Genomic DNA, 71200 nt, shown 5'->3' on the forward strand with positions numbered 1-71200 from the left:
AACATGTATGCACACACTCAATGTTTGTCTTGGACTATGGGAGGACAGGGGATCAGAGCAGTGAACTGGGGCCCTGGGACTCAGTTTCCCCATCTTAGCATGGATAGACTTGACCCTTGACCCTGCCATTCCAAAAAGCTTATTTGAGAGCGTACCACATAGGAGATAGAGACAAGTGTGTGCCTCCCTTAACACATCCTGAAGTGTTCCCTCTTTCTCGGCAAGTCTGCCTAACACACACACACACACACCCCGCCCAGGGTCATGCCTAAGCATTTACCTACCCAGCCTAACTGTCCCTAACACCAACAGCTGTCAGTAGGGTCTCACTTGCCTAGGGTCAAGTTTGGAGACATTCCTGCTTGTCAACCTGATGTTGTGATTCAAGGGACAGCCCCACAACACACGGAGCGATCCTGGAATGAGGAATGCACTGGAAGCCCCTCTCTATGCTCCTGGTCTGCCAGCATACCCGTGACCAGTATGAGGGGACTGATGACAATAGAGATAGTAATGGCTTCCCTTTCTTGCCCCAGCCACTGGGCCTGAGCTGGGGACTCCTACTTCACACAAAGCCCTCAATGGAGCTGAGCAGACCACACACATACATACACAGTCTTGCTGAGTCCCATGACGCATGTCAGCGTCTGCTCTGGAAGAAACTACCAACTGTTCATCGGCTGATCCATAGAGAGCACGGGAACAACATCTAATTTCCATAACCTGGCAGTCTGGCTCCTCCATCGTCTCCTGCCTTCACATAACTAAGTCATTCATTCATTCATTCATTCGCTGACTAGCAAGCTCAGTCTGTGAACACAGGCTCTGAGGACACCAAATGCAGAACCAGGCCTGGCATCTGCCTTCACAGAGACTTCACCGCCGAAAGGAGAAGGACATGGTCCGAGGAATTCGCCAGAAAGCTACAAAACCACCTGTGTAGGTTTGAAAAGATGGCTCAGTGGTTAAGGGCACCAGCCACTCTTGTAGAGGACCTGGCTTCAGTTCCCAGCACCCACATGGTAGTGGGTAGTTACAACCATCTGTTAACTCCAGTTCCAAGGGAACTGATGCTTTCTTCTGGTCTCTGAGGGCACCAGGGATGTAAAAGGTTCACAAGCATGCATGAGGCTGAACAATAATACACATAAAATAATGAAATAATTAGACAGGTTTTTTTACAAATCTGGGGACATCGTGTCAGGCCACTGACTTCTCTACAAGAAGCCTCAAAAAGTTCTAACCCCCACTACCCATCCCCTTCACCCAGTATTTTGCCCCTACACCAGAGAGCTGAGATGCACGCAGGGCAGAGGCTGCAAAGTACCCACAGGCAGCTGGGAAAATGAGCAATCTTCCAGTTCTAACTCTGTGGCTCCTGTGTCAGGTGTGAGGCGTCCACGGCTCTGAGACAGGAAATAAGCCAGGCGCTGATGGCTCTCAGCAGGAGTGGCAAAGGCCGCTGCTAATCTGAACCGACTTCAAGTAAAAGCCATCAGCTCTGTGTGGATCTGTCTTCGAACCCTGAGCATGTGCAAGTGGGGAGGTGGGGAGGACGAAGAGGAGACTCATCAGAGTCCCAGGGCCCCATCCAGGCAAGGTGGAGGGAGTTCCCCGAGGTACCAGTAAAGGCACACCCCACTGTGAACCCCCAACGGTTCCTTGTACCAAGAACATCTGCATTTGAAGTCTGGGGGTTCCCCACCCGGGAGGTAAGGAGGGGCCTCTTGTCCAGCTATGAGCTGTCACACACCTGCTCTGTGTCAGGGATTGTGAGGCACTGGAGACCCTGGGGTGAGCTAGCCTGGGCTTTGTCCAGATCCAGCTATGAGCTATCACACACCTGCTCTGTATCAGGGATTGTGAGGCACTAGAGACCCTGGGGTGAGCTAGCCTGGGCTTTGTCCAGATCCAGCTATGAGCTGTCACACACCTGCTCTGTGTCAGGGATTGTGAGGCACTGGAGACCCTGGGGTGAGCTAGCCTGGCCTTTGTCCAGATGTAGCTCACAGTCCAGTGGGGAAGCCTGTTATAAGCTAACACAGTTGCTGGGGGAGGGGCTGATGAGCTGATGAGTGAATAGAAAGCACCTATCCGGAGCCTGGAAGGAAGGAAGACAGAGGGATTGGGAAGATGGTTGAGTGAGGGACTCCAGAACTTCTAACTTCCAAGAGAAACGTTTTTGAAGATTGTTAACACGCCACTAGCCAACCCAAGAGCTAAGAATGTCACCAAATATCACCTGAGGTCTGCAGCAGAACTGTCCCTGGTCCATGTTCTGAAGGAGAATGAGAGGGAAGAAGCTGTCTGTGTCCTCGATGGTTTTTGTGTCAACTAGACACAAGCTAGAGTCATCAGAGAGGAGGGAGCCTCAATTGAGAAAATGTCTCCATAAAAGCAGTCTGTAGATAAACATGTGGAATATTTTCTTAATTAGCAATTGATGGGGGGAGGGCCCCGCCCATTGTGGGTGGCGCCACGCCTGGGCTAGTGGTTCTGGATTCTATAAGAAAGTAGGCTGAGCAAACCATGGGGAGCAAGCCAGTGAGCAGCACCCCTCCATGGCCTCTGCATCAGTTCCTGCCTCCAGGCTCCTACCCTGCTTGAGTTCCTATCCTGGCTTCCTTCAGTCATGAACTCAGACGTGGAAGTGTAAGCTGAATCAACCCTTTCCTCCCCAATTTGCTTTGGTCATGATGTTTATCACAGCACTAGAAACCCTATAAAGGCTGGGTGGCTGGTCAGAAATGCAGCAGTGTGGACAGGTTGGAATGTTGCCAAGTACAGAGCCGAATTCTCTTGGGGCATCTCTGGCCCTTTGATATATATTGGCTTTCTCTGTGCCTGATCCAGCAGCTTTTGCGACCATTAGATATTTCCAATGTATGAATACACCCCCAGTGTTCACCAACCAACAGGCTGAGAAAGCTATGGGACAGCATCTGGGGTGTAGCTGCGATGCCTCTGCACCGCTGTAACCCATTTATCTGATGCCACTTCCAATATTATAAAAGGGCCTTGATTTCTGGCTTTCTTTTGTTCCGTGACTACAAAGTTTCATGAAACACCATGTGGGAACGTGGTGTTTAGGGTGACCCCAGTGTGTTCCCAGCCCACACAACAAATCCTTTTGCGCAATGTTTTAAATATTTTAAATGCTTGGGAGCGGAGAGGGAACTTTCTTAGGAAAGATCCGGGTTTTTTTTTTTTTTTTTTTTTTTTTTTTTTTTTTTTTTTTTTTTGTAAAGCGAGAATGAAATTCAAATTTAAGATTCCTGAAGTTTCATGGAAGCTGGTCGGCGTTGTGGTTTACACATGCGCAGGGCCCTTCCTGCGGAAGACACCAGAAAGGCTCGTGGGCGCCCACGCGAGGCGGTCAGCACAGAAACGCAAAAGAAACTAGGCGACCCCGAGAGACCTGGCCGCGAGGAAGCCAAGAATAAAACATTTTTATTTTGTCTCCGCGGCGGTTTGTGTTCTAACTTTTGTTCCAGAGATTGGAAGCATGAAACGAAACGCCGATCTTTTCCTGCAGACACCTTATATTTTTAGAGTCCGTGCGTGTCCCGCATGCGCTCCTGCGTGGGACCCGGGAGGGCTCAGCCTCCCAGCAGATCAGCAGCCAGGGGGCGCGAGGCCCCGCCCACCTCGGTGACTGGCGGAGCGCTGAGGATGGCGCTTTGCTGACACCTCGTGGCCAGTATGGGAAATGGCTTCCAGAAGGCTGGGAAGGGGAGTGGACAAGTCCTTGGAGACCAGAGAGGCGGTTTGTGGACTTCCTGGACAAGTAGAGGATGAAAGAAATGGGGGAAGGTGGTGGACAGATCACACCCTACAGTGACAAACGGGGGCAGGGACTAAGACCAGCTACCAAATCCTTGAATCCAGGCCCAAGAGAACCTGTGTCCTGCTGGATTTCATACACCAAGTCCCTGTCCCGCCCCATGGAAGCGACGCCCTATGTTCCCAGAATCTCCATGGAAGGTGGCGTTTTCTGAGGATGGCCACCACTAGATGGCCCCACTGACTGGTGAGACCTTTGCCTCTTTCTCCCAAACCTGGGCAACCCCACCTGACGTGGGACGTGTCGGGAGAATGAGGAACCACTCACAAAGATGTCTTTCAGCTTCACCTTCCACCTGGGGGCACTGGCTCCTGGAAGCCATTGCCAGGAAGTAAGGATGGCAGTACCCCAAGGACCACCCACTTGGGTGTGTCCAAGCGGACAGCGGTAGCTGATGCCCAGCCAGCAGCTATTCAGCCATGTGAATCCTTCCCTGCGGGAAGCCACCCTTGCCGATCCATCTGAGATTAGCTGACCCACTAGGTGCTCCCAAAGTTCTGGATCTTCAAACAAAAGAAAACATTGTTAAAGCTTTTACCACTTACTTTGTGAGAGGTTCACAGTAAGCATTACATACTCCTCATATCTCAGGACCCACTCAGCCAAGGCTCAGGAGCTTCCTATGTGTGCGCAGGGGCAGGGGGGAGGAGGGAGGGGAGGAGCGGTTTATCATGCCTCTCCTTGACTCCTCTGTTGATCACCTTAACATTACCTGGAAAATTTCACACCTCCACACCCCTTTAAACAACACTTCACCACTTAGGATGTCCTCACCTGGCCTAGGGGTGGCTCTTTTCTCATGCTACTACCGTGGGAGTTGGGGGGGGGGGTGGCTGGGACAGAGAACTAGACAGGTGTTCCTGTTTGGTTGAGGCGTTGTCAGGTCAGCTCCTCCCACACGCTGCAGGGAGTGTGCTCCACCATTCTGCTGCCCTCAGCATTCTTTGGACTTCCCTCGGGTGATAAAAGCAATAAACCCTTCTTAGTGTGGTGTGTTGGGTCTCCCTAGAGGGACAGAACCAATAAAGGAATGATGTAGTGAAATACATAATAATAATAATAAAAAAAGATTTATTCCATTGGCTCAGCCAGACTAGGTCGTCCAACAACAGTTCCTCCCACCGTGGATATACAGAGAACCCAGGGGCCTTTCAGTCAACAAAACTGGATGCCAGGAAGTCCCAGGATAGTTCTGCAAGAGGTTCCTGTGGAGGGGCTGGGGTCCAATCCACACAGTAAGGCTGAAGACGCTGGAGTCTGGTGTCCACGCAGGACAAAGCAGCAGCAGCAGACGCACTCTAGGGCAGGAGCTGAGGCAGGTGGACCCACCTGTCTCCAAGGTGCACTTCTTTATATCCAAGCCTCCTGTTGCTTCATCAGGGCGGTCATTACCCTCCGTTACTCTTCCTGGCCATCCTTTCATAGACTCAGGCAGAGCGTGTCCCACTGGTGATTCCAGTCCCGCCAAGTTGACAGCGAGACCAATATTCACACATAACCGTCCATGGTACTGGGTGTTTGTGTCTGTTTCCCCTTCTCATAAGGACACCTCATGTGGGATTAGGGGCCCCAACTGTACCATTTCATTATCTGCTCCAACCAACATCCAAAAAATGCACCCCCCTGAGTTCCTGGGGGCCTGTTTGCAAGTCATGAATGAGGCAACTCCATCAATAATAATCACCACGGCTCAACTACCCACCTTGTTTGGTCCCAGGAAGAAAGTAGACCCTTGATACTGGTGGTCGAAGAATGAGCAAGAAATGGAAGCCATTAACATTGTATTATATTGTAACATTGTATTTTAGCATTGTCTTAGTGTATTGTAACAATGTATTGATCCCCCTGCTGTGGGTCGAGTGGGCCTCCCACAGCTCAACTGCTGTAAGTAACACACACACAGTGTGGACACCCCATACACACACAATGTGGTGGTGCTGAAAGGTGATGTTCTGTAGCATGCTGTGTGAGGCCCAGAAGGTCAGCCACACTGGCTACTTTGCAAGGTAAATCAAATAGACAACAGCTCAGGGAGCCATTACTGGTGTGTTCTCTGTCACACAGCTATGGAGTGGCAGAGATGTAAGAGTCAATGGGGTCTTACTACAGACCTCAGCCCAGATGCCTGCTACCTGCCCATCTCCCTCTCCCTCACCTCCTCCCCTCCCCCTTCCCTCCATCTTACCCTCTTCCCTCCTTCCCCTCCCTCTCCTTCTCCCTCACCTCCCCCTTCCCCTCCTCCTCCCTTCCATCTTCCTCTCCCCCCTCAACCCTCCCTCTCCCTCTCCTCCTTCCCTCCCTCCTTCCCTTCCTTCTCCCCCTCTCCTTCCCCTCATCTCCTCCTTCTTCCCCTTTCTCTCTTCACCCCTCTCCTCCCTCTCTCTCCTCTCCTCCCTCTTCCTCTCTACCTTCCCTCCCTCCCCCCTTCTTTCTCCCTTCCTTCCCTCTCCCTCCTCTCCCTTTTCCTCTCTACTTTACCTCCCCTTGCCTCCGTCTCTCTCTCTCTCTCTCTATCTCTCTCTGTCTCTCTCTCTCTCTCTCACACACACACACACATCACATCACATCACATCACATCACATCACATCACATCACATCACATGCACACACATGTGCCCCAGGTATGCCATGAATAAAAGACGCATAGCAAACAAGTTGCAAGCCACACTTTATTCACTCTGGGTGTCAGGAGGCCCTGGGATGGTGGGCCTAGACCCTGGGGAGGGGAGGATCAGGGCTCTAGCTGGAGGGGTGGAAGGCGCCTCGCTGGTGCCACTGCATATCACGGATGCGACGCACAGACTGCACCTGGGGGTGAGGAGCCCCAAAGTCGCTGTTGTCCTTGTAATCCCCCTTCTCCAGCAGGTACTGCAGCCCACGGTAGCCGGGGTACTGGTAGCCAACCCATCTGCAGGCAGAAGTAGCAGGGAGACATGGTGAGATGAAAAAAGTGAGTTTGGGTGTCCTGACACCAGGAGAGGTAGGAGAGACCCTGCTTGCTTCTTTCCCCTGACAGGGAGCTCACTACCTCACTACACACTGGATATTCCACAAAAGCTTAAAATCACATGGTCTCCCATGCTGCCTCAGGACATCCTATCTTGGCCCTATGCCCAGCAACAAGGCTCAAGGAGAGGAGGAGATAGAGAGGACTCTCTACCACCCATCTACATTCAGTGCCTTGACCAGGCAGGGTGTGAGTAGCTCTTGACCTCTTGATGAAAATAACAACTTTCTCCAGCCCAGGCAGAGGGTCTTACCTGACAGACTCTGGATACCTCCACCCCTGCCCTGCAGTCCTAAGCTCTGCCATGGCCACATGGCCACATTCCACCATAGAGAACAGGACTGCCCGCCAAGGCTTCCTCTCACCACAGGGCCACTACCCCACAGCTTTCTTTGAATGACTTTTGGACCCTCTTTGCCCTGCAATTCCAACTCTGCCTTCGGGTCTCAGCTCAAGAGTCTGAGGGAAGCCCCTTAGGTTTGTGTGAAGCGTTAAATGATTGATTGACAACTGTCCCTCTGGAGGGCAGACTACTCAATCTCACCATCTCCCTTCAAATATGGAGCACCTGACACAGTGTGAGGCACTTGGCACTGATGGGTAAATTAAAACAGCCAAGGATGATGACTGGCTGTACAGAGAGGTTTATACTGATGGGACCTGACAACCCCTCAGAAGCCAGGGTACATGTTCAAGCCAGCTCTGCTGGGGCCCAACACCCTGATTTGAAGCATCCCCCAATTCCTGCGGTGCAAACAGCCAGTAGAGCTGATTACAAGTTGCCACTAGTTAGGGAAGCTTATTCCAAAAAGATTGATCATTGCCCTCTGTTTCCCCAAAGGCTTCTGGGACCACAGGACTCAGATTTGGTGGAGACCAGAGGGCAGGACACAGAATTACTGAGAGTGACACATGGAAGAAAGGTGGACAGAGGGCTGGGGACCCCAAGATCATTGGCTGTATGGAACAGAGCCCACACAGAGAGGCCTGGTGCCCTCTGGACGCATCAGAACGTGTGATGACCCAGGGATGACCAGATCCCACCCATCCCCCCAGCCCACTCCCAGTTTCAGGGTGCCTTGCTCTTTCTTAATAAACTGCCTTTTCTACCAGGGGGGTTGGAAGAGAGAGAGAGAGAGAGAGAGAGAGAGAGAGAGAGAGAGAGAGCGCTCAGGAATATGTGTATTGTCCCTCTGTGTCTGTGAGCATGACCTGGAGTATGTGTCCAACTTTGACAGACTGCCGTGTGTGTGTGTGTGTGTGTGTGTGTGTGTGTGTGTGTGTGTGTGCAGCCACACCTGGCCTGACAGGTGTGCATGTGCAGCCACACCTGGCTTTTTTCACCGGTGTGGGAATTCTAACTCAAGTGCCCATGCTTATGCAGCAAGCCTAACTGCAAAGCCAGCCAAGTGAGTCCTTACCCTTATCATACTGCCATCACACTGATATGGAGACAGTCATTGTGCTGTGCTGCTCCCAACAGAAAAGCATGTCTGTGTTTAGTACGTGTGTGTGTGTGCACGCTTATCTGTGTGTGTACATGTGTATATACCTGTGTGTGCATATTTGTGTACCTGTGTGTGCTCATGCATGAGTGTGTGTGCATGTGCATATGTGTGTGTGCTTATCTCTGTGTGTACATGTGTATATACCTGTGTGTGCATATTTGTGTACCTGTATGTGCTCATGCATGAGTGTGTGTGCACGTGTGCACGTGTGTGTGTGTGTGTGTGTGTGTGTGTGTGTGCGTATTCATGTGTTTCAAGAATGTTCCTCCCCTGGCTGGTCAAAACTGAGCAGCAGAGCTGCAGGCACAGAATAACAACTGTGTGCACCTCTCCAGCACACATTGCCTGAGGATCCACCTAGGACGTCATGTGCACTCTGGTTCACAGTGAGAATTCCACGGGCTGGAAGCCAAGGTCACATGTCAAAGGGGAATTACTCCTTCAAACTGTAGCCTCAGATGTCTGCAGGGACAGAGGGTCCACCTCCTCCCCATTGAGCAAAGAACATTCTGTTTGTGGCATCTGATGCTTCTGCCTGCCCAGGTGACACTGAGGGACAGGATGGGGGGACACAGCCCAGGATCTAACTTCCCACAGCCTACAGGCTGGTGATTCCCACCAGATGGTCTGAAAGTGAGAGGAAGCCAATGTGAGCCCTCCTCCCCAGTGAGCTCAGGACAGAACAGGGCTTGGGGTCCCAGAGGCTGTGGGCTGGGGTCACACTCACGTGCCGCTCTGCACTCGCACAGAAGACACCTTTTCCTGGTACCCATGGGCGTGAAAGCTGGGCACGTCATCATCCACGATCTCCATCTTCTTCCCAGTAAAGTTGGGGTTCTCATATAAGATGATCTTGTGCTCTTGGCTGTCCTGTGGACAGAGGGGGGTGGGTGAAGCCTGGGACACCCCTCCCTTCCTGTCCCACCTTCTACCCACCTCTGCCAATATGTCCACTTCCAGGTGGGACAAGGGCTCTGGCTAGCGACTGGATTCCTATGGAGCAACTGTCATGGGACAGCCAAGCTCAGATCCTGTGCTTGGGAAGCATTTGATTCTGCGACTCCAGATTGCCTCCTGCAACCTCCGCTTCCTACTACATAAACAGCAGCCATAGCTCAGCACTTGCACACATGCAGGCTTCCATGGCCCCAGCAGGCTCAGGGTCTCCCAGCATCTTCAGACCGCCCCAGTAACCGACTGCCCCGGTGAAATTTTTCTTAGTTTATTTTCCCATCCTTTTAGAAGTTCATATTACCACTTGACACAGGACAGAACTGAGGCTCAGAGAGGGCAAGCCACTTGCCCAAAATCACACAGCTGAGAGCAGCAGAGTCAGCACAAGAGCCCGTACGGGTCTAGGGGAAGTCCAGTGATCTACCGAGCTCCAGGAGGTGCAGGTCTGGCTTTGGAAGGTTTAGGTACGAAACCGAGCATTTGCTGAGTCCTTTCCCTACTCAACAGTTCACATGCTAGTAAGAATCAGGGTCAGAGATAGACCAGAAGCTCACATTGCCTGAGTCTTGACTTCCCCTTTCGCCTAGCCCCAGAATATCCTAATACTCATGATTGCTAGTGATTGAATCTGGTCCTAAGGGACATGGTCCACAGGACAACACAGTTGTTCCAGGAATCGCATCCCCTGGAGCTGGGCTAGGAATGAGGATATCTTTACCAGCAAGAACTAAAGTCCATTTTGCAGATGAGCAAATAGAGGCTCAAGGAGGCCAAATGCCACAACGGTGGTCCCTGGCCAATCATAACAGTGTAATGTGTGTTGTAAGTCTCCTGGGCCCTGGTGCTTTGGCTCCATGATACAGGGGAAGGCAGGAAGATGCAAAGGAGCTTACCACTTTGATGGGCCTCAGAGAGCTGAGGGAGTCTGTCCTCCGGCTGCTGGTCCAGGAGTCCCAGCGTGGGTACTCACCCTTTTCAAACACAAACTGCTCTCCCTTGCAGTTAGCCTGCTCGTAGCCCACCCAGCTGCAAGACACAAGAAAGGGCTGGTGACTTCCTCTCCTGGCATCGTGCAGTGGGGTCGTGGTACCTCAACCCAGCCGCAGCGGCCCCATCTGAACCCAAGCACAAAGACTGTATGTGCAAGGTCACTAGGCCCTGCTGCCTTTGATGCCTGTAGCACACGGGAGAATTAATCCCCAAGTCTGAAGAGCAGCTTGGTTACAGATGACAGTGCACACATCCTGTGCCCTAAGGCCAAGAGGATGCTGGGAATGTAATAACCAGCTCTGAATGCAGAACAAGAACCCCACAGCCCCGTCTAGTGACGCTGGCCAGTGTCCACAGTCTGTGTGCCTGAGCCTGGAGGCTATGAGTGGTCAGGGTGACCTCAGCCAGACAGGGAGATTAGAAAGGTGAGCGCCATCTTGGCATTGAGCACACCTATGTGTGGTTCAGTGTGGGCTATGAGGTCGCCCGAGTCACAGCTTCATCCACAGCAGGCTCCAGAATCAATTCTTATATTGGCTCTCTACTTGCCTTTACAGGAGACTCTAGGCTCCTAGATTCACAGGAGAGAGGTGATCAATGCTGGTAAGAAACAGGGCTGGAATCTAAAGAGGCTTGAGTCATAACTCAACAACAACAGCAAGAGCCTCCCGTGTGTTCTAAATCACCTGCAGGTGACTTGGAACAGCAGGTGCCTTTGGGGCAGTGTGCAAACTATCATAGCCTACTTCTTAGGGAAAAGCCTAGAGGAAGTGAGAGTTTGCTTGCTAGGACGAGATGTGATTTCCCTCCAGATATTTTTCTGCTTCTGATTATTTGAATCTGGGGACGTGACCCCTGTGGACCAGACAGGGTTGACGGTAACCCACAGCGCTCCCTTGGGAGGGCATGGCCCACAAAGGAAGGAGAAATAGGAAGGAGGAATGGGATTCTGAAATGCCAAGTTTCTCAGGCTCTTGTGCGACAATGGCGGCCTCTCAGATCTAAGTGGTTGGTGAGAAGGCAACTGTCTGTCACTTGCATTTAAAGGAAGGCTTACACAAGATCCAGCAAGTCCGCTTGTAGCTCTGGGTTCTTGAGAACAGCAACCAGAGCTCAAGCAGGGCTGAACAAGCAAATGTTTACAAGACCCAACAGCTGAGAGCTCAGACCTCCACCAGCCGGGACCAGGCAGATGAATTAGGGAACACATACGAAACCACCATATGTAGCGATGGATGATGCAGGTTCACAAACTCAGCTGGACATAAATATGACCAGGAGACCTGGCTTGCAATGGATTCCTGAGCTCTAAGCCCGGGAGTCTGAGGTTGGGCCAGAGAGCTACATCGAAACTGTCCTTCTGTGGGTTTCATACGTAAGGACCTCACGCTGTTCTGAAAGATGACCATGTGAAGTGTGACTTGTGACACAGGTAATGTCACAAGTGCTGTCTCCTGACATTTCACAACACTGCACAATACACCCAAATATGATCAAAACCAAACAAACCAACAACCAAACCCACAAATACATCCACAGAAAGAAATCTAGATTTTCAAAATCTTAACAAGGAATACTTCTGAAAGGTAAGAAAGATTCAGTTAAAATTGGGAGTAGTTGGACAAATCTTTGCTAAGTCATTCAAGTATTAATATTTTTCCTGGAATCCCTGCACTGAGAGAGTCCTGAGTTCAAAACTCACCTGGTGCCGGGTAGTGGTGGCGCACGCCTTTAATCCCAGCACTTGGGAGGCAGAGGCAGGCAGATTTCTGAGTTCGAGGCCAGCCTGGTCTACAGAGTGAGTTCCAGGACAGCCAGGACTACACAGAGAAACCCTGTCTCGAAAAACCAAAAAAAAAAACCTCACCTGGTTTAAGTAATGGGAACCCTCCCCCCACCAAAAGACAAAAATGAAAAATTTAATGGCTAGTTTTAAAAAGGCATGTTCTTATAAAGAGTGTTAATGTATATAAAATAGTTTATAAAACAGTTTTGAAGAGCAAGTGGGGGTTCACTGTGCATAGGCAAGGCCATGGGTTTCACCCTCAGTAGCCCCTCAACACGCACACACATACTCACGTACACACACACACACACACACACCTGGTCAAACACAGAAACTTATTTTCAACATTAAAAATGTGTTTTGGGGAATTCTCAAATGGTAAACGTGGATGAGACCAGAGGTTCTGCTCAAAGGCTGAAGACTGGAGTTTTCCTGAGGCACAGCCTGGTTCCCTGCGGATGCTTAAAAACTGCATCTGCTCAGACAGTGGGTCACACTCAGCAAATTCTCCTAAAACCTGTTTGGTGCAGGATTCCTGAACCATCAGACATACTGGCCTACTGGCTTGCTGGGATCGCTGGCACCCCCAAACTCACATTTACCAAGAATTGCTGAGGGAGGTAGAGCCACTACAACCCTCTTGCATCTCACTCTGTGGTAAGGGAAGAGCCTACCCTACCCCCATAATTACATCCCTTCTCTCTTGAGCAGAGACAGGGCCTAAAGAGTGATAGCCAAGGTGTCGACTACAAAAGAGATACCTAGTATCACAGAAGGAAGTCTATGGCCAGACACCACACAGCCTGGAAGTCGCCTAACTGGGATTTGAACCCAGCTCTCTGCCACCTAAGCACAAACTCCCTGCGGGCTGTCAGATCCCATGCCCCCATCAACCTAGGAGCACAGCAGAAACGTCAGATGGCCCCATTCAGCACCCTGATTGCCAGGCTCTGACAGCCTTAAGCTAGATAAGACCACCCAGATACTCACGGTCCAGCCTGCACCAGGACAGAGCCTGCCTTTTCCATCCCTGTCTCCTTCAGGTTGGGGCAGGGCCCGCTGAGCTCATGGGAATGGCCCTGGAAGTTCTCCTGTTCGAAGATGATGATCTGGGAAGAACAGGGAGAGTTGAACAGGAGGTGAGCAGGCTCAGAGACCCTCAGGAATGCCAGCGTCCACCCCTCTGAGTCAGAACAGGTATAACACGTGAGTAAGGACTTCAGACCTCGAGCCTGCCAGGGCTGTTTTCCTGTCAGTACAATGGGTGGCAGAGCTAGGGACATGGCAGGCATGACGGCCAGCATTTTCTCAGTCATGACAGACACCCTGGTGTGCTAGAGATTAAATCAGAGCCACTCTACATGCCCAGCTGCCTCTCTGCACTAAGCAGCTTCCCCTGGAAGTACATTAACTAGGGTGGCTGGTACAGGTCAGGGCCTGGACTTATATGAAATAGCAGAGACAAGCAGATAGCATTCAAGCTGAGTGTGCACACCAAACCCAGCATCTTGATAAAAGGTAGTCTCGTGGCATTGGTTCTAGGGTGCAGCACCCCAGATCCCAGATGCCACTCAGCTCCCAGGAGGTGCCACATCAGGAGGTGCAAGAGCCCCCTCTACAGATCTCTTGGCCCTCAAGCCTCTACCCATGGAGGTCTTCAGGACTCCTTGGATCCATATGAGACGGCTCTCAATAGAAATCCTCTCCTCACCTCACCCTGCCTTTGCATCAGCCCTTGGTAGGGGACCAGCAGAGACTCTGCAGTGTGAGGGGAGCCGCTGAAGGCCTTGCAACCATGAGCTAAAAAAGGACAGAGTCTGTGTTCACAACTGCACTGAGAACTGGGAGCCTTTCCAGCCTCTCATCCATGTCCCTGAGAGATGGGAGCCTGCAGGCACTCCTTGTTGAAGAAGTGGGCAGATGAGGGGTGGCTGCAGGGTCTGCAAGGTCAGCACTGGCTGGAGAAAGCACTTCTGGTTCCCAGACTGAGGATTAGAGAGATAAAGGGAGCAAACAGAGTGGCCAGGAGGGCTCAGGGGCAGATTCCATGGGTCCAGGTCAGCCTTCATGGTCACTGACCACTGTGGGCACAGCAGCGGAAGACATGGGCTCTGTCTCCACTTTTCTGTGGAGCCCTGGGAGGAACTAAACTTTTCAGCTCTCTACTGGGCAAACCAGGAAAAGGTAGCCATTTGCAGGAGCATTGAGAAGATGTAGACTATGCAAGTCAGGGGCTAAGGGGCCATTACCTGGCCTGGGATATAAGAGCATGGTGGGGAGTGGCCAGTGGGGATGGGTCAGGCTCTCCATGCATTTGAGAAGCCCTGGGTCTCAGGAGTGCTATATCCTGCTGCTGGTATGGAAAATACTAATGCTAATAATAAAATGTTATATTACTAATTAATATAATTATATAATTAAAGTATTTTATTATTATTATTATTATTATTATTATTATTATTATTATTATTATTACAGATTCAATATTCTTTCCTGTTGGTCAACTCTTTAACCTTGTACTACCCAGTGCAGAAGCCACCAGATGCTTGGCCCTGGACATCTAGTTGTCTCTAATGTGGACTCTTCATAGGAAAAACAGATTTGAAGACAGGCAGAGTTAGTGGACTGTTTAACAACACAGAATATAAAAAATTAATAGCCCGTTCCTTTTTTTTTTTTTTTACAGTTTCCATTGTGACTATTGAAAGATTTTAATTGTGGATGTGATTCACAGTATATATGTGACATCACCGCACATCTGTGACATCATAAAAAGTATATGACATCACCGTATATGTATGTGATGGCACAGTATATTTATGACATCACAGCATGTGTGTGTAACACCACAGTACTGAAGAGCTGTACACAACCTCATTTTTCTTCAAACTCACCCAATTCGCTGGCAACCTCAGGACCTTTGCACATGCTGTTTCCATCGCTCCAGAGTCCTCATCATTCTCTCACCCTATTTTCCCATGGTTGCTCCCTCCCTTGACCCCAGTCACCTCTTCAGGGGGATGCACCATTTGCTGGGTAGCCCAGCCCTGAGGATCCCCTGGATCTGCTTAATGTTAGATGTCTTTCACTCCTCAAGGCTACAGTTTATCTTCGTGCTGATGTACAAATGAAGTTCATGGGGATGGAATTAGGAGGTAGGACTGGACCAGATTGGGTGAGACCAGCCTTTGAGATTGGGATAACCTCCACTCCCTCAGAAGTGTGGGAGTCTGAAAGCAAAGCAGAAGGCCTGAGCAGCATCGGGGGTGGGGACCTATGCCTCTCCAGGTGGAGGCTAAGCCTGGTTTCTGGGACTCCACAACTGTCCTATGTGTCACTCCCCATTGTGTAAGGCTGATGTTCAGAGATGTCAAGCCATCAGCTGGGGGTCAGACAGCAGGGAGTGGAGCTAGACTCCTCTCCAATTGGCACCCAGTCTCTGCCCCAGTCTCGGGGAGTCCTGTGGGCAGTAGCATGCGTGGGGCAGCAGAGAAGCAGAGAAGTTTAAAGTCTGAAGCTGATGCTGGACATTCGGGTGGGAGCGGGCACGGGGAATCGGCCCCGGGTATGCAGCTCGAGGAGACTGAGTCCCCTGAGGAACAGGGTGGAGAGAGGGCACCAGAAGGAGGAAGTTGACTTTGCAGAGAGAACGGAGCACATAGAGGCTGCCTGCCCCTCCCTCCAGCAGGATACCCACCTTAGGGTTAAGGGGCTGGGGCTTGCCCGCCTGTGTCTGGTGGTCTGAGGCCATGGTGGACTCTGGTGTCGAGGTGACCTGAAAGAAAGGTTGTGTGAGGACCTTGCTGGTCCTTGGCTTCAAGCTGCCAGAGGACGTCTGGGCCAACCCTGGTCCAGCCCTCAGTCCTTTTCTCTTTGGCCCGGTTTCAGATTGTTCTGGAAGCAGCCACCTGGCCTCTGGCCTCGCCTTCACTATGAATCCAGCTCAACTGTGAGCAGAAGACTCCCATTTCTCCCACAGTCTCTCGCCCCGATGCTAGGCTCCGGCGCTATGGAGTCATGTTGGAAGGCCTCCCTGGGACCACTTCCAGCTCATCAAATTCTCTGCCTTTGGGTGTTGGGCTCAGTTGGGCCAGCCCAAGCGCTTATTCTGCTATCCAGCAGCTGAAGGACCACTCACAAGTCTCACCCTCTCCTCGTGCCTCAGTTTACCACTCTGTACACCAGGAGAGTAATAGAGGTGCCTCACCCTGTCTGAACCAGGACTGCATACAACTGTGTGCATCTGACAGGGCCCTGGAGTGCACACTCTGCACTCAGGAAGGGACAGCCAAGGGAGGCGTGGTTAGGATATTTCCAGGGGATTTGCTGACACTGAAATCACAGCACTCAGGAGCAAGTACAGCCGAGGTTAGCCCACATGTTTTCCCCAAAGCTGGCCCAAGGGAGCTGCAATCACTAGACATAAGAAAGCGGACTCAGCAACCTAGACATGGTCAAGGTGGGGGCTATCTCTGGCTCCCAAGCCAAATGCATCTTCTTTTCTAGTCTCCAGCATTTAAAAAAAAAAAAAATGGGTTGGAGATGCTGAGAAGCTGGTTAATATATTAACGAGTATCCTTGTCCAGGCACTGGCTGTGCACTGGGCCAGACTACTAGATTGCTTCCTAACCCATAGCAGAGGGAGTTTGATGACCCTTCTCCCCAATTAACAGAAGGGAAAACTGAGGCCAAGTGCTGAATTCTCTGCTCCATGCTTTCCAACATGGATTTAAAAAAAAGAGAGAGCAAAGGGGCAAAGGGCAGAGCAAGCAGCAGAAGCCTTCTTACCAGATTGCCAGCCCCCGCGAGTGCCGTGAAGCCAGGCTGGCAGGAGGTGGTATTTATACCTTCCCCAGGGGAGCTGGTGCCAAGATGGATGACCGCTGCATCCCTGCAGAAAGCGGGGTGAGAATGCGGGCTAAGCCTACACCAAAGCCCAGGTCAGCAAATGCCCACAGACATTGTGTCTCCACACAATAATGTCATTAGCTTTCAGATTCGGCTGCGCCAGTGTGTCAGGCGGCTGGGCAAGGGGATGCCCTACTTTGCAAACATCAGCCATCCTGATGCCAGGACGGGGCCATGCCAGGTTCACGGGTGCAGTCACCAGGCCTGGGGCACAGCAGGCAGAGGCCTAGAGGCCTTCTCCGTGTCTGGGAAAGGCAAGCAGAAAGGGAGGCTTTAGGAAGAGGCCAACAGTCATTCATCCACCCACATAACCCAGGCCAATCCACCCATCCATCCATCCATTCATCCACCCACCCACATACCCCAAAGCCCATCCCCCCACCCATCCATCCACTGTCCTCATTAGTTTTATGTCAACTTGGCACAAGCTAGAGTGATATGAAAGAAGGAACCACCAATTGAGAAAATGTCTCCTTAAGAGCCCACTGTAAGGCATTTTCCCAATTAGTGGTGGATGGGGGAAGACTCAGTCCATTGTGGGTGGGGCCATCCCTGGGCTGCTGGTCCTAGGTTCTATAAGAAAGCAGGCTGAGCAAGTCAGGAGAATCAAGCCAGTAAGCAGCACCCCTCCATGGCCTCTGCATCAGCTCCTGCCTCCAGGTTCACTGCCCTGTTTGAGTTCCTGTCCTGACTTCCTCCCAGGAGGAACAGTGCTGTGAAAGTGTGAGGCAAATAAACCCTTTCGACACAACTTGTGTTTTGGTCATGGTGATTCATTACATCAATGGAAACCCCGTGACTAAGACAATCCACTCATATGTTCATCATTGACCCAGCCATCTGACTCTACACCTTTTCAACCCGTTTATTAATATGCCTACATATTCATCCATTCACTTATCCATCCACCCATCCATCCATTCACCTATCTATCCATCCATCCATCTACCCATCCATCCATCCATCCATCCACTCATCCTTCTGCCCATCCATCCATCCATCCATCCACTTATCCATCCATCCATCCATCCATCCACTCATCCTTCTGCCCATCCATCCATCTATCCACTTATCCATCCATCCATTCACCTATCCATCTATCCATCCACTTATCCATCCATCCATCCATTCACCTATCCACCCATCCATCCATCCATCCACTTATCCATCCATCCATCCATCCACTCATCCTTCTGCCCATCCATCCATCCATCCATCCATCCACTTATCCATCCATCCATCCATTCACCTATCCATCCATCCATCCATCCACTTATCCATCCATCCATCCATCCATTCACCTATCCATCCATCCATCCATCCATCCATCCATCCATCCACCCATCCACCCATCCATTCATCCATCCATCCATCTATCCATCCATCCATCCATCCACTTACCCATTGATGATCCATCCACCTGGGAGCCACAGGTGCAGGAGTGCTTCGATTGTCGTGTGGTAACCAACTGCTCTCCAACTGAATTCAAGGTCTGCTCCATGGGAAGAAGTCCCTGCCCAGTACTGTAAACGTGGCTAGGAGGGTCATAGGCCCTAGGGGGGAACTTAGTACCATTGTTTTGCTAGATGGGTGTAACCAAATTGTCTAAATGTTTATATATATATATACCTGAGCTCTCAACTTCAGTCAAGGAAGCTTCTCCCTGCAGTGAGCAGATGTCTATGTAGAAGACATCATGCTAAGAAGACTGCCTGAGCTCACTGAGAGCTCCACCCTAAATGGATTATCTCTATATCCCCCACTCAAGGCTCAGGAGCATCAGGGAAGCGGGATGAGGAGAATGTGAGAGTCTGAGAATGAAAAAAAGAGCCATAAAATGTTCTGTGGGCATGGCATGGCCATTGAATGCATGAACTCAGAGCAGCTGTGGTTACAAGCTCAAGCCAGGCAGCACTTCATGCGTAGGGGAAGAATATATGAAGCATCAACCCTCGCTGAAGAGCTGTTGTGTTTGAAGGCTGCTAAAGAAAAGGGAGTCTTGTTTCCTTCATTGTGTGGCTACTGGTGGGTTGCCATTGTCCTGGTGACTTCTTGTCAACTCCACACAATCTAGAGCAGTGGTTCTCAACCTGTGGGCTGAGATCCCCTTGGCAGCCTCTGTCACCAGAAGTATTCACATTACGATTGATAAGGGTAGCAAGATCACAATTACAAAGTAACAATACAGATAATTTCATGGCTGGGGAGGGGTCACTACATTAGGAATTATATTAAAGGGTCACAGTGATAGTGAGAACCACTGTGCTAGACTCACCTGAGAAGAGGGAACTTCAATTGAAGAATCACCTTCATCAGGTTTACTTGTCTGTGGGACATTGTCTCAAATGCTAATGTAGGAGGACACCATTGTGGTGGTGCCCTCCCCAGGCACCAGCTGAGCTGTATCAGAGAGAGTCAGAGGGCCATCCAGCAAGCACCATCCCTCCCCACCACCCACCCCCGTGAGCTCTGCTCTGAGTTTCTGCCCTGACTTACTCAATGATCAACTGTGGCCTGAAAGTCTAAGATGAAATAAATGCTTGCTGCCTTAAGTCAGAGTGTTCTATCCCAGCCACAGAAAAGCCGTGTAAAACAGAACACCCATGTAAAAACACGGATTCGCAGGCAAATGGGCTTTTATTTATAATAAATCTCAAATTTGTGCACATAGGATGTTGTGATTCATCAGGAAACATTTGACAATGTTGTGTACCTGTAGACTCACCCTCACACAAAAAGGGACCATGGGTAGAGAACATCTCCTAAGTCTTGGCTGGCTCCACAGCCCTCCTCCTACCTCCCCTACAACAAAGGTTTTCTTCTTCAAACCAGGAGGGGGAGGAGCTAAATACCTACCTAGTGCATGGCTATTATAGAGATGTCATTCCTTCTCAGAGGAGCCAGCTTGGAAGCCATCACAGAAAGCACTCAGTGGCCTCAGTCTTGAAGACACTCATTGTTTGTCACACTTGGGTCAAACACTGTTTTCTGAGGCTTATATGTTTTGGTTTTTGTTTTGTTTTGTTTTGTTTTGTTTTTTTCAGTCGAAGGACAATGTACTGGGATCCAACAGCCTGAGCCTTTGTACTCAGCTGATCATCCATTCATTTCACAGAGCCTACTGGGGACTCGGTTTGAACAGACTCACATCCCCTCCCCAGTCTGGGTGTGGCTCACAGCTGACAGATCCACAAGCTCTCAAAGCCCTTTGCTGTGGTGTGATTCATGTGCGGACAATGGGCTCAGTGTGGGCCAAGCTATAGGTAGCTACCTCTGCACCTTCTGGGCATGTGTAGGCTCAGCCCGTAGTAGGGCCTCAGAAAATATGTGTTGACTGACTTAGAGAGAAGGCTCTACTAGAAGGAGGTGTCTAGAGCTCCAGGTTGTACTCTTTATTGGGGACTTGGGGATACCCAAAGCAAAACACAGATATAGCATATTTGAGAGCTGCTTGTCATTGGGGCTTCCTAAAATCAGCTCATGGGCATGTTAGGCCATGTGACCCCTTTCTAGGCAAATAAGCAAGTCACATGTCAGTTTCAAGTGAACTCTTTAAAGGCTTCCTCCTCCTGTGTGTTCCTCAGATGGTGAGGCATGGCAGGAAGGCAGAGTTTCTGCCCTGAGTACACGTGTGCAGCCAAGCTCCTGCTGACCAGGACAGTGGTACAAGGGAGAAACAAGGACACCTGTCATTGCAGCTAACTTTACCAATGCCCAGAAGAAAGGCCTCACTTTCAGGGGCCATGAAGACAGCAGGCCTTGGTGTCTTTTTTGGGGGGGCACAAACACAGCGTGTAGGCCTTGAATGCAAAGCATCAGGGAGTCAAAACGTCTCTTAGATCATCCAGCTGGGAGGAATTTTTAAATCTATCCAAAGGGACAGTTACTTGTGACTGCTATTTGCAACACCCCTCGGTGTTTTGAAATAAAGTCAACTATAACCCACCTGCCTACGAATTTTCAAAATGAATTGGTGAAGATGCCCTTAACTACATTGTAAAGAATAGCACGATACAATGTTGCAATGGCTAAGGGCTTTGACAAAGCTGGGGCAAGGTGAAGAGAAAGGCAGCAGCCGTCTTTTAACTGTAGCTATAGACTGGTGTGATACAATGTTGCAATAGCTAAGGGTTCAGACAAAGCAGAGGCAAGGTGAAGAGAAAGGCAGACACCTTTCTTTAACTATAATTATAAAGACTGGTGTGAAACAATGTTGCAATAGTTTGCCTTTGATAAAGCTTGGACAGACTTAGGTTTCTGATTTCAATGGGTACAGCACTTGGCTAGGACATTGTTAGTGAATGTATGTTGGTCTCTTCCTACCCTAGGCAGAAGCATTTGTTCAAACACCATGAGAGAGAGACAATGCCCAGGTGCCAGGATTTGCCAAAGTGATGAGGAGGTTCTACCTTAGGAGTGGGGACCTTGGGCTGTTCAAGTGCCAACTCTGGTGAAGTTCACTGACGAGTGCCTCATTAGGAATCCCCAGAGCCAGCTTCCCAGCTGCAGAGAGCTCTGAGAGCCCAACCTGAGGCACAATGAGTGCTCACTGCACAGGGAGTACATGGAGAGTCAGCACAGCAGGGGCAGCGCCTGTGTGAGAATAGGGGGCTTTGGAGCAGCCCAGGAGCCCTGGTCCTCCCCTTGAAAGCTGTGCCCGCCCCCTCTCTGCACTGCCGTTTCTCTGCAGATGAGAATGGCTTCAGCTATGGCAGCCTTGTGTTCCGTTGGCTTGCTTCCCTCTGCCTCTAACAAGGCATGGCACTTGCCACATAAATGAATGGCCATGGGGTTAACTGACTGATAGGAGGATACAGGAGAATGAGTGACACAGGGAAGGGCGGGAGAAAGGAAGAATTTGGAGAACGACAGATGAACTGATGGGTGGGAGGAAGATGAATAGCTGAGATGGATGGAGGATGGATGGATGGATGGATGGATGGGTAGATAGATAAATAAATGGATGATGAATGGGTGAATGGATGGATGGATGGATAGATGGGTGGGTGGATGGGTAGATGGGTGAATGGATGGATGGGTGAATGGGTGAAAAGACAGATGGTTGGTAGCAGGGATACATAAATTGATGGAAAGAAAAAATATAGAAAAGAGAAGGAAGGAACAGTGGATGACAGATAGGTGAATGGGTGAGCAGATGGATAGGAGGATGGATGAAAAGACAGACAAATGAATATATAAGGGCATGGGTAGACAGATAGGTAAATAGATGGATAGGTGAGTGGGTGGGTAGATGGATGAATAAATAAATGAGTGGATGACTGGTTGGATGAGTGGATGGATGGATGGAAAGGTGAATGAATTGATGGACAGATGAACAGATAGTTATTCAGATGTGGGCACTGGCAGCAGAAGTCTGCTTGTGGCGAAGGGTGTGTGACCTCCGTTGACAGGACTGGATTGGGGCACAGACACACCCCTCCTCCCCTCCTTGCAGTTCTTGCCCCCCCCCCCGCACCCATCCCCCGACAGGAAGTGACGCTGACAGAGCGGCGTGGCTGGTGGGCTTTATTGAGCAGGTTCAGGAGGGGACACGGGCATTGGCTCCTGGGAGTCCTCAGCTCAGCTGCTCAGGAAGCAGCCACGCTTGTGCCACTTCTGGTCGCGGATGCGGCGCACCGACTGCAGCTGCGGCTGGTTGGCGTCCCACTCATTCCAGTGGCGAAACTCGCCCCGCTCGAACACATACTGGCGCCCGCGGTAGCCGGGGAACTCGTAGCCCACCCACCTGCCGAGAATAACAGAGTGAGGTGCGGCATGTTCCTCCAGAGTCCCTTAAAGCTCTCTAAAGCCTGCATTTTCTTTGCTCTTCGCCCACCTCAGGTCCTTCTTGGCTCCCCAGTGTCCCTGAGATGAAGCTAACCATCTACCTTTCCCAAGGCTTCCTTTGTCTCACCTCACAGTAGCCTTTCGTCTCCAGCCCTTCACCCCTCTGCCTGAGTCTGAGCCTTCACAGCTGCATCGATTCTGACTAGAATGTCCTTCTTTACCTGATCTTCTGTCTCCTTGGGGTGGGAGTGGGGTCACGCATACCCTTGGGACTCTCAGAGACACCTTCCTCCAGTGTGCCCATCACACTCACGTCAGACCGATGTATACCTGAGGGAAGGGCTACACAGCTCCAACTGCCCACAGGACCCCTGTCCCTGACGTCTCTGATGCTCAGGAAAAAGTCACTGAGTACATTCACAGTGTCATCTTTCTCGGCTCAATCCCAGGTTCAAAGGTCACCCTGAGGTTAGCAGAAATAGCAAGCTCGATCATAGCTAGGCTCAATCCAGACCCTGATAATAACAGAGGCTGTGAGATCGCTATCAGCCTGAGAATTAGCTCCAGGCCTGAGGAGTTAGGAGAGCCATAGACACCTGGGCGGAGACCAAGCAGTGGGGACTGAGATAGAGCAAAGCTGTCTGGGACTTTAGGTTGCTTAGAATCCTCAGTGGAACAGGAGGCGGGTGCTGGAGCATTCTGGAATGGGGGGGAGAGGGAAGAGAGCATAAGGAGGAGAGGGGACAAAGAGAATGAGAGAGAGAAAGAGAGGCAGAGACAGAGACAGAGAGAGAGAGAGAGAGAGAGACAGAGAAAGAGAGAGAGAGAAGACAGAAAGAGACAGAAAAGACAGAAGAGAGAGGGAGAGAGAGAGAGAGAACATGTGCACAATGCTAGGGAGAGAGCTCAATTCTTGAACTTGGTTTTTGTTTCTTTTTTCATTTTTATTTTCCATTTCATAAAGAAAGACAGGGAGAGGGAGAGAGAGAGAGAGAAAGAGAAATTAAAGAGAAAAGAGAGAGGGAGCAAAGATAATAAGGAGGAGAAAGAGAAAGAGGCAGAGACAGAGACAGAGAGACAGAGAGACACAGAAAGAGACACGGGATCTTTCTGTATAGCCCTGGCTATCTCAGAACTCATTCCATAGGCCAGGCTGAACTTGGACTCACAGGAATCCACTTGCCTCTGCCTCCCAAGTCCTCGGCTTAAAGGCATGCCCCTGCTGTAGCTCTTGGATGTTTGAGGCACGGCCTGACTCTGGAGTCCAGGCCTCTTGCAAACTCCCACTCCTCCTGCCTAGCCTCCCAGGTGCTAGGATCATGGACTGGGCCATCACACCCTCCACCACAAGGGCTTTGAGTGACGATGGGTTCAGAAAGCTGACTGAGTCACTTGTGTGTAGAGCTAGCAGCTAGCTGTGGAGAAACTGGTGTTAAAGGAGCAGCTGCCAGGGTACAGGAGCTGGAGCAGAGCGGCTGGGGATTCCCTTACGTCCCGTTGATGACCCGGATGCTGGCCACACGGTCCTGGAAGCCGTGGGCCCACAGGCTGGGCACATCGTCATCTACAATCTCCATCTTGCGCCCACTGAAGGCTGGGTTCTCGAACAGGTGCAGCTTGTGGTCTGGGCCATCCTGAGGGCAAGGGTCAAGGGTGAGTGAGACTCCCCCACACCCAGAATAGCAGGAATGGAGTCACCCCAACTGTCAGCAAGAGAGAAGGACTTGAGAGACACCCCAGAGCTGAGCAAGAAGAAGGGGGCTGGACAAATCTCTTTCTACCAGTCATTACTACCAGAAAGGGAAACTGAGGCTCAGAGGGGACCATAAAGACCTAGGCTCTGGGTCACTTCTAAGTTTACTCTGCTGTCATCCTCCTGGTCTCCCCTCCCTTGTTGTCTATAAAACACTCTGTTCAGGCATTGGAAGGAGGGGCTGGGTGGCTTCTGTATTGATGGAGCAGATGGGACATAGATCATGTCCCCTCCAGGATGTGCCAGGAAAGAGTGGGGACTGTCGTGAAGTGATTTTTCTGGGTTTTTGAGTTCTGTGTTTCTTTGAATAGTATTGATCTGAGCCAGAACGACGATGAGGCTTCTCAGGTTAATTGGGTGACTGCAAAAGGGGTCAAGGGTCATGTCCACTAGTTCAGGACAAGAACTCTGGTGTCCTTCCCCAGTACCCACTCAGGAGCCAGATTCTTCTTGTCCCACACCATTGTTGAGGTCAGAATCTGAGGCCTATCCAAGCAGGATCACCGTGGCAAAGCTGACCCATGCACGCACACCCACGTGCACACACACACGGACAATAGCAATAGCCCTGACTTACAATGTGCAAAGGCCGGAGGGACAAGAGAATGTCACTACGTCGGCTGCTGGACCAGGCATCCCAGCGAGGATAGTCCCCCTTCTCCAGGACAAACTGCTCCCCACGAAAGGCCCTGCGCTCGAATGCCAGCCACCTGAGAGTGGAGGGAACAAGGTCACGTCTGGTGTGGCTGAGCAGGGACCCACAGGCAGGAGAAAGAACAGGAACCTCACACCTTCCCTATCCCTAACCCAATCCAGACCCTGTGCCTGCTGCCAGGGAAGCTCTGGGGATTCATCTGGTGCCCTGCGCCAGGAGCCCATCAAGCACATTCTGAGAATCCGCATGCACCAAGTTTGGGAGAAGGTTTGGTAAAGTCCCCCTCGAAAGATCCATGAGTGAGGGACTAGAGTGTTAGCTCAGTGGTTAGGAAGAGCATTGGCTGTTGTTAAAAAGGACCAGGGTTCAAGTCCCAGCACACACACACACACACACACACACACACACACACACACACACACACACACAGAGCTCATGACCATCTGAACTCCAGTTCTAGGAGCTCCAGTGACCTCTTCTGGCCACCAAGGGTAGTGCATGTATTTAGTGCAGAGGCCAAACATGGCGGGCCAAACACTCACATACGTAAAATAAAAATAAATAAAACTTTAAAAAACAAACAAACCCTTCTCTTCCCCCTCTAGGAACCATCTGCCTTGTTTCTAACACCCTCTGAAATCCACAGCACTGTTTGTCCTCAGATGAGGAGACACAGCTGGCTGATGTGCCGGAGAACAAAGTCCCAGAGTATAGACTCAATCTGGGGGTCAGAGCTCAGTGAGCAGCACAGGGCCTGCTGCTCGAGGGCAGGTTCCGGACACCTTGGTTTTATTGCCTCAGTTCCCTCCGCCATACCAGTGATAGAAAGGGGCGTGGCTCTAGCAGGACGAGGATTCATGATCCAACTCAAGTGAGGCTTTACAGGGAGATCATTTCTACCGTTATTTAACAGTAAGTCCTGTTTCTAGTCATACGATTTTTTTTTTAATTTTTAAAAACCTTTATTTATGTGGGTGTTTTGCTTGCATGCATGTCTGTGCACTGTATGTGTGCCTGGTGCCTGCCGAGATTAAAAGATCCCAGCCACGTGGGTGCTGGGAATCGAACCCAGGACCTCTGCAAGAACAGTAAGTGTTCTTCAGCCCCTATTTCCTTAAGTGTGTACAGCTGGTGTCAACTTGGTGTTTCAGCTCTGAGCTGGGTGCCTGCTGAGCCTCCTTCCTGTCTGTCACACACCACAGGAGTCATTCTGTTATTTTGTCGATGGGGAAACTGAGTCAAAGGCAAGGACCTAGGGCAGATCTGGGGCTGGATTGGGCCTCAGTTTGCAGGAGGCTCGGGCAGCGGGTGGTGCCTAGGTACTCACGGTCCAGACTCCACTTGGATGGAGCCCACCTTCTCCAGCAGGCTGTCAGTGAGGTTGGGACACTCAGCTGAGAGCTCACACCGCTTTCCCTGGAAGTTCTCTAATTCGTACACCGTCACCTGGAAGAACAGAGGTGAGAACCTCAGCCTCTGAAGGGCTCCAAAGTCCACTCCCTTCAGCGGAACAGCAGGGAGGACCACTGTTGTCTTCCCACTCGCCTAAATAAACCACGCAGGTCTGCACCGCTCCCTGGTGGCCGCAGTGCGCAATTGCAATAATGGCCCGGGTCCTGCTGAAAATCACCAGGGGCAACATCAGAACGTTTCCTCAGAATATTCCGTCACGCCATCCACGTCACATGTTCCCCCTGAATCCTCAGCACGGCTTGGAATGGACACAGCAAGCGATGTCACATTCCCCGCCCCCCAATCCATCAGCCATGCTCCCGCCACGCACTTTATCATGTGACAATTCTGGGGCTGAGGACAGCAAGCATCACTTCCGTTTTAAAGATGAAGCTGCCAGCACCCAGAGACACCAAGCAACTCAAGCAGGGTTACACAAGAAAGGTGGAGCTTGACGCCACATCCCCTGAAGCCTGGTGCCCAGGAACTACACTGAGTCGGTTGGCCCTCAGCCCTGGCTCTCGATCCCATCAAGTCCCAGGTACCTTGTAGCTGCCCCCAAGGCCTCCATGGCTCTTGCCAGCTGCAGCCTGCTCAGGTGCTCCGTGCTGCTCTGCCATCTCTCCAGGGACACTTCTGCCTCAAACTGAAGGAAAACCAGGTCACCAGCTGCGGTCAGCAGGGTCAGGGGCTGATGGGACAGGAACCAAACATCAGTGAGGACCAAGATCTATAGTCAGTCAACAAACACCTCCTGGGCACCTGCTTTGGGCCATGCATCTGGACCAATCAGTGGGACTGGGGAGTCCCAGGGGCCCAGTAAAGCAAGACCAGTTTGCTGAGAACACAGGGAAGAAGGAATTTTAACTGGATGTCACCCCCCACACACACCCCAAATGTTCCCTGCACAAGGCTGGACCTCTCTGTGGGCTCTGCGGCCTCAGGACTAGACACCATAGCCAGGGTGAACAGCAGACCACAGAAGGCAGGAGAAACAGACAGACCAGGCAGTTGTGAAAAGGACCAGGTCTTCGGAAACCATCCCAGGCCATGAAGCTGACTACTGAGTGCTTACTGTGTTCTAGGCTCTTGCATAGTGGACCCTGGCAATCTCAGCCTCAGGGGGCAGAGACACAGGTCTCAGGCTCTGCAGACTTCTGCACACCAGCATGGGTGTATGGGCATGCACACACCTGTCCCCGACTAACCCTCGCCTCCCTCATGACCTGTCCTGGCACATGGGTGTGAGGCCCAGCATGCCCAGCAGCTTCTGCTGTGTATCTCACCAACATCAGCAGGACACAGGGCTTGGCCCACCTCATGGGGATGCCCCAGTATACCTGACAGGTCCCTTTCCTTTCTCAGTCCCCAACCCACAGTTGGGGAGCCAGCCTCATGCTCAGACCCACAGACAATACAGTCCATCTGTGGCTAGGCCTAGTTGTCAGGTATGGGTCCCAGAGGTCACCCTCTACCCTTGCTTGAGTGAGCAGGGTTTGGGCCATGCACACCCAGAGATACCGGAGGTTGCACCTTCTTCTACAGAGTGCACTTCCCCCTGCCTCGCCCAGTCCAGTACAAACCTGCCTCCAGGACCAGATGTCCCTAGACTGGCGTGCCTCCAAGGCTGGCCTATTTATGGGCATGTTCTGTTGGCCCAGCACATTACAGGCTGCTGAGATAGCACCCTGTCCAGCCGATCCTGTCCGGGCCATTTCACCCTAATGGCAAGCCCGGGGAGGCCCCTAAGGTTAGTCACCTCCGGTGCAACTCTGATGACTTCCTGGGGACCAGTGGCCTTTGCTGGCTTTGTGAGAGGCCAGCCAGACTAAACAGGGGGCATGGGGCACAAATTCCCTCCGGTGACCGCAATTCCTGTTCTTTGGCTTCTCAGTGCTATTTTCCTACCTGAGTTCTTGGCGTCCCCAGACAGGTTCCAGATCCTGAAGCAAGGGGACTCCTGAAACCACGTGCTAGAAAACCTGAGCTTCAAGCCAGATCACAACAAAAGTAATTTCTAATTCCACTCTAAGCCCATGCAGCCACTTCCAGATGCTCTCAGGTCAGTGGAGACATGCTCCTCATGAGGGCGGCACATACAAATGACAGCCATTTATAGAAGACCTGTCATGGGAGGGTGGTGTTGATCTGCTCCCCTCATCCTTAGGGGAGGAACTTTGGTTTCCCTGTTAATGATGATGAAGACTGTGTTCAAAAGGGCCACATCAGCTAATTGGGGGTCATAAAGCTGTTTGCTGTAGGCTCAGATCCTCAAGTCAGCCTAAGACCTGATTCCAGATCCTTGGGGTGCCATTTTACAGATGCCATGACTGAGGCAAGTCACTGAGTTCTCACGGTCATAGCTGCAAATTGATTTGGGTTTCGGTGTGTGCGTATGTACTGTGTGTGTGTGTGGCTGAGTGGACCTGTGTGCACACAGACTCCAGAAGAGGAGGATGGTGCCCCACTTTACCATGCTTTGCCGAATTCTTTTGAGATAGGGTCCCTCACTAACATGGAACCAGACCCACAGCCAGCCCCAGCAATACTCCTGTTTCCATCCCCAACCACTGTTCCAAAGTTTCTCTGTGTAGCCCTGGCTGTCCTGGAACTCACTCTGTAGACCAGGCTGACCTTGAACTCAGATATCCACCTGCCTCTGCCTCCCAAGTGCTGGGATTAAAGGTGTGTGCCACCACTGCTCAGCTCATCACTGGCTTTTCATGGGGTGCTGGAAATTTGAACTCAGCTCCTTTGTGCTTGCATGGCCAGTTAGCCATCACCCCAGGCCCATAAACTAATGTGTTGGTTATCGCTAAGTCACTGTGACCAAAATGTCTGACAGAAACAAGGGCGGACAGTTTATTTTGGCTGGCAGTTTCAGACGGTTCAGGCCAGAGTTGCTGGTCACAACATACTTGTAGAGAGTGTCATGGCATGGGGTGTATAGTGGACAAAGTTCTTTGCTTTGAGGCAAGATACGAAGCATGGAGACAGACACAAGAAGGGGCAGGGACAGAAGGCTCTGGAGGACCAGACCCCAGCTGCTTCTTCCAGCCAGACCAGCTCCTAAAAGCTCCTGTTTCCAAAAATGGCACTTCTGTCTGTCTGGGAACCAGATGCTCTGCACACGAGACTGTGGGGAACATTCCATGACAATGCAGGCTTTCTTCCTCCTGTAGCTCAGAGGCCGTATGCTGGCTTAGCATGACGGAGGCCTGTGTTCCACCACACAAATCAACAAGCCACAGAGCATCACTGACGTGTGGAACAGAGGCAGGAGGATCAGGAATTCAAGAATAGCCTTGGCTGCATTGTAGGTTTGAGGCCAGCCCGAGCTGTCTCAATGAGAGGTTGTGTGAGCACAGTACATGTCACATGGCTGTCACTTGATTCTGTCCCCCCCAGGACCCCACCTACCACTGATAGTTCACACCAATGGCCACTTCCTGCCACAGGTGATGGAGCCAACATAGCTTCTTTCAGGGGAAGTTGCCACTGGCCGGGCGGCACTGGGGACAGCATGGCACCCTCTCCACAGTGGATTGGCCTGAGCACTCTGCCATCTTGGCTGCCATTCAAAGAGGCACATGCTCTTAGCAAGGGTAGAATGGGGAGGGGGCAGGTGGGGGAGGCTGTCCTGTGGGGGGGGGGGGCTGCTGATCAAAATCTCCAAGGCTATTAACCACTGTGCTGGGTAGTTGAGTCATCCGAGAGGAAGGAACCTCAATTAAGAAAATGGCTCTATAAGACCGGGCTGTAGGCAAGCCTGCAGGGCATTTTCTTAATTAGTTTAATGTGGGAAGCTCAGCCCACTGTGGGCGGAGCCATCCCTAGGCTGGTGGTCCTGGGTTCTATAAGAAAGCAGGCTGAGCAAGCCAGTCAGCAGCACCCCTCCATGGCCTCTGCATCAGCTCCTGCCTCCAGGTTCCTGCCCTCACTGCTTTTGATGATGGACTGTTACATGGAACTGTGAGTAAAAAAAAAAAAAAAAAAAAAAAAAAAGCCTCAATTTTATTTCGATTATGATGTTTTATCGTAGCGATAGTAACCCTAAGATAATCACAGTGAGCAGGGTACTGGTTAGCATCTATTGGGGTTGATACTGATCGTAAACGTGACAGGAACTAGAATGACCTACAGGAGCTGCCTCTGAGCACACCTGGGAGGGACTCCCCAGATAAGCTTTGCTGAAGTGAGGAAATCCATCGCATGATTAGTTTAAATTTTAAGCACGGCAAAACCTACGATCTCAAGGACGGATCATCTACTCTGGGTTGCTCAAGGGCACACCTGTGGGAACTGTCTTAATTAAATTAATTGATATAGGAAGACCCACGCTGGTGGTTTGAATTTGCTTGCCCCAAGGAATGGCACTATTAGTAAATGTGGCAATGTTGGAGTGGGTGTGGCAATGTTGGAGTGGGTGTGGCAATGTTGGAGTGGGTGTGGCAATGTTGGAGTGGGTGTGGCAATGTTGGAGTGGGTGTGGCAATGTTGGAGTGGGTGTGGCCTTGTTGGAGTGGGTGTGGCCTTGTTGGAGTGGGTGTGGCCTTGTTGGAGTGGGTGTGGCCCTGTTGGAGTGGGTGTGGCCCTGTTGGAAGAGGTGTGGCCCTGTTGGAGTGGGTGTGGCCTTGTTGGAGTGGGTGTGTCGCTGTGTAGGTAAACGTTGAGTTTCTGTGCTCAGTCTCTGCCCAGGGCAGAAGAGAGCCTCCTCCTGGCCGCCTGCAGATCAAGATGTAGCACTCTCAGCTCCTCCATCACCGTGTCTGCCTGCACACTGTCCTACTTCCTGCCATGATGGTAATGAACTGAACCTCTGAAACTATAAACCAGCCTCAGTTAAATGTTTTACTTTTTAAGAGTTGCCTTGGTCACGGTGTCTCTTCAAAGCAATACAACCCTTAGACCTATACTAAATGTGGGTGGTACCATTCCCTAGGCAGGGTGTCTTAAGCTATGAAGGGTGGAGAGACTGAACTGAGCAAGAACAAGGAAAGCTGTCTCCATCTCTCTCTGCTCTTGACTGTGGCTGTGGGCAGCTGAAGTTCTGATATCCCCGTTGATGGACTGACCCTGAGATTACAAGTCAAATAAATCCTTTATCTCCAAACTGCTCCATGTCAGTGTTTTATCACAGCGATGGAAAACAAACTAGGACCCTCACCTTTAAAACTGGCTGCCCGGACGGGAGGGCATCTAAAGGAACAAGCTTCTGCATTTGCCTGCTTGCTGCTCTCTGCCGTGACGGCCACTGTTCCTCGCTGCCGTCAGAAGCCAGCGTCTTCAGCTTTCTAACACAGACCAGTGGTTTTCCAGTAATCCTCCAGCCCTTTGGCTCCAGACAAGGACCACTGAGGAGGCCAGCTTCACGGCTGAGCATAACCCATCCTCACCTTCTCTGGTGTGGAGACGCCTAATGTCAGGTTGCCCGGGTCACGTTGTGAAAGTCAACCTAATAAATGACCTTTGAATATACATCCATTCCGCCATTCTGGTCCTCCAGAAAACCCTGAGCATTCCTGAGGAGACTGTTAACCAGCCTCCCTAGACATGTTACGCATTAACATCCCCGGATAGGCTGTTGATTAGCATGCCTGGATAGGCTGTTGATTAGCATCCCTGGGTAGTGCTCTAATTAGCCTTAAATGGTCAGCTTGAGACAAGAGTCCCATCTGAGAACCGAGTCTTATTTGAGGGGTTGTCCAGGACAGGATGACCGATGGGCATCTTCGTAAGGAATTGTCTTGAGTATAAATTGATGTCCTATCCGGCTCATGGTGGGCAGCACCAATTCCTGGTCAAGTGGTCCTGACTACCTAAGCCGTGCCGGTAAACAAACCAGTCAAACCAGTAAAGCAGCATCTCTCATGGATTCAGCTTCAAATTCCTGCTTCAGTTCCTGCCTTGACGTCCCTCCATCGAAGGACAGAAGTGTTAACCAAACAGACCTTTCTTCTGTTAAGCTGCTTTTGAGTATGGACTTCATCCCAGCAACAGAAAAAACAAACAAACAAACACAACCAGAAATAGCGTTATTAGCATCCATAGCTAGGTTATTGACTAAACATCCTTGAGTAAGCTGTTGTTGCATTTCTGGGTTGCCGATCAATTCCATCCATCCCTGGGTAGGTTATTGGCTAGCATCATTCAGTAAGCTGTTGATTAACTTCCCTGAATAGGTTAACTAGGCATCACTGGGTAGGCTAGTGCCCTCGTTATGGATAGGTTATTGACTATCATTGCATAGGCTGTTGATTAGTACCCCTGGTCTCTATTCATCAATAACCCTAGCAGCTTCTCCCTCCTGTAATAACCAAGGACCCAGGGACCCTATTGCTTTCTTGTAGACATGCAGTTTCAGAGACACCATTGACAGGAAAGCTTTATTTACTTTTTTTTTTTTTTTTTTTTTTTTTTTTTTTTTGTAGTCTGGGTGTGCCCCCTTTGCACATGCAGAGTTCACCCCATTTAGTGCAGTCAGCTGGATTTCCTGACTTGCTTGTCTGTGCCAGAAAACCTCTTACAGTGACAAAATATAAAAGCACAGGGGACATCCGGCCACTGTGAAGTCCGGGAAGCCCGTTTGTTTTGACAGTAAAAATATACTTTTTTTTTTTTAATAGATGAATTCTCAGTCACACAGTCAGGTTCTTCCTGGGGCTGGCTACGGTGCCCACCATCTGCCTTCAGAAGTCCTGCAGCTTGTGGATTGGTAAGGCAGCTGTCAGAATGTCGCAGACGAGAGGCGCACCTTTGCAAGTCCGTCCCCATCGCGATGCAAACATCCCAGGTAGGACCCGGAGGAACGGTTAGGAAAATATATCCTACAGTCACATATATCATCCCGTTCTCCCACCCCAGCATACAAAGCATGTTGAGGAGGACCGTGATCATTCTAGAACAGAGTAAGAAACAGTTTGGTACAAACGCCTTCCGTAGATCAATATACAACCCCTGTGAGCCCCATATAACAGATTCTGTAAGGCGACACGGGACAACATTTAAAAAGCAGATTGTCCTCTAGAGGATAACAGATTTTTTTTTTAAAGCTGGCTCGGTGCTGCCAGGGATTGTCACGGCCCAGGTGACTCTTGGGGGGTGGAGTAAAGGATGCTATGAGGTGTCCTTCGCTGTGGGAGCCACGGAGACAAGGGATGTTCTAGGGTGTAATGAGATCACAGGAGAGGGACCGGGATGGGGAAGCCACGCCTCCTGCCTTCTGGAACGTGACCTTCCAGAAATGTCGACAGAGATCCTCTCTCACTGAGGGGCTTGAGGCCAAGGCAAGCTCAGAGATGTTGAGTGAGCCCTGCTAGTCCCCAGCCATGTCGGGAACGCTCCCTATGGACAGGTGGTGGGGCAAAGGCACATTTGGAGGGCACCGCATCTCTGTTGCCCAAATGATTTGTCAGGGCTGAATATCACCAGGGGGTGGGAGTGGCTTTTCACTTTTCAATCAAACCTAGACCCAGGGTGTGATCACCTGTGGGCACCAGGATGAGTGGCAGTAAAGCCAGCCCTTACCCGGCTGCCCACCCCGACACACACACACCAGGACTGGCTGAGTTTTCTTCAGGTTGAGGACTTGGGTCTATTTCTAACTCTCTGCCCTAGCAGTTACTTCCTGGAGGCGGCCATCTTGCAGAAGGAAAATGGGCATCTAGACAGAACGCTCGCTCCCGTACTCTACAAACCTGTCTGATCCCATCTGTCCCTGCATCCAACCCGGGGGCGTAAGATACATTTTACACTAGGCTCTGACTCCCCAAGGACCACCCAGTTTCTCTGCTGGAGCTGAGGACACTTGACAGCGCCATGCCATCTCACAGTGCAAAGGCCTCCTCTGTGTTTGAGGCCAGGAGCTATGCAGAATGCCTATCTACTGGATGGAAGGGCTGGACCCGAAGGCCAGATGTCAAAACGCTGATGGGCAAAGAGGAGGTGATGGAGCCTACGTGAGACTCTGCAAACAGCCAGTCACCAGGAGGGAGGGCTGGGGGAGGGGACAAATGTGTCTGAAGTGCACACACGGTTAAGGCATATTAGGTTCCTTTAAACGGACGGTTCTGGTGAGGCATACAACATTACTACTTGGCCCCAGAACCTCACCTGGTTTTAAAAAGAGAACTAAGTGAGCCAGCCGCTCAGCTCGGCTAAGGATCCGAGCATGGGCCTCTCTGCTCGCTGTGCTGCATCAACCCTAAACAGGGCACAACCAACTTGCAGCAGGTCACCCAGTGAGATAGTCAGATCTTGGGTTCTGAGGAGTGAGATACAGAAGCTTGCCCTGGCCAGAGCCGAGGTCCACATGCGAGGTCTTATCAGGTGTGAGGGGTTAGGTAATGAGACAAGGTAGGCTCATTTTGATTCCCCTGTGCCTTCCAATACTTAAGACAGGAGCACTTTCCTGCTGCCAGGGTCTTTATTTACACTAGGCTCCTAGTCCCCAGAAGGAGTCAAGACAAGTTAGAATCAAATCACGAGCAGAATGTTGCTTTGTTCTGTTTGAGTGTGTCTCATAGGCCAGGCTGCCCTGCAGCTTTCCTACACAGCCAAGGATGTCCTTAGACTTCCGAGCCGCCTCCCCATCCTCCCCCTCTTCTTCCTCCCTCCTCCTATCTGCCAGGTGCTAGAATCGCACAGATGTGCACCACCACACCTGGTTTATGTGGACCTGGGGACAGAACCCAGGACCTCCTGTGTGTTAGACCCATATTCTGCCAGTGAGCCATATTCTCAGTCCTGGTAGTGTGTTTGAAAAAAAAAACTCCCTGGAAAGCTACTGGGTCAAAATTGCTGCAGAATACAAAACTGATCAAAAACAAAACAAAACAAAACAAAAACAAAACAGACAAACAAAAACAAAACCAGGAGACAAACTATGGGAGCATCTGTGGGGAGACCGAACCCCAAGTGATTTCAGAGGGGCATGCCGGCTCACCACTAGCTCAGGGAAGAAAGAGAGTAGGGTACAGGGTAAACAGACTATGGCTCCTGTCTGTAGCCAGAGTACAGGGTGGGGTGCGGGTGGGACCTGCCATCTCCTTGGTGCTGAACACCTCAGCCCACAGTCACAGGCGACTATCCTAACCAGAGACACCAAGCATGGCTGTCAGTTCCCACCATACCCTTCCAAAGGGAAATCGGGCAGAGAGGGGCTGATGAGAAGGGAGCAGAGGCAAGAAACAGAGGAGCAGCCATGGATGGGGGAGGCTGGTCTTGACACCACTTGCAAGAAATTGATTTACAGAGAACAACTTCTGCCTCTGAGAACGTCAGGGCAGTGGTGGGCACAAGTGCCAGGCAGGCATCCATCAGAGTACCTGACCCAGAGCCCTCCACAGCCATGGACCACCTTGGGACTACCAAGGTTGTCACCAAAGCAAGATTTTAAAAAAGGTCTCTGAAAGCTGTCGGCATGCTGCAGGCAGCTGGCCTGGTGTGTCTGGCATGATGGCTGGTGCTGGGGCATCTGATGTCACCTTGAAGGCTTAAGAAAAAGACAGAGTAGGCCCAGGAATACAGAAGTTAAGCCTCCCTGGAGTGAGCATGCAGGTAGCACAATGGAGGACATCGTAGACCTCGTGGCCCAGCATCTGACCTGGGGCTCCCACTACAGGGGCCTTTCAGTTCGAACAGCATCCACGTAGAGCCTGACATTCACTAGGCCAAATGGATCATGGGTCATGGAAGGCGGGGTCAGGGACCCGTCTGATCCAAGTTGACTCAGTCGTGTCTTCTCTCCAGCAGGATATGAATGTTCAGAAAGAGCAGGTCCGGTATGTGAGTTGACCAGGGCACGGACAATTCCAACCGAGGTTCGGTCGTAACGCTTGAGACTCGGGGGGCAAAGGCTGCCCCCATGGAGATCAGAACAACCCAGACATGGACAAGGGTGAAAGTCAAAAGCTTTCGTAGGCTTGGACAGCGCTCAGGTAACCGGAGGCAACTGGACACTGTCTGCCTCTTCCTGCTGTCAATGCTGAGACATAAGCAAGCACTTGTCAAGGTTCAGGGGAAATTGGCTACATTATTGCTTTATCCCCCTCTAAAGCAAACACAAAATCGGTGAGACCCAGGCCAACTGTGCACACGGCCTCACAGGAAGAATAAGGGTATGGACAGGGTGGGGTGGGGCTGTGCTTAGAAATCAGAATGTAGGTTCTTAGTGGGGAAAGAAGAGCTTGTCAAAAAGGGGGTGGGGGATCAAATCCAACCCGGGAGACACCAGTGTAATGCTTGGATGGCGACCTTTGCCACCCAAGAGCCATTCGAGCTTGCTCATCAAAGTCCTTCCCGAAGGGCTGCCAGGAGGGAGCCCAAGAGCTGACTTCCCAGCCAACTGTCACACCAAAGGCCGATCCACAGGCAGGGACACTTCTTTAAGGAGAACTGAAAGATCTTTCTGTGGACTGGAGCGAGTCCCGGGACAGGGTCTTCCTGTGGGGACCCAGATGGGGCTCAGCACAGTGTCTTCAGGGTGGAAAGGCCCAGGCACAGGAGCTTGGTCAGGGAGGAGCGGGTGGCTTGGCCTCAGGTTTAGACATCCGGCAGTTAAGGCTTGAGTTTACGGGTGTAGTGATATCCTGTCTGCAGAGAAATGACAGTCCTTGGTTAGCAGAGCATCTGGCACGGCTGTCACCATCAGGGTTTCCAGCTTTCCCCGGGAAGGATTTTGGGGGAGATGGGGACTGACTGGCGCAAGCTGACTGGGGCAAGCTGAGCAGCGAGGCAGGCATTCTGACCGGGAGCTGTGAGCATAACCTCAGAGCCTCAACTTCCCTCCAGTGGGTTGTTGGTAAGACAGTTAGCACAGATTTCAAAACACCACGGAGGCTCTGGACGTGTGCCATACAGCAAGAGCTATGGGTGGGGGAGGGCTGGTCAAAAGCACAGGGCATGTGGGGATCAGAACACTCCCCCCTGTGCCCACATGCTGAACTCCATGACAGCCCCGACAATACAGAATAAACACACGGCCCTGAATCCTCCACTACCACCTGAAGCGGACCTGCCTGGGAATCTATCCATACATGTCCACTTGTATATGTACTTATGTGACACGTGCTGTATACACCTCTGTAACATCTCCACCGTGAGATGCACAGTCTGCTGGGAATTATTTAGAGTGTCATGGACAGAGCCAGGTGAGGGAGCCCCAGGGGGGGGGGGGGGGTCTGCAGGGCACTGGTCTAGCACGGGGTTCCAAGCCCCAGGGCCAAAAAAGAAAGCACAAGATAGACCAACAATGTGGGGCCTGCAGGGCCAGACAGCATGTCCACTCGGGCTGGGCCTTGCTTTCTGTAGACCACACCCAGGCCAGCTCTTACAGCATCCCACACTCGTAAGCCTGGGTTCAATCAATCTCTTTTATCTTCTCAGGTACTCTGAGGACCCCACAGCCAGAGGTACTGCTAACCCTTGAAGAGAGCAGAGCTCACACCAAATCTAAGCATGAGACTCCTAAGTAAACTTGGCCCTACCTACCCATCTGTGCCACCCCCAACCCACACCTTCAGCCAAGCCCACTGTGCTGAGCTCCACAAAGTATAGGACTCGCCTCTACTGAGCATGTGCAAATGTGTCACCATCGCCCAGGCAACAGCAGGGTAGACAAGAAAGCAAGGACACTGTCCTGGGGGTCAGAAGCCATCCAGGTGACTTAAAGGGCCACCAGGAGGGCTCAGTGGGTAAAGAAGCTTGCTGTGCAAGCCTGGAGACATGAGTTCAATCCCTGGGCCCCACGCACGGGTGGGAAGGAGAGAAATGGCTCCAGAGTTTCCTCTGCACCTCAGCCCTCAAACACCACATACTTATACAATGGTAAATACAGCTTAAAACTGAGAAGTGCTTTCAAGTGCACGGGGAGATCCTACGAGGGTTCCATGCAGATGCCAGACCATTTCACACCCAGCACGTTAGGGCCCTCAGATATCAGTGTCAGTGAGCCCTTCCTAGATCTCAGGTGAATACCGAGAGTCTGACTACATACAGTCTCTAATTAAATTGTAATTGCATAGTTTGTACGCTAAGATTTCCCTATACAAAACTTTGAAACTTCTCTGGATAAGCTGGCCTTTGATCTCCTCACTTTCCAAAGGTCTTGAAGGCGGCAGGAAGGTCAGGATCATGGGCTCAGAGTCCTGGTTACCCTATACCCTTCGCCAGACTCTTTCACCCCTGGTTCCTTTGTGTAACCTCCTCGCTCCTGAGCCCCGCCCCCCTAGGTCCTCGGTGCCCCAAGCCTGTCCTACCTGGTCAAGCTTGATTCTCATACAGGCTCTGCCTCTTCTTGGATTTCAGTTCCTTTAGCCACTGTGGCGAGCACTCCTCTGACCTGAAAGCACAGAGGTCACGGAGTCACCAAACCAATTTTACAAACGAGGAAACAGAGGCACAGAATGGTCACATGACTCTCTCGGGTTTCACAGCCTGACCACCGTCAGCTCGGGCCTGAGAGCGTAGGCTAAGCTGTATAGACTCGGCCTGCTCTGGGAGGGGCAGCTGCCTCCTCCCTGAAGAGCAGCCAACCAGTTAGGCCTCCTGACTCTGCCAAGTCAGAGTGCTTCCCAAACACAAGAGGAAGCAGGGGACCTCAGTTTCCACCCATGTGTGGAGGGGCTGTGCCTGGCAGGGGTTCCTGGACGTACCACGCAGCACGCACCCAGCACGTACGCAGCACGCACGCAGCACACACCCAGCACGTACCACGCAGCACGTACGCAGCATGCAGCACGTGACACGCAGCGTGCACCCAGCATGTACCACATCATACCCAGCACATACCACGCAGCGTGCACCCAGCACTCACGCATGCAGCACCCAGCATGTACCAGGCAGTATCCAGCACCCAGCACGCACCCAGCATGTACCTGTACCACGCAGCACGCTCGCGGCACCCAGCATGCATCCAACACGCAGCACCACGCACCACACACCACGCAGCAGCATCCTAAACGTGGGCAGGAAGTATCCTCATCCCCATCCTTACCTCTCCTCTTTCTCTGTGCTGGAAGGCAGCACCCGACTGCCCAGCACCCCGGGCTGGAAGGGCGACTTAGGGCTCTTGGGCTGGGGTGTCCAGCTGAGAGATTCTCCAGGACTGTCCACTTCTGGCCTCTTGGGCAGCTGAGCCTGGAGAGAGAGAGAGAGGAGGCCAAATGTCGCTGTCTCCTGTCTGGGGACAAGCCCCACCTAGCAGTGGTCCCACAGCAACAGCTCACAAGGCACTGGGGTGGTCCAGGCCGGAAGTATGGGACTGAGAAGTAAGAGACTGACAGCCTCCTCGGAGTGGATGCCCCAGCAAACTCACGCCTGCATCTGCACAATGACGCAGAGCCTGCGACACTAGAGTCCACAGGCACATGGCAGGGGTGACCGGTATCTTAAGACAGTGTGAGCAGGATTCCCCTGGAAGAAGCTAGACATAATGTCACGTGCCTCTGCCATTCCAGCACTCGGGTGGCAGATGGAGGCAGAGGATGTTTAATGGGTGAGCAATCGGAAGGGGGAGAGGGAGGCTGGTTGGTTAATGACTGATAGACAGGAAGGGAAGAAGGGCAAAGAGAAGAAGAGAAGGCATTGCTTGGAGTGGACAGACACAAGGAAAGGCCGGCAGGAAGGAGCAGAGGCATGCAGACTGCTCTTGGGAAGCCCTGGTACCTTCAGCACAGCTGGGTCCATGCCTGGGAACACGGGCATCCTCTGCGGGTGGCTGACGGGGGTCCTCTCCACCCTGGGCGGCTCTTCATCGGATTCATCCCTCCTGGGCGACTTCTCTTCTATTAAGAGAAGCATTCTAAGTCACTGGTGGCCCCTCCCACATCTCTGCACCAGGACACAGACACTCATAGCCCACTTTGAGCAGCTGGGCATGAGCCCCGAAGACTATTTTCTGCTCACTCTCTTCTTCAAACTCTGCCACCTGCTGGGAAATAGTGGCCACAGGCCGACCGACCGCCCCCCTCTGGCTCCTGCCACTTTGGAGGAGTCATCCTTGACAGAGGTAGAACAGGTAGCAGAGACACATTCCACCAACAGGGGGCGATGTGGAGCACTCCAGTGTCTCTTCAAAGCATCACCCCAAGTCAGGGGCTGGGCCAGGGGATTCCTGCTGCTGGGCTGCTGGGTAAGGACTTTCTGCCTCTCTAAAACTGGTCATCGGTGGAGCACAGCACGTCCTCTGGAGCCCCAGGCTAAGCTGGACACTGGGCATGCTCAGAAAGATCGGCCCCAGCCTTTCTAATCTCCAGGCATGCCCTCAGGGCTATGGAAGCCACAGGTTGTGCTGCCAGGTCCCCAAGAGGGAATCTAGGTGCGCTGGCACTGTGGTGGGCTGCATTTGCTCCAGGTGGGTTGGCATGGTTCTGGCCCAAAAGACACTCAGTTGCGTATTATTGAGCCCATGTGTATGTGTTCATGTGTGCACCTGTGTGTACGCACATGCCATGATGCTGGACTTCACCCACACCAGTCTCTTCAAGCTTTATTTTTTGAGACAGTCTCTTACTGAACCCGGAGATCGCCAGTTCGGCTAGAAGAGCTGGCAGGAATCGGTTTGTCTCAGCTCACTGGTGGCTGAAGCTACGGAGGACATGGGTGTTGGGGAACTCCGGTCCTGGTACTTGTAAAACAAGTAGTTTACATATCCTCCCAGGCCCCGTCACACATTTAACCTTCACTCGCTAGCACGTATGGACAATGAGAAGCCAAGACCCAAGCCCAACATGTGTTTAGGCATCTGACCAGAGACTGCACTTGGTCATGCTAATGTCTACCCTGTAGACCAGGCTAGCCCCAAACTCAGAGATCAACCAGCCGCTGCCTCTTAAGCTCTGGGGTTCAAAGTGTGTGACATCACACTAGGCTCTTTGTATTTTGGTTTTGTTGTTTTTGTTGTTGTTGTTGCTGTTTGTTTTTTTAAAAAAGGGAGTCATGGGCTGGAGAGATGGCTCGGCGGTTAAGAGCACTGACTGCTCTTCCAGAGGTCCTGAGTTCAATTCCCGGCAACCACATGGTGGCTCACAACCATCTGTAATGGGATCCGATGCCCTCTTCTGGTGTGTCTGAAGACAGCTACAGTGTACTCATATATGTAAAATAAATAAATAGATTTTTTTTTTTAAAGTCACATTATATAGTCACAGTTGGCCTGGGACTCACTTTGCAGGCCAGGCTGCATCATGTTTTCATCTTGCTTCTGTCCCAAACGGCTGGGATGACAAACAGGCACCACCACACATGGATTCAGAACGCATTTAAAACCACACTTACGGCGGGTTCTACAGGACGCAAAATTCCAGCTTCTTGGCTGACTGTGTCTGGAACCTTCTAAGGTCAGGCTGATCTTCCCAGGGTTTAGGGTACAGCCTGCTCAGTGCAGAATGCGGGTTAGACTCAAGGCGCACCGGCATACCTGTCGAGTCCTTGAACATCCACGCGCTGTGTGATTCCTCTTCCAGAGGGGACCGGCTCTCAGACTCACTGAACTGGCTGCGCCGGAGTGAGTGAGAGATGGGCGCCCGGCGACGGCTTCGCTTACTCAGCTGCACCCGGGTCTTGAGGGCACTGGAGTCGAGGACTGAGGTTTGCTTTAGGGGTGGCGAGGAGGAGGCAGGAAGGAAAAGAAACTGTAAGCGGAGGGCACCGTCTGCAGGCTGTGTATAGCCTTGTTCACACGGGGCGTTCTCAGGGGCGCACAGGAGACCCCGTGTGTCATGCCGTGAGCCTCGACTTCTCCATGGAAGCCATGCAGGTACCATAAAACGCAAATGGGCAGAGGACACAGGCTGTGACGTCACACAGGCACCGGCGCATATACAGATGGGGGGGGGGAGCTCAATACATGTTTGTTTTCTGTCTGGTGAATAGCTTAGCGAATTCTCTCATTATGACAACCATACTCATGGAGTCTCTGAGGTATTCACTGTGGCCCCCATGATAATCCAGGGCACAAGTGGGAGGGGAAGGGTCACCTACAGAACACCAGTAAAGGACCTTCCATGTCCACAGGGCTACCCTGGGAATCTCCAAATGATCCCCACAGGACACCCAAGTCATGGTGGCATCCCACATAAACCTCAGTTTACCCTGTGCTTAGGGCCACAAACCTCAGTTTACCCCATACTTAGGGCCACCAGCCGATGGGCAGCCATGTCAACCTGCTAATCCAAAAGGCAGGCAGGGGATGTCACCCCTCCATTATCAGTACGGACCCGGGATGGAGCCAGCTATCAGGGACCCAGGGCTGCTGATCCTGCCACTGCTGCTTACAAGAGCACAACAGGAAGCGCTCAGAGTTCTAGAAGAAACGTCCAGCAAGACCTCTGTGTCATGTGCCCCGTATCATGCGCGCACATGAGCTGCAGAAGGCTCGGCGACCGTGAGGGCTCGGTGTACCGTTCAGTGAATTCTACTGAAATCCTTGCAACACCCAGAGAGGTGAGCACCATGCCTCCTTATAAGGCACAGGGTCCTCGAAGGCTGATCTTGGCTTTTTCTGTCTACACTCTAGTCTAGGGGTTCCACAGGAAAGACCTTGCCATGTGTAGGCTGTGAGTCTCCTTGGAGGCCTCTTAGGGGCCCCTCAAGGGCATTTGGAGCATCAGTTACCCAAGAGTGAGGACAGGAGCTCGGCTATCAGGAGTGAAGATGGCAATGGTCCCTATCCTCCATCCTCCTGTAGGCTACAGGGATGATACTATCCTGCATCCTCCATGGAGGTTAGGGTTTCTGGAGCAGGGTCAGATCCGGTTCTGCTCCTGAAAAGACCAGAGCAGAGCACTGTGCAACCTGGGACTCGAGATAACAGGCACCTGGGGGACGACTGTGCCGTGCGACCCAGGCAAGCTCAGTTCAGGTCTAAGAAGAGGACCTGTGCCCGGGATAGCTGTCAGAGAGTCCTTCGTGCCTGCTGAGTAAGAACCTGGAGAGCCCGTCCTCTGTGTTTGCTCTAGGCAGGGCCCGGGCTGTGCACAGCCAGCCGACAGTGGCAAACCACAGGCAGACCCGTGGGCGCTCAGAGCATGCTGTACCTTGGACACCCGCGATCACCTTGGAGGCCGTGGAGCTGGATGTGTGGGTTATTAGTAAGAAAGCTGAGTGTCAGAGAGAGGAAGGCGTTTGCCCCCAGATGCACAGCTAGTAAGGGGGCGCCCTATGCTACAGGAGGGTCCATGTCAAAGGCTCTGTCCCGTGCTCACTGCAAGGGTTCCTGGCATACAGAGGCTGTCCTGGAGGGGGGACAATCCCACACAGGCCTCGACTTCCTTTTAGTGACTCTTTCCATCCCAGCCACCTCCACAGGCTGCAGGCTTACATGCATGAAGGAGAAATCATCCTCTCCCTCTGCAGGGCAGACGTCTGATGGAGGTGGCCCCTCTGGGCCATCTGTGGACTCCAACTCAGAACTGGAGCGGTCCACGCTGGAGCTGCGCCGGTCCCTGGAGCTGTCATGCTGTTCCACCGATGTGGACTCGGTGTACGAGGACAAATGACTGCCTGGGGGCTGCTTTCCCGCAGACGCGGCACTGCTGTCAGGAGACGGAGACTCGGGGCCAAAACTGCAAGGAAAGGCAGAGGGTGACAGAGGTCACCGAGGGTCCCAGAACACCAAACCCGGAGCACAGAAGCATGTGGCTCAGAGGGCAGTGGGGCTTCCTGGAAGATCCTCCCTCTGGCAATAGCAGCTAGGGGTCTGTTGTCCCATGAGACACTGCTCAAGTGCAGAGCACGGATGGTCCTCAGACTCCAGAGACTGTACACCACCCAACACAGGAGCTGCTGGGTGCAGGTTGCAAAGGAGAGCCAAGACCCGACCCAGAGTGATGGCGGCTCATCTGGAATGTCCACAGGAGGCAGAAGCAGGAGGGTCAGGGGATGGAGGCCAACCTGGGCTACACAGCGACCACCCGTTCCAGAAACAGAGAGAGAGAGAGAGAGAGAGAGAGAGAGAGAGAGAGAGAGAGAGACTGAACAGACTGACTGACTGACTGGGCATATGAATGAATGAATGAATGAATGACTCACTGGCTGGCTGGCTGAATGAATGAATGAATGACTCACGCGGACTGGGTGAATGAATGAATGAATGGCTCACTGTATGGCTGACTGAGTGGGTGAATGAATGAATGAATGAATGGCAACACAGGCCATGGGGAGGTATGTGGTAAATTTCAAGGCTCTGAAGAAAAGAGGACCAGGTGCCTCAGACCTCACTCAGGTCCTTCCATGTGGGGACCTGCCAGGACTCATCAGGCCACTTCTGACACCAACCCTGGGGACCTTTCTAAAGACAAAACCCACCTCCCCCGCTCTGCACACTCCTTTGATGACCTGCACAGCATCTGACACGATGCGGGGTCCCATGTGGGCAGCTCATGCTGCATTTCCACCGGTGAGGCAAAGTCAGACGGTCCCTAATAACCAGCAGGGAAGACTGGGCCTCAGGCCTCCTGATTCAGACCAACAGCTGCCTCGCTCACTCAGCCAGCCAGTCAGCCAGTGAGCTACTCAGCCATTCACTCACTCATTCACTCATTCAATCCTTCAGCCAGTCACCCAGCCAGCCAGTCAGCTAGGGAGTCACCTAGTCAGTCACCCAGTCAGTGAGTCAGGCATTCAGTCATCTACTCAGTCAGCCATTCACCCAGCCAGTCAGCCAGTGAGGTACTCAGTCAACCAACCAGCCATTCATTCATTCATTCATTCAGCCAGTCACCCAGTCAGTCAGTCAGTCAGTCACTCCCTCACCCATTCACTTGGCCCCTCTCTCCCTTCAGCCATTCACTTGCTCACTCAGTTACGTGCTGACTCATTCACTCGGCCAGTCACACCTACTACCTCAGTTCCCCACTCGCTCAGTCTCTCAGTCCCTCCCTCACACACTCAGTCCCCATCCCTTACACACTCAGTCCCTCTCTCCCTCCCTCACACACTCAGTCCCCCCTCCTTACACACTCAGTCCCTCTCTCCCTCCCTTACACACTCAGTCCCTCCCTCACACACTCAGTCCCCTTATCCTTTACAGACTCAGTCCCTCTCTCCCTCTCTCACACACTCAGTGGAGACATGAGTACCTACTATTCCCGGCACCGTGTAGAAAATGGCATCTTGGGTACCACCCAGGTCACCAGGACCATTGCAGATGGAAACACTGTAGCCTCACCCTCTCCTCAGATACAGAAGGAACACGGAGCTTAGACAATGTTGCACAGGAGCGTTCCCCTGATACCCCTGGGGCAGAACTCTCAATCCTGGAGTGCCAGTCTGTTTCCCAACTCCAAGAGGCTTTCGTTGTTGGGGTATGAAGATGTTAACTGGGAAGGGGGCAAACCCAGAGGCTGAGGGAAGTACCACCATCCAGGCAGTAGGGGGCACCACTGTCCAAGGCAAGAAAACCTGGTCCCAGGAAGCTGCAGTTCCTCTGGAGGACAGCAGGGGGCACCCACCATTGGAAATTCCAAGGTCTCAAATCTTGAGACAGAAGCTGGGGGAATGGGGGTCAAATAACCAGACATTTGGGAACTCTTGTGGGGATGATTACGAATACTCACCACACACATAAGTCACAGGTTAGGAACAGAGGGAAAGATGGGGGCCCGGGTACAAGCCCAGCTCACTCAGTCACTGATATAGTGTTCCTGCCTCTCTCTGAGCCTCAGTTTCCCAGCCTGGCATGATGTCCACAGACCACAGGGCTAGTCAGTCAGGCATGACTGGAGCCTGCAGCAGATGCCAGACAACTGACCTCTCTGGGGAGAAGGAAAGTGCCCATGGAGAGATTCATCTGGCCCAACCTGCGCCCCCATGAGGGACAGGGTGGGTTCTCTGCCACCTCCTATCTGCAGTTCCCAACAGTTGCCCCAAAGGTTCCCTCCCAGCTAGGCAGAAGAGGGTCCTTTGAGACACACACACATGCTCACACTGCTTATAGAACAGTATGTGGACCATGAATCATCTGGAATGCATACATACACACACACACACACACACACACACCTGACAGCACACACAGAAATGCAGTTATGACCCTGGGGCTGAGAGTAGTTCTTTGGTTTTACACCCTGACGTTGGTTGCTACTGTTTATTGTTGTGTATAATTGTTTCCTGGGCTTGGTGTAGACCCAGGGCTGCTGTCTGTCTGTCTGTCTTCAGCAGATTTACATAGTGGAAGAACACACTGGACACAGAGCTTACCATGTGTAACACACACTACAGTGCTGTGCAGCCAGTCCCAGAGTCTCATGGGAGGGACCAGGCTTTGACACTGTAATATGACATTGTCATCTACAAATGTTTTAAAGCACGCGTGGAGCTGTCCTCGGAGGCATGTGGGGAACCTCGGGTTTGACGAACCTCAGAATGCTACCACAAGGTACCCAGACCATTGCCCATACCACTGACCTGCCTCCTGTTTACAGCAGCATTCGAGTTTACTAAGTCTGCCTGTCACACAGTGTGGCTGTCTGTATGTCTGTCCTTGTGGGTGTCTGTCCCTGTGGGTCTGCCTGTCACACAGTGTGGCTGTCTGTATGTCTGTCCTTGTGGGTGTCTGTCCCTGTGGGTCTGCCTGTCACACAGTGTGACTGTCTGTATGTCTGTCCTTGTGGGTGTCTGTCCCTGTGGGTGTCTGTCCCTGTGGGTCTGCCTGTCACACAGTGTAGCTGTCTGTATGTCTGTCCCTGTGGGTGTCTGTCCCTGTGGGTCTGCCTGTCACACAGTGTAGCTGTCTGTATGTCTGTCCCTGTGGGTGTCTGTCCCTGTGGGTCTGCCTGTCACACAGTGTAGCTGTCTGTATGTCTGTCCCTATGGGTGTCTGTCCCTGTGGGTCTGCCTGTCACACAGTGTAGCTGTCTGTATGTCTGTCCCTGTGGGTGTCTGTCCCTGTGGGTCTGCATGCTCCTGGCTGTGTCCAGGCTGCTTGCCTGTCATCAATATTTTACACTTTATTTCCCTCTTTTTTTTTTGTGATTTTCTGATACCCTTTGTATGACAACGGCCTCTTCCCGTTACAATTTCTTAAAATACAGAGATTTCTGAGTCAGCCACATAGGTTCTGCACTGAATAGTTTTATGTCAACCTGACACAAGCTATAGTCATCTGAGAAGAGGGAGCCTCAATTGAGAGAATGCCCCCATTAAAATCAAGAGTGCATGCAAGGCTGCAGGGCATTTTCTTAATTAGTGATTGATGGGGAGGGCCCCGCCCATTGTGGGCAGAACCATCCCATTATGAGTGGGGCTAACCCATTGTGGGCGGGGCTATTCCTGGGCTGGTGGTCCTGGGTTCTGTAAGAAAGCAAGCTGAGCAAGCCATGGGGAGCAAGCCAGTCAGCAGCACCCCTCCATGGCCTCTGCATCAGCTCCTGCCTCCAGGTTCCTGTCCTGACTTCCTTTAGTAATGACCAGTAATGTGGAAATGTAAACCCTTTCCTCTCAGTTGCTTTAGGTCAGGATGTTAATCACAGCAACAGAACCCCTAACCAAGGCAGCCTCGGTGTCACTGGGTGCCTGGCAGCCTCTCCCAGGTGTGTCCTACCTGCCCCCGTTCTGCTGCTGGTCTGCCCAGGTCCCATACTGGCTGTCGGCTTCCTGCACGAGGGTGTCAGTGTCCTTGGCCTCGGGCGCTCGCCTGGAGAAACACTGCTTCAGCTGGTTCTGCAAGGACACGAGGAGGGATTCAGGCACAGTCACATACCCCACAGCACCCGGCTCCCCACTGCCCACAGACGGGGCTTCCCATGTCAGGGCAAAGGAGACCAGTGCCCCAGTCTGCTGAGACAGGACAGGAAGCAGCGCTTTCTGGGCTTAGATGGGCACTCTGTGTCTTGGTTTAGTATGAAATTTCCCCCGTGGCGCTTCTGTGGAAACACTTGGTCTCCATCTGGGAAGTTATGAAATCTTTGGGGCTTAAGGCTTCACCAGCAGTGTGGGCTGCTGGAAGCCGGCTTAAAGTGAATCTGTCCTGCTTCCTGTCCGAGCTCTGTGCAGATCCTCCATGTGAGCAAACTTCTAACACCAAGGACCAAGCAGCTCCTGTGGCCAGGCCTTTCCACCACAGTGGGCTTTGTTCTCTGGAGCCATGGACAGAGAAAACCTCGCCTCCATTAACCAGAATCCCCTCAGTTAACCAGAACCCCTCAGTTAACCAGAATCTCCTCCATTAACCAGAATCTCCTCCATTAACCAGAATCTCCCCCCCCCTTTGGTTTTTCTTTTTTTCTTTTTTTGTTTTTGTTGTTGTTGTTGTTTGTTTTTTGTTTTTGTTTTTGTTGTTGTTGTTGTTGTTGTTGTTTTTGTTTTTCGAGACAGGGTGCCCTTTGGTTTTTCAAGACAGGGTTTCTCTGTGTAGCCCTGGCTGTCCTGGAACTTACTCTGTAGACCAGGCTAGCCTCAAACTCAGAAATCCACCTGCCTCTGCCTCCCAAGTGCTAGGATTAAAGGCATGTGCTATCACTGCCTGGCTCGTTAACCAGACTCTTAATACAGTGCCAAGAAAAGTAACTTATCAGAACCAGGTACAGAATCCTGATGCGTGTCACCTGGCCTTGTCAGTGCCCCTGTCCAACACAATGCAGCCCATCTCCTCCCTCTTCAATGCTCTAGAAACACCAGGCAGGCCTGTTCCCACTTTCCAGATTTACCAGACCACCTCCCAGCACTGTCCAGCTCAGTGCCCGCACAGCAGTGACCCTGAGCCCGCATCAAGTCACCTGACACGAGGCCACCTCATAGAGGGAAAGTGATGCCCTGGACCACCATTGTGACTTGTAGGCTGGGAACAAGGGGGCAGGTCATCATAGAACTGGCCGTGGGCCCTATCTAGTGCCTGGCATCAGGGGTGGCTCATGAGTCAGCATGACACCTGAACTGCTGACTTCCCCACTCATCGGGATGGTACGGGAAAGGCCTTGTCTTGTATTGTCACCATGGAAACCAGCCACTCTGCCCTGGAGCTCTCAAGAGTAACCAGAAGTGGCCTTGGGTGGGCTGCTCGCTCACAATGATTCAGACAGCCTCCCAGCCTGGCCTCTCATGACTCTCCAGCTACCGTCTCTCAATGAGGACTCTGGAGGTGGGGGATGAGGGGAGAGAAGATCATCCTATCCTGGCATGGCTTCCCCCCCACTTCAACATCTCAGCTGAGGCACAGAGTACTGCAGCATCAGGAACAGCCTTTCTGTGTCACCCCAGGGACAAGGCCCACCTCTGTTTCAAAGGAGTTATAGTGGGAGCTGTGGCCGGGAGGAGGGCGGGGGCGCTCATTGGTAGAGCACCTCTCAGCATCACATACACTCACTCATACATCCATACTTCGTGTGCACACCCTACACATTCATACACATATGCACACACACACCCTACACATTCATACAGACACATACACACACACACATACACACACCCTACACATTCATATAGACACATCTGCACACACACACCCTACACATTCATACACATATGCACACACACACCCTACACATTCATACAGACACATATGCACACACACATGCAGATACCTGCACACACACACCCTACACATTCATACAGACACATACACACACACACATATACACACACCCTACATATTCATACAGACACATATGCACACACACACCCTACACATTCATACAGACACATATGCACACACACATGCAGATACCTGCACACACACACCCTACACATTCATACAGACACATACACACACACACATATACACACACCCTACATATTCATACAGACACATATGCACACACACACCCTACACATTCATACAGACACATATGCACACACACATGCAGATACCTGCACACACACACCCTACACATTCATACAGACACATACACACACACACATATACACACACCCTACATATTCATACAGACACATACACACACACACATATACACACACCCTACACATTCATACAGATACATGTGCAGACACACATGCAAACACATGCACACACACACACCCCACACATTCATATAGACACATACACAAACACACACACATACACCCTACACATTCATACAGACACATATGCAGACACACATACACACACATTCATACAGACACATATATACATACCCACAAACACAGACACACATTCATACAACCCACACATTCATACAGACACATATGCATACACACATACAGACACATGTGCATACAACCCACACAGACACACATGCACACACATACCCTACACCTTCATACAGACAAAAACATATGCATACACCCATACACATACAGGCACACATGCACACAACCCATACACACACAGACACCCTACACATTCATACAAATAAGACACAAATGCACACATGAACAGACACACACGCACACAATCCCCCACACAGGCATACACGGACACACCCTATACATTCATACAGACACACATGCAGACACACATGTACAGAAACACATGCACACACAGAGACACACACAACCACAGTGAACATGTGTAAATAACCATCACCCAAATAAAACATCCTGATTGACTCTAATCTGGGATTTTCTTTGAGTCAGTCCCTCCACATGCTCGCTCCTCAGTGGCCAGAGAACATCCCTCTGTGTGGGACACAGTTCCAGTCACATAGGTTCCCAAGGGTGGTGACTGCTAAGCAGCTGGCTGTTCTGAAACAGTCAGCCACAGGGTGTTCATCCTCAGAATGTCAGAGCATCTCAGTGTGCACTCCCCAAGACAAACGCAGTGTGGCCCAAGACAAGCTGATGGCTCTGCCCCGCCTGAGGCAGCACAGGGAGCGGATTACAGCATACTATGGGGTGGTGGGAGCTTCAGCTGGGTCAATGCTTGTATTTTTGCATGCCAAGGAACATGGAACATGTTCCACAGCCTGCCACCCTTGGAATTAATTCTCTCTGGGACTCAAGATGGAGCAGATGCCACAGATCTTCCCTGACTCCACCCAAGCTCAATGCCAAAGTTTTTCTGGGAGCTCTCATGACTGCAAGGTCCCACACAGTCAGTCGCAAATCCTTCTGGGAGCTCTCAGGGCTGGAAGGCCCCACACAGTCAGCTGCTTCCTAAAGGACTTGCAACTCTTACACCTTCTAGAAAGCCTTCCATTCAGAGTTCACCTGAAGGCAAAACCTTCTGCTGACTGAGTGTTGTCTCAGCTCTGCCCAAGCATAAACAGACAGGCAAGCAAGCAAAGGCCTCTGAAGCAGCTGCCTCCTGGCCTACACTGGGTTAGAGCACATCCCTGTCCTGTTCTTCTGGCGTACACTCTGTGGTCAACAGCATCCTTTTTGATGCAAACAGTGGGGCGTCCTCCCTGGCCAAGTGCTCTCTTAGGAGACAGGAATACCTCCATGACGACTTCCTGTGACATAAACAGTAAGACTTTATGGTGGCTGTGACCCTTTGCACAGGTCTGGCTTGGATAGCAGCTGAGACCTCTGGTGGTAAGGAGAAAATCCCATGTCAGTCAAAAGCAGAAGAGACAGGATGTGCCTGAAGGTACTATAAGGAGAACATCTGTGCCCTGAAGGTGGCCTCTCCTTAGACCCCCAGCAGCCACTCCCTCCCTCGCTGCAGGGGCTCACAGAGGCTAAGCCAGCGGCTCTCAGGGTTCTAAGTCAAAGTGTGGCTTCTTCCTTCCCGACAGCGGCACAGATCTTAAGCCCACCTGTTGGGAGCCTGGCAGTGCTGGCTCCTCCCTGTTTGTGAATGCTAAGCTCTGCTTTCCCTGCACCTCTACCCGCCCTACACTGTTATGTCCTCTCTCAGCCCCCAGAGATGAAGAACCTGCAAAAGACACCTTGTGTTCCCTGGTGACCCAGGCCAGTGTGATGCATGTCCGAAAACACATAACAAGCTTGGTGGGATTGGTTCGTGCCTATAATCCTAGCGCTTAGGGGACAGAGGCAGGAGGATTGCCTATAATCCTAGCACTTAGGGGACAGAGGAGTTTAGTGCTAGCCTGGGCCCCGTACTGAGTTCTAGGCTAGCTAAAGCTTCAATGCAAGAACCCATCTCGAAAGAGAGCTAAGTCTTGGTAAGAGCAAGTGAACACCCCAGCCCCTGCAGTAGTTCTGCAAAGTCTTAAATCAGGGGAACCAAATTCTGGACATCAGACCCTGGAGGGAGGGGGCGCCCCTCGGAGGCCATTCAGCCTGCACTTTGCCTGCAGAGGAAGAAACCAACACACAGGAACAAAGCCAACTGTTGGCTCTCCATTTGCAAGATGGGTGAGCGGCAGGGCCTGGAGGTGGGGGGTGGTTTCATCTGTGGGATCCACAGCTCTTTTCAGACCCCCCCCCCCAACTCCGCAACCTACTTGCTCTACCTTTCCCACAATGCTTCAGGAGGTTCTGATAAGGAGACACACAGGAAAACAATGTTATGAAAACCTCAGGAAAGGTCAGGCGGCAGCGCATGCCTTTGATCCTGGCACTTGGCAGAGGAAGGCAGATCTCTTGTAAGTTCATGGCCAGCCTGGTCTACATAGGGAGTTCTAAGACAGCCAAAGCTACAGAGAAACACTGTCTTGAATGAACAAAAAAGAAGGGAGGGAGAAAGGGAGAAAGGGAGAAAGGGAAGGGAAGGGAGAAAAGCCCACTAGCTTGGCCTAGCAACTGACAAGCCCCAGAATCACAATGGGCGGAAGTTCCTCCCCAAGGTTTGCACTGAGAGACCAGGCTAACACACCTCTAAGCCTATGTGGAAACAAGTCAGAACATTTGTCTCCCAGTTTAAAACCTGCAGGTTTAGCTGAATCAGCAGGGTTAGTCACAGAAGTTCATCTCAGGCAGACAAGCAGGCACACTCGGCAGGTTCCCGCACACAGCCGCTCCCAACAGGATTCACCATCATTACAAAACATGAACAACAGCCTAAGCTGAGAAGAGGGTGTAGACCACAGAATACAGAGTCCACACTGTGCCATTAAAAACATCGTGCATATGGTACATTTGTCATCACCGTGTCCCGAGGACTGTGTGCCAGGAAAGTATCTTGTCTAGAGAAGTGAGTACACGTGGGTGTGAGCAAACAACACATAGAGGTTCAACGGCAGATCGGCTCACACACAGTAGTGCTAGGAGTGAGAGTGTCCCTTAGAGACAGACTGCGACTTTACTTAGCACACACGCTTGGCACTCCACCTTGTGAATGACCCTGAGATGAAACTGCCTCCTTCCTGCTGTCATGTTGTACAAACTGTCAACTTGGCAGGGTCTAGAATCACCCAGGAGAGACACCTGTGGGTGTGTCCGTGTAGGGTTAATGGAGATCCTCACTACACAAAGGCAGCTGAATCCCAAGGCCTGGGCTCCCAGACTGAATAAAAAGACAGTGAGCTGGGCACCAGCGTCCATCCCTCCCTCCTTCCCAACTGTGGGTATCTCGGGACCTCACTCTCTGGATGCTGGGCCTTTCAGCCATGATGGGTTCCAGCTGTGAGCCTCTGGCTGCCTTGTTTGGGTATTTTGTCATTGACAGCGAAGTGAGTGATAACATCAGGTTATCACTTATAACTAACTAAGTGACTAAGTAAACAAGCCCCTGACAAGTGCCACGAAACTCCATTTCGAGCAGGAGGCTGGCAAGACTGCGTGTGGCCTTATGCAGTGCTTTGCTGACTCCAGATCTGCAGCCCAAGCCCTTGGGGAAATGCCAGGCCTGTAGTAGTTGTTGAGTAAGTACATTGGGGCTACATATCTCTGCAAATGCATACATATACATACACAGATACATCCTATACATGTACATACATACACATATAAATACATATACATCATATACATATACATACATCATATACATACACATACATCATATACATACACATACATCATATACATACACATACATCATATACATACACATATACATACACATGCATCATATACATACACATATACATACACATGTATCATATACATACACATACATCATATACATATACATACATCATATACATACACATACATCATATCATACACATACATATATACATATACACACATATATATACATATACATGCATCATATACATACACATACATATATACATATACACACATATATATACATATACATACACAGATACATCCTATACATGTACATACATACACATATACATGCATCATATACATACACATACATATACACATACACACACATATATATACACACATATCATATACACACATGTATACATACATACATGATATACATATATGTACACATATATCACCTACATATATCTATACCAATACCTATACCTATACATAACCATCCACATACAGATACACACATACATACATCATATACATATACACACATATATCATGTACATATACACATATGTGTATGCATGTATGTACACACATATACATATAAACACATACATCATATACATACACATGTATCATATACATATAAACATATACATATGCACGCATACACCATATACATACACATACACATGTATACACACATATACATATATATTAAAATGAATAGGGATGAATTCCCAAGCCAATACTGTGGAGGAGGAATAGGGAGAACATCAGGCCTGCATGCATTTGAGTGTCTGACACATCTCCTAAGACAGAGACCTGAGTCAAGTGGCCTAGATGACAGCACAGTTCCAAGGAATCTGAGAAGCCTGCCCCTTCCCCGCCACTCTACACCCCAGCTGTGTGAGGAGCCATGCAGTCATGGACCTAACTGGCATGGGAACACCGCTCTGTCTCATTGCTCCAAAGCAACTTCCCCTCCCGTGCCCAGGTCAGCCTGGGAACACAAAGGTCATGCTCATTACTCATCCCAGTGGACCTGGGATGTAGGACCCTGCATGAACCCATTTCACAGGGGAGGAGACTGAGGCCCAGAAAAGGGATTCCATAGGCTCCAGACCACCCACATGTCTAGGAAACGGTAGGACTGGGATGTGACCCCAGGTCTGATGGACACCCAGGACTGAGCACATTCCTAGTTTTTCTGGCTCTGAAGCAGCGGGGCCTCAGCAGCAACTTCTCAGAACAAGGGCCAAGTAGGGTGAGGCACTCAGTGGGAGCACTCAGCAAACAGACAGAAAGGAGGAAGGGAGGGAAGAGACAGACAGCTGGACAAGGCTCAGCCAGGCAGGAGGGACACTGAGGTACACCCGGGGCAGAAGCTTGTGTACCTGAGCCTCAGAACCGGGGTCTGGATGGCTCCCATCCTAGACCTCTAGCCACGCACTGCCCTTCTCCGGGCCTCAGCTTCATCTCCTGGTGAGCCACGGGTCTCAGTGGCCCCCGGCAGCTTCAAAGGAGGCTATGCGGCCCACTCCTGGGGCCTTGAACCAAATCCGGATTCGCAAACACTCAGTAGATCTAGATCGGCTAATTGGGTCTGGCGGTGAGCAGCTCAAACCTCAACCTTTTGCACTGCAGATTTGAGCTTGTGTAGGGGGCGGGGCAGTGGGCGGGGCAGGGGCGGAGCAAGCTAACTGTTCTAAGCAAGGCTCTGTGACCCAGCAGCCCTGGATGAAGCCAGCTCTGCCGGTTGTTGGCTGGAACAACCCTCTGCAACCTCAGTTTCCCGGTTTGGGAAAGGTGGTGTGGGGTGCTCGGGGTTCTGGGAATCTATTAAATATCTGACCAGAGCTTGCACACGCTTGGCATTTGGGTAGCGCTGAACAGAGGCCAGAACAAGACATGGTGCCTATGTACGTTGGCCAGCTGCCGAGACATCTTACCAAACACTGTAACAGCATGTTAATAGACTCACCATCCAGCTACGACCCAACAGGTCCCTTAGGGCCCCAACACTGCCAGGTCACCCCCACCCCCCATAAGGGCAGCAGGTGAAGGGACCTTGTCAAAGAATATGGGCTTCGGATCTGCTGGGCTGTGTCAAGAGACGGCTCTGGCACAGACAGCCTGTCTCCGTCTCCTTAGGACAACGTTTTTCCAAGTGATAGAAACACACGCCAGACAGCTGGTCTGCAGAAGGCTTTGGTTTCGGGGTTGGGTGTGTGGAGCGGGCTTTCGGGAAAGCTATAAAGGGAGGTGACAGCTGGAATGGCAGGCTGGGTCCCAGAGAACCCCTGGGGCCTGCGCTCCGCTCCTCCGTGTATCAGATAAGAGTATAAAAGCTTTCTCGGTTTACACCACGGCTACATCCTGAGAAGCAAGCATGGCTCAAGAAAAGTTCTGAAGTGGAAAATACCATGAACATACCTCAGCCACTGTAGGTCCCAGCCCAGCCCGGCCTCCAACACGAGTGGGCGACCACACCCACTGGAGTCTGATTCACCAAGAGGTGTTGGGGATGGAGAGATGGTTCAGCGGTTAAGAGCACTGACTGCTCTTCCAGAGGACCTGAGTTCAATTCCCAGCAACCACATGGTGGCTCACGACCATCTGTAATGGGATCTGATGCCCTTTTCTGGTGTGTCTGAAGACAGCTGCAGTGTACGCATATAAATAAAATAAATACGTCTTTTAAAAAGAAGTGTTAAATTTGGCCTGGAGAATTTGCTGCTCTTCCTGAGGATCTGGGTTCAATTCACGGCAGGCCAGATGGCTCACAACCCCCTGGAACTCCAGCTCCAGGGGATCTGGTGCCCCCTCCTGGTCTCCAAGGGCACCTGCACACATGTGTATGCACACGGGATTAAAAGTAAATCTTTTAAAAGAAGAGGAGATGCCATGTTACTGAATTTCTTGAGTTATCTTACATATTGGTCACTGGCAGCTGGCCCCACTGGAAATTCCTAAGAACTGTGGACACACAGAAAGTGCCCTGCTGCAGCCCAAGGTCGTACCACACACCTTACTGGGTTCTCTACTAGGAGTGTCCAACCATCTGATACTGTGTATTGTGAAGTCGTCACAGGTGTCCTGGGACAAATGCAGCCTGGTGGGGGGGGGGAATGGACACTACTAACTCCCATAACAGACACTTGTCAATACCCCAAGTCACAGATGTGGAAGCTGAAGTTGAGACATTAAACAGGAAAAATAACAACAGACATGTACACAGCACTTAGGATATCCACTGAAGCCCAAGACTCAGGGGTCCTGTGACCGCCACTCTTCAGGTAAATAGACTGAGGCACAGGAAAGGAGAGGCCCCGAAGCTGCTCGTGTCATACCCTCAAAACTCATCTAGGGCACTGCTGCCCCAGGAAGTGCCTCCTGCCTGCCCTCCAAAGCAACTTAGAGGAGGAGGAGGGGGAAGGGAAGGAGGGGGAGGAGGGGGAGAGGGAAAGAGAGGGGGAGGAGGAGGGAGAGGGGAAGTTGGAGAAAGGGGGAGGGGGAGGAAGAAGAGGAGGAGGAGTTAATTCTTCTCATAGTCTCGGTACAGTCCACCACGGCTGGGAGGTCAGGGTGACAAGAGCGTCCACCAGATGACCATGTATCCACAATAAGGAAGCAGTGTGCTCAACTCACTTTTTCTTTTTATACAGTCCAGGATCCCAGCCTAGGGAATGGTGCCACCCACAGTGGGCAAGTAGGTTTTCCTACTTCAATATAATAATCAAGCTATGTCCCCGCAGGCAGACCCAGAGGTTCAAAACTGGGAGCTAGGGGAGGGTAGATGCTAGGGTCTGTTCACCCTTAAACCCCAGGGCCATGCTCAGAGGTGCCTATAGGAGACAGGAAGAGACCAAAACTGGGTAGTTGACTAACTGAATGAACGAACCCAGGTACCATCTCTTCCCTGCTCTCTAGTGTCTATGAACATAGTTTGCCTTTCAGCTTGTCGCCCAAATCTTAACATGTCACAGGATGTGGTTTTTTTCCTTAAATAGTAGTTCTTATTGACTTAAAAAATATTTTATTGAGGATGGGGTGGGGACATCTTCTTGGAGATGGGGGGGAAACGGAATGGACCACGAGGGGGATAACAACTAGACTGTAAATAAAAAAAACAGATTAAATAATAATAATAATTAGAATTAGAAGAAGAAGAATTTTCTGTAAATGGATTTTGCGTATACGTATGTCTGTGCACTTCCTGCATGCAGTTCTCCAAAAGGCCAGAAGAGGGCGTCAGATCCCCTGGACCTGGAGTTACAGATGGTTCTGAGCTACCATGTGGGTGCTAGGATTTGAACCTAGTTCATCCAGAAGAGCAGCCAGTGCTCTAACCACTGAGCCATCTTTCCAGCCCCTAATGAACTCTTTATGGAGTACACCCTGTTTGGACAGAGCCACAGCAATGGCCATGAAGTCAGGTGGCCAGTAAGACGCATCTTTCAAGTCTAAGAGAAGCTGACTCTGAGGGAACCGGGAAATCTTTGCCAATAGGTGGCAGTGGTCAAGGACCAGACTATTCCAGAAACATCTTGAGTCTTTGCACAGAAATAATTTTGATTTCCCTCTTAAGTATAAAGAAATGTTATTAATAATTTCTAAATCTCAGTGGTAAAGAGCCAAGAGCAGCTAAGCTGGGAGTTTTAAAAATGCACTTAAACCTAAATTATTGAACACACTGTGGAGGGATCGTCCCATTGTTAGAAAGGTAGGTAGAACGAGAGAGCCAGGCGTGCATCCAGACAGGAAGCAGCCTGAGACACACTGTCCGGAGGAAAGCAGGCATCTGCAGAGATCCCTGGGAGGTTACGGACGCTTAATGCTTTTGTAGAAAACCCAGGTTTAAATCTCACAACTGCCTATGGCTCCAGCTCCATAGGATCTGACACCTTCTACACACCTACACACACATACACACACACACCTACACATACACCTACAGACACAGCTACACACAGCTACACACACCTACACACATACACACATACCTACACACACACCTACACACACCTATACACACACCTATACACACATACATACACACACACACACACATGCGTGCGCACATCAATATTCTATTTTTTTAATGAAGGACAGCAAGGGAGCCCGCTTCAGGGAGAGAAAAGACAGTATTTGAAAGCAGACGAAGGTACCAGGCCCCTGGAAAAACTGCAAGAACACAAGCAGCTGGTGGCCGCAGGAGGGAGACGGAGCCATGCCCTCCTATGCTGCCTCTGTGTGCATTCTGTGACACTGGCTGGAGATAGGAAGCCAGGCTTGAAGGGGAATAAGTATACAAAGGCCTGAGCCTGTGCTGTCCCCACCATCTCCTCTTAGTGGCATCTGCTCACTCAGAGCCTCCTTACCACCTCCCAGGGTCTCTCTGTCCCTCCCAGGCCTCACCCCACCCTCCTGCCTCACTCCCCTCCCCCAGTGTCTCCTCTCCCCGCCCAGAGATTCTTAAAACAGCCCCAAGGGAGCCAAGCTTGACTTCCTTTTTCAAACATCACATGTCAACTCTCTCCTGATTTATTTCAGGCAAGGGACAACTCACCAGGCGACAGAGCTGCAGCCAGCTCAGAAGTGTGAGCCCACCAGAGAGCAGCAGTGTTAGCATGGCCTCCTTGGGACCAGCTCCTATTTCTTAGTGAGAGTGAAGTCTCTGCTGGGTGTGACACAGCCACTGACTCAGCCGTGACTCTTGGGGGTGATCACATCACCTTGTCACTGGTGGCTCCATGCTCAGTACTAATTCACAAAACTGATCTGCACAAACAAACACAGGTACAGACACAAATGTGTGCACCCCAAACACACACACACACACACACACACATAACCGCAGACTACAAAGTGGGTATGCCTGTATACGCACACATGAGAATTCCCAAATACTCTCCAGAATCCAATTCACAAGCTCATATAGACGTAAGTACGCAAATGCACACACACACACACACACACACACATAGCAGACATGTTCGCAATCATACCAGAAACATGCCCAGGGGCAGTCCTGCCCAATCACTATTAGTGATGGAAAATACTACCCCATGGCTATTCTGTAAGTGTGTACAACCATTTTCTTGTGTGGGAACGAAACCATGGGGCCACTGAAAACAGGTGACACGCCAGCAAAACGGACCAGCAGGTAAGAGTATTTGCCTCCAAGTCAGATGACCTGAATCTGACTTCTGATATTTACATGACAGGAGAAAACCTGTGCTTTGGCCTTCACAGCTGGACCACAGCACACACACAGATATGAAATAAGTAAATAAAAGAGTGTACCAGGCTGGTGTGGAAAGATGATACGGGTGTGGCAGGGTCAGTGGAGGGGAGTCAGAAAGAGGGACAGGAGAGGGTCCTGGATCCCTGGATCCCTACCACCAACCCTACTTACAACCGCCGCCCCCCCGCCCCCCCAGGCCGTACTAGAAAGGTTTCCTATCTGAAGGAAACAGACTCTCCAGGTCATCATGAAGGGAGACCATGCACAGACATCCACAGTAGCAGGACAGAGAGCTTGGAGCAGGGCATGGGACATGACCTAGGCCTTGAAGGGGTCATATATGGGTGAGCTTGTGATCAGGGGAGGCTGGCCAGGCCTGGATGCTTGCTGGTAAAGGCACTCACTGCCGTGGGGCTCTGGTGGGCGGTGGGCAGCTGGTCGCAGGCCTAGGCAGACCGGTCCAGGAGGCAGGCTCAGGAGAAGAGCGATCAGGGCCCAGATAGAACTCGGTTCCCAGGGAGGAAAGCTACAAGCAGCAGCTCTGCTGCTTGGAATGCATGAACCCAGATCATCGGGAAACCAGCCGCTCTGCCATCTTGCCTGAGTGAAGAGTTGCTTCCTCAGATTGCCCAGCCCTGGGCTGTTTTCACAGACCTGCCACTTTCACAGTACCCCAGGCTACTCCTAACTTACCCCACAGCTAGATCTACCCTGATCTCCACACAGCTCCACTCACCAGAAGCTGCGGGGGGAACACGCAGGAGATGGTCTCTGGCCAGTTCTCCAAGGTGATCAGGTTGGGATGTCTTTGTGTGCTTGTCCTGTGGGTCGTGACTGGTTAGGGTTGTTCAGTAGCCCTCAGGCCTTGGTCATGGGATACAGAGATGAGTCTTCCTACTTCTATGCATGTCAGCATGTGTACACATGTATGTAACATGTATACATGTATGTAAGTGCACGTGTGCATGGGCTATGTGTGCACACGCCTATGTTTCTGCATGAGTATATACATGAGTGTATATACAGGAGCCTATGCACATGTGTATACATCTCCATGTGTACACAGCCATGTATGCACATGTCTGTATGCTTACATGTGTGATTACGCATGAGTCTGTGCATGTGCATGTGAGCACTGTGTCCCTTGAGCAGGTTTGCATGTAAGTATCTGTGAGTACTCGTGCACACTCTCACTGAGGTTTCAGCCGACACTACAGGCATTTAGTCACTTCACACTTAGGTGTGACTAGTCCTGGCTGTGGACTTGTTCCCTTAGCCATATGTAGCAGCCCTGAAACTACACATGATCTTTGTACATGTCTGTCACTGCGTTGTGGTGAATTCTGTAAGACACTGTACAGGTCTGAAGACAGATGACCAGTGGTGTTTGCTGCAGTGTCACACATGACCAGTGGTGTTTGCTGCAGTGTCATACATGACGAGTAGTGTTTCCTGCAGTGTCACACATGATCAGTAGTGTTTGCTGCAGTGTCATACATGACCAGTGGTGTTTGCTGCAGTGTCACACATAACCAGTGGTATTTCCTGCAGTGTCACACATGACCAGTGGTGTTTGCTGCAGTGTCACACATGACCAGTGGTGTTTCCTGCAGTGTCATACCTGAACAGTGGTGTTTGCTGCAGTGTCATACATGAACAGTGGTGTTTCCTACAGTGTCATACATGACCAGTGGTGTTTGCTGCAGTGTCATACATGACCATTGGTGTTTGCTGCAGTGTCACACATGACCAGTGGTATTTGCTGCAGTGTCACACATGACCAGTGGTGTTTCCTGCAGTGTCATCCAGTGGTGTTTCCTGCAGTGTCACACATGACCATAACCAGTGGTATTTCCTGCAGTATCACATATGATCATAACCAGTGGTGTTTGCTACAGTGTCATACATGACCAGTGGTGTTTGCTGCAGTGTCACACATGACCATGGTGTTTGCTGTAGTGTCACACATGACCAGTGGTGTTTGCTGCAGTGTCACACATGACCAGTGGTGTTTGCTGCATTCACACATGACCAGTGGTGCTTCCTGCAGTGTCATAACTGAACAGTGGTGTTTGCTGCAGTGTCACATATGAACAGTAGTGTTTCCTGCAGTGTCATACATAACCATTGGTGTTTGCTGCAGTGTCACACATGACCAGTGGTATTTGCTGCAGTGTCACACATGACCATAACCAGTGATGTTTACTGCAGTGTCATACATGACCAGTGGTGTTTGCTGCAGTGTCACACATGACCAGTAGTGTTTGCTGCATTCACACATGACCAGTGGTGTTTCCTGCAGTGTCACACATGACCAGTGGTGTTTCCTGCAGTGTCACATATGACCAGTGGTGTTTGCTGTAGTCATACATGACCAGTGGTGTTTGCTGCAGTGTCATACATGACCAGTGGTGTTTGCTACGAGTTATCTGTGAGACAGACAGTTAGGAAGAGCCTAAGTGTTCAGAAGTCAGCAGGTCTGAATAAAGAGTTGTAACGCCAGCAAGTGGGTCTCTTGCAGCTACCAAACATAAGGCCTATGTCCCCTGGCCCGAGGGGCCAGCCATGGCAGAAGGTCACGAGTCCAGACACCAAAGTATCCACACCGTGAGTGGTCAAGGACCTGGCTGTCTATATGGAAAACATACCATCCCCTCCAGTGTGAGACTCAGGCCTGACCAGCAGAGCCCAGAGCTGAAGACTAGCAGAGCAAGAGAGAAGGGTGTGACTCAGAGTGGTGGGCCCTGAGGCAAGAGAGCACTTGGCATGACCCCAACCTCTAGATTCTGCAATCAACTGGCAACTGCCCCCCAGCTCCACTAACCTCCAGGGTCTGACTTTAGAGGCAACAGAATCAGGTGTAGAAAGGAAAGAGAGAAGCTGGGGACCAGGGACAGGAAGGCAAGGAGCACAGTAGGGACCAACACTCACCTGCCCCTTCCCCAGTGCCTGTCTGCTCCACAGGAGCTTCAGAGTCAGGAGGCCTCTGAGCACCTGGAAGGTGAACATTGACCATAAATCTCCCCACAGGTTCTGGGGCAAGAGAGGCAGGTTCCTTGGTGTCTAGGAGATGGACCTTAGAAGCTGTGTAACCTTGGGCCAGTCACTTCACCTCTCTGAACTTCAATGTCCAGCATCAAGGATACAGCATTGGAGGCTAGTGAGTCACGGGTGTGTGGAGAATTATGCCAGGCACACGGGAAATGCTCATAAGTGACCGTGATCATCAGGCCAGTGGCCAGAGGAATGGCTTCTCAAGCCTAAAAGGCAAGAAGGCTGACAGAGCTTTCAGGAACTGGGTTTGCTAGGGGTTCCTGGTAGGCGGAGCTGCTGGGGAGTGGGAGGGGCTTATAGGAACTGTAAAGCAGCAGCTCCAAGAAAACAACCCTCCCACTCCCCTCCACCCCCCCGCCCCCACTAACAGCAAGCTTGTGCAATCCTGAGGGAGAGCTCTGCAGAGCAGGCAGCACCCTGGGTGACAGGACCCTCCCACCTCCCAGCAAAAGACACTCTTCAAGACACCACACTCCCACTCACAGGCAGCTAGAGGTCCCAGGCTGACAACCATTCCATGCCAGCTGGCTCCAGGGCTCAGTCAGACCCGGCTCTGGCTGCTCCTGGAGGTAGCAATCCAGGTGAGAAGCCACGCCTGTTCCTGGATGCCTCCCCCACCCTCTGCACTTAGACCTGGGAGCAAAGGCTGCTCCTGCACTCCACCCTCCCTCCCCAGCGGCTCCAAATCACAGTTAACCTTCACTTGTTAGTAAACTACTTGCTTCCAAAGTAAACACATGACACACTCACACATACACACACATATGCACATGTGCACACACACACATGCACATACATGTGCACACACATACGCGTGCACATACATGTCCACACTCACACATACAAACACATGCACATACATGCACATGCACGCATACACATATATAACACACACCTACACACATGTACACACAAACACACACATGCACACACATACACGTATACACTCACACGTACACAAGCACACACGTGCACGTATACATACACATATACACTCACACGTACACACACACTAATACACACATGCGCATGCATACATACACACACACAACACACATACACAAGCACACACGTGTGGGGGGCAGTGGGCTGTGAGAGGCAGCTGGGTACTTGGTCGAGTAGGCCTCGAACCCAGGAGACCCTCAGGGACAGTAGGAGTTTGGCCTTGCTCCTGGGCCCCCTGGTTGCTTTCACAGAGCCACAGCCCTCTACAGCCCCTCCCACAGAGAGGTTTGTGGCCATTGGTCACCTAGCACAGGTTGAGGGCGTGACTACAGGCTGCAGAGCCTCAAGACATCTCCATATCCATGAGATACTTAAGGCCAGGGGATTTAGCCAGTTAAGCATTCCTTCCCAGACTCTCCCCCTTGCAAAAGGTATTTAACCTCAGGCCTGCCCTGGGAACACGGGGAATAGCTTCACTCACTTTCCATCATGACAATAAGCATTTTAAGACCATGGACTACCTCTCGTCTTTGGAGCCCACCATGGGGAACCGTGGAGGAGGTCTTCAACTACAGAGCCACAGTCTAACCTCCCACCGATGACCTCGCTCTGTAAAAGCCTCGGAAGCCACCAACTCAAGGGAGCCAGCTGAGTCAGCCGAGGCCCAGCCAGGCGGCCCGGCCAGGCGGCCCAGCCAGGCGGCCCAGCCAGGCGAGTCGCTGCAACCAAGAGTCTCCTTTGGAGCTCATCCCCCTCGCCCCTTCCGCTGCAGGTCAATCCAGCCTGTTTGCCCCTGTCTCAGTCCTTCTGCGGCTTGAGACCAGTGGGTTCCCAGTTGCCTCCTGGCCCGGGGATCCCCAGCGCTGTGTGGAGTGAACACAGTCAAATTCCCATGTCTCTGCCTCCCTGAGCCACGGCCCCAGCTCCTGGGGTGGCAGACACGGGACCCATAATTCAACCAAACAGGACCCACGTGCACGTCACAGCCCAGCACATGTGCACATATACATGTATACACACACTCATACACACATGCGCATGCATACATACACATACACAAGCACACACATACACAAGCACACACATACATGTGCATACACATACACACTCATACATGCACATGTATACATACACACTTAAACAATACATACCTACACACATGTACACACAAACACACATGTGTACACACATACATATACACATGCACACATTTACAGTGTGTATACACACTCACATACACATGCAAGCACACATACATAATGTACACACACACACACACATACAGACATACACACACACATGCAAACACTGGTGGGGGGGTTGTAATTTGAGCAGCATATAGTCTTGCAGGACAGGCTGAGGGACCCCAACTCCAGGCCCTGCTTGCTGCTCGCTGACCATGGAGCTTTGAGCACTTGGCTTCACCCCTCCAGACAGTAGCAACTACTAAAATTATTGTGTGTCTACTATTATATTTCACACACTGCTCACAACCGACATTCCAGCCAGTGGGGCAAGACAACCTGGGTGAGGTTACAAAGGTGTCACTCGGTCCCCATTCAGGAGCAGGACACAATGTAGGAGGCAGTACTGCCCTCCAGCCTGTGGTCCTGAGGGCCCTGAGGCTACCCAGAGCCTCGTTTTCGGGGTGTACATGTGGCCTTGCAGATGATGGGGCTCCTAATGTTCCCAATGGGCACTGGAGACAGGCGTCTGTCCCTCTCATGGGGAAGCACAGGCTCTGGTCACTAGGTCTCACCTTTTCCCTATTACGAATGCCTCCAGGGCCCTGCACTGAGGCTGCAGAGGTTCCAGGGCCATCCTGTGTCCTGGGTGAATCATGGTCACTGTCCCATCCAGGGAAAGCCTGGGCCCACAGTGATGGATGTGGTCTAATCTAGGCCCCTGCTTGTCCCCACCCTGGGCCTCCAGCACAGAACTGGTTCTCTGAAGTTGTTTTTAACTCCCCCGCCCAGAAGAGCTGGTGGCATTTTCAAGTCTTCCTCCAGCTCCCTATTTATAGAATGTGACAAGCATCGGTGCACTGTTTCCATTGATAATTAGCCCACACTGGGCCCAGCCTCGGGGGAGGGGAGGCTGGTGGCTGTCAGGTGGCTCCAGGGACCCAGGATCCCTAAAGGGAAAGACTCAGTCCAACCACATGTGCACAGGAATGCCAAAGCTGAGGTGCTAAGGGGGTCTCGCCCAACTGTGGGGGGGTCTGGCCTCCCGTGTCAGGGGACACACCCCAACTCCTGCTTGTGTGTTTACACGACACTGATACTGTCAGGTCATAGGTCATACCCACACAGGATTCTGGCAGGCCTGGCTAATCAATGGAGCCTGAAGTGGGAGAAGGCCCTGGGGAGAGAGGTTCCTAACCACCTTGGGTGGGGGTGGCAACCACAACACAGTTGTCTTTATCAGCTTGATGTAAACTATAGTCACCAGGGAAAAGGCAACCTCAATTGAGAAACCACCTCCCTAAGTCCCAGCTGTAAGGCGTTTTTCTAAATTAGTGATTGATGGGGGAGGGTCCAGCCCACTTAATACAGCCCACTGTATTAAGAAAGGAGGCTGAGCAAGCCAGGAAAAGCAAGCCTGTAGGCCACACACACCCATGACCTCTGCCTCAGCTCCTGCCTCCAGGTTCCTGCTCCATGAGTTCTGTCCTGACTTCCTTTGGTGGTGAACAGTGATGTGGAAATTTAAGCTGAATAAACCCTTTCCTCCCCAACTTGCTTCTTGGTCATGATGTTTTGTGCAGGAATAGAAACTCTGACAAAGACACTCTGTAACATAAATATTGTTACAAAGTATAGGTAGGAAACCAAGATCCAGACAGGTTAATTCACCTGCCCAAGGCCACACAGCAGCAAGCAGCAGAACTGCCATAGACTCTACTCCAAAATGTCCAGCTGAGAAGACGCTGAGTGGACACTGTGGGGACAGGGTGTCCTGGAGCACACACAGGGGAGACAAGGCAGTCAATGGTGTCTGGGCCAGAAAACACTTCACAGGTGAGGTAAGCAGAGACCAGCACGTCACAGGGCCAGACCTGAGGTCATTTTAAGGGGACGGAGCAGGCTGTGCAGGAGGGGAGCTTCTCACAGTGCCCTGTTGATTCCCTTCAAAGTGGACACCGCAATTCCCTAAAGCCCTCCCATGACAGCATGGAGGTCACGAAGTCCCATCCACACCAAAGGCAGCTCAAGACCCCATGTCCTTCCATGACCAGCAGAACTGGTGACCCACAGGCCTCCCATCTACCCTTCTACTCATCCGTGTGTCTATCTGACGCCTGGTTCAGTGGTCCAGGTGAAATGCCAGAGGCAGGGGATTCCTGGTATAACCACAGTCGTCCTGGCACCCTGACCTGGGTCTCCTGGGCCAGAAGAGCATGAAAGAACATAGCTGGGGCCCAGCATGGTGAGAGAGGATGGCTCAGAAGCACACCACACAGCCAGCCCGCCTCTGTAGTACAGCCTTCACTGTGGTCTTCCACGGACAGTGTGGTACCTCACACCATCACACTGTGTTGGAAGCATAAGTAGGCCACGTGGGCCCTGTGAGCCCCCTGGGACATAGAACCCAGGAGCTCCAGCCCAGGGATGGCTCCACCCACCATGGGCGGGGCCCTCCCCCATCAATCACTAATTAAGACAATGCCTTAGGGCTGGCATCTGTGACACAGACTTGGGGGGGGGTCTTTCCTTGTTTGCTAATGATTGTGATGAGATACCAGTAAAGAGCGGGGCCCAAACCCTCTACTGTCCTTCAAATATCATGTTTTACCCCCTGATAAATGCTGCTTGGGCGGACAGAGCATCTCCTGTTACCTCAGCAGCAGACAGCACAGAGATTCCCAACTCAATGTGTGGAGGGGACCCTGAGTGCTCAGCCACCTGTGGGACATCTGTGTCCGGGGGCTCGGAGGAAGGGGAAAGAATGCGCAAGTAGGAGTCCCAGGAGGAGCTCTCCAGAAACTCGATTTATGGATGGAACTCGTGATAGCTGTGGTCGCCTGCACAAGACCAAACCAGCAAGGACAGTCAGCTCTAACCGTACACAGGAGAGAGAGGGGGAGAGGGAGAGAGGGAGGCAGAGGAAGGGGAGGGAGAAAAGGGGAAGGGGAGGGGAGAGGAGAGACTGGGAGAAGGGGAGAAGAGAGGGGGAGAGGGAGGAGAAAAGGGAGGGAAAGGAAGGGGGGAAGAGAGGGAGGGAGGGAGGAAGAGAAGGAGAGAGGGAGGGAGAGGAAGCGGAGGGGGAAAGGGAAAAAGGGAGGGGAAAGGGGGAGGGGAGGGGAGGGGAAAGGGGGAAAGGAGGAGGGGGAGAAGGGGAGCGGGAGAGAGGGAGGGAGAGGAAGGGGAGGGGAAAGGGGGAAAGGGGGAGGGGGAGGGAAGGGAGGGAGGGAATATGAAGCCAGGAGGAAGACAAGCTGGAGGTTTCATGAGGGAGGAGTGGAATATTTGAAGGGTGTTAGGACACTGGACAATTTGGGGTACCATCAAGACCCCGAGTATAAAACTGTCAAAGAACAAATTTTTAAAAATATCTTTTAAAAAAAAAAAACCATGACAACCCTCCCCTTGTGTTTGGAGGGTGTCCTAGACTTCATATGAACTGTCCCTTGGAGACTGGCATTATGCTCACCTCCTACCCCATGGACCCAAAGGACCTACTTCAAAGCCAGACCAGCAGGCAGTGGTCTGGGCGGGGGAAGGTGCTGAGAATCTGTGGTGCGGGTGAGTACTGCAGGCTCTCCCTCCTGGGTGCCTGACTAGTGGTTGCACACAGGGGTAAAATACTCATAAATCAGAGCACCCACCACGGAGGACTTCCCGTTGCTAGGCAGCAGGAGCTGCTTATATGCACGGGCCCCTCCCCGGGGTTTTTGAGTGGGTGATGTGCTGGGGTGGTACAGATGAGAAGGGTCGGTCCCAGTGTTTGCTTGGTCTCCAGAAGCCACCTCCCGTGCACCCAGCTCACCGGAAAACTCTTAAGACTGAAGACTCTTGGGACTGAAGAATAGAACAAGGGTCTCACAGGCTCGCTCACACAGGGTCTTAAGCTGTGCAGAGAGGAGCTGGGGTCTGGTTCATACCCAGGCACAAGAGCAGCCGGGCTGCCCCAGAACCCTGCATCTAAATGAGAACCCTGGGCTGCACCCGGGGAGGGGGGGTGGGGGGGGAAGAGGAATGAAAACCCAGTTCCACATGGCCCGTCTCTTTAAATAACAACCATCTCCAGATGGCTCCAGAGAGGCTGGGGCAGCTAGAAAAGGAATCACCCCAAAAACCTGAAGAGTCCAATTTAGTTTTAAGGTTGTTTTTCTTTTTTTTCTTTTCTTTCTTTCTTTTTTTTTATTTCTTGTAATAGCCAGGATAGAACCCACGGCCTAGGACATGCTGGTATGTGTGAGCCCTGCTGAGCCACACCCAGCTTATGAAATATAAATCTAAAACTAGGCACACAGTACCAGATTTTTTGTTTTTTTAAGACAATCTCTCATGTAGCCCAGGTTGGCTCCTCCTCTCTCTGACCCACAAACAATGGAATCATAGGTACACACTGCCAGGCTCCTGTCCCACCCAGAAACCCAGAGTTTACATCTGAACAACTATTCCAAAAATCATCAAGATGCAGGGGCCAATTACCCCTGGATCCCACAGAAATTCAAGGAAAGACTTAAAGGAGAATGGCATCATTCTAACTCCCCTCCCCCCAACAGCCATGTCCTCACCAAGAGACAGACAGTGACTCCTTAAGAACTGCGTGCAGGGGCATGGAATGCAGGCATGAATCCCATCATTCTCTCTGCTCAAGAACAAATACATGGCTGCCATTCCCCCCGACAGATTAAACCCCAAGCCATCACCGGGTCCTACCAAGACCATGCAGTCTCTCCAACTCCCTCTTACTCACCAACCCACTGCTGACTGTGTGGTGAATCCCAACATCTGCCCCCTCCCCCCATGGTCGTGTGTGAGGAGGGGTGTCACTCAACCTTAGTATCCCTGCTGGGCCACTAAGTACACAATCACAGGGGCAAGAACGTCGGGGATTCCCTCAAGGCAGATGACCCTACCAACGAGGAAGGCAGACCCTGTCCCACCAAGCCTCTGAATGGAATGACAGCTCCAACACCCAGCACAGCCCATAATATCCCAGCAGACAACCCAGCTAAGCTGCGTCTGCGTTCCTAACCACAGACACCTCCAGACACCCACGGTGGCCTGTTGGAGCCATGGAGGGCACAGGAATGGTTCTGGCTGCACTTCTCTTGGCGCCCAGCTCTTCCTCTCGCTCACCAACCTCTGGCCATGGGCACTGCCATGCATAGCACAATCTTCCTAGCAGCCCCACGCCGGAATGTCCCTTCTTTCTCCTCTACACCTCTCTATAGCTCCATCCTGCATCCTGCCCTGAAGGCGGGCTTTCCAGGTACCTCCATTGACTGCATATTTTCTGCCCTCTCCTGCTATTAACTCCCAGCACCAAGTAGTAGCTATACCACCTTGTTATCCAGCCTTCTTCCT

The 71200-nt window shown here is 51.5% G+C and overlaps 3 protein-coding genes across 7 annotated transcripts in view; all 3 read right to left on the bottom strand.

Annotated features, from left to right (window-relative positions):
• Positions 1-6495: 6495 nt before the first annotated feature.
• On the bottom strand, positions 6496-16967 carry Crybb2 (crystallin beta B2). The gene is made up of 6 exons (XM_076922414.1): positions 16878-16967; positions 15787-15864; positions 13080-13198; positions 10207-10339; positions 9087-9229; positions 6496-6752 (listed from the first exon to the last, which is right to left on the bottom strand). The coding sequence occupies exons 2-6, from the start codon at positions 15838-15840 to the stop codon at positions 6584-6586; spliced, it is 618 nt and encodes a 205-aa protein (XP_076778529.1). The 5' UTR covers positions 15841-15864; positions 16878-16967; the 3' UTR covers positions 6496-6583.
• A 5540-nt stretch (positions 16968-22507) lies between these two features.
• Positions 22508-28275, bottom strand: Crybb3 (crystallin beta B3). Its single transcript, XM_076922420.1, has 6 exons — positions 28228-28275; positions 27190-27335; positions 26520-26638; positions 25115-25247; positions 24276-24418; positions 22508-22743 (listed from the first exon to the last, which is right to left on the bottom strand). Exons 2-6 carry the CDS (start codon positions 27262-27264, stop codon positions 22578-22580), a joined length of 636 nt encoding a protein of 211 aa, XP_076778535.1. The 5' UTR covers positions 27265-27335; positions 28228-28275; the 3' UTR covers positions 22508-22577.
• Positions 28276-33200: 4925 nt separating this feature from the next.
• The window catches only part of Kiaa1671 (KIAA1671 ortholog), a 146793-nt gene continuing 108793 nt past the window's right edge, over positions 33201-71200 (bottom strand). For all 5 annotated transcript variants that reach the window (XM_076922415.1, XM_076922417.1, XM_076922416.1 and 2 more), the window contains 7 exons: positions 48186-48304; positions 43965-44208; positions 42063-42237; positions 40310-40428; positions 39639-39781; positions 38902-38984; positions 33201-37237 (listed from right to left, as the gene is read on the bottom strand). In XM_076922415.1, coding sequence (XP_076778530.1) covers positions 38906-38984; positions 39639-39781; positions 40310-40428; positions 42063-42237; positions 43965-44208; positions 48186-48304 — 879 coding nt within the window. In that variant the 3' untranslated portion in view covers positions 33201-37237; positions 38902-38905. The remainder of the gene's footprint in view (positions 37238-38901; positions 38985-39638; positions 39782-40309; positions 40429-42062; positions 42238-43964; positions 44209-48185; positions 48305-71200) is intronic.

This window comes from Arvicanthis niloticus, chromosome 24 (assembly GCF_011762505.2).
Source record: "Arvicanthis niloticus isolate mArvNil1 chromosome 24, mArvNil1.pat.X, whole genome shotgun sequence".
In the NCBI taxonomy this organism is placed as follows: Eukaryota; Metazoa; Chordata; class Mammalia; order Rodentia; family Muridae; genus Arvicanthis; species Arvicanthis niloticus.

Bases quoted from the DNA above. Each gene is read 5' to 3' on its own strand.
- Crybb2 (XM_076922414.1), bottom strand. From the start codon at position 15,840: ATGGCCTCAGACCACCAGACACAGGCGGGCAAGCCCCAGCCCCTTAAC. The intron at 13,199-15,786 runs GTGGGTATCCTG...TGTTCTTCCCAG, and splicing joins CCCAGCCCCTTAACCCTAAG to ATCATCATCTTCGAACAGGA. The intron at 9,230-10,206 runs GTAAGCTCCTTT...CTCTGTCCACAG, and splicing joins CTCTGAGGCCCATCAAAGTG to GACAGCCAAGAGCACAAGAT.
- Crybb3 (XM_076922420.1), bottom strand. From the start codon at position 27,264: ATGGCAGAGCAGCACGGAGCACCTGAGCAGGCTGCAGCTGGCAAGAGC. The intron at 26,639-27,189 runs GTACCTGGGACT...CTGTTCTTCCAG, and splicing joins GCCTTGGGGGCAGCTACAAG to GTGACGGTGTACGAATTAGA. The intron at 25,248-26,519 runs GTGAGTACCTAG...CTCCACTCTCAG, and splicing joins ATCCAAGTGGAGTCTGGACC to GTGGCTGGCATTCGAGCGCA.